At 44.9% G+C, this 71,901-nt stretch overlaps 1 protein-coding gene and 1 long non-coding RNA gene across 4 annotated transcripts; both read right to left on the bottom strand.

Annotated features, from left to right (window-relative positions):
• Window positions 1-30,717: 30,717 nt before the first annotated feature.
• Window positions 30,718-65,938, bottom strand: LOC129199715 (uncharacterized). 2 transcript variants are annotated; one of them, XR_008574724.1, is made up of 3 exons: window positions 65,779-65,938; window positions 64,523-64,647; window positions 30,718-30,830 (listed from the first exon to the last, which is right to left on the bottom strand). It is a non-coding gene; the product is annotated as an uncharacterized LOC129199715 (long non-coding RNA). The 2 variants fall into 2 exon arrangements; XR_008574723.1 differs by lacking the exon at window positions 30,718-30,830 and adding an exon at window positions 61,717-63,662.
• A 3,611-nt stretch (window positions 65,939-69,549) lies between these two features.
• GADD45G (growth arrest and DNA damage inducible gamma) lies at window positions 69,550-71,224 on the bottom strand. Of its 2 annotated transcripts, XM_054810608.1 has the most exons (4): window positions 71,139-71,224; window positions 70,920-71,021; window positions 70,601-70,814; window positions 69,550-70,223 (listed from the first exon to the last, which is right to left on the bottom strand). In XM_054810608.1, exons 1-4 carry the CDS (start codon window positions 71,189-71,191, stop codon window positions 70,113-70,115), a joined length of 480 nt encoding a protein of 159 aa, XP_054666583.1. In that variant the 5' UTR covers window positions 71,192-71,224; the 3' UTR covers window positions 69,550-70,112. The 2 variants fall into 2 exon arrangements, with proteins under 2 accessions (XP_054666583.1, XP_054666582.1); XM_054810607.1 differs by having other exon boundaries at window positions 69,550-70,814.
• Window positions 71,225-71,901: the final 677 nt, after the last annotated feature.

Below are 71,901 nucleotides of genomic sequence, written 5' to 3'. Positions count from 1 at the left end.
ACAGATGAAGGGATAGCTGCACCACTCATCCTAAGAAAGCATTTACACAGAGATTCAAGGAGCCTTTTTTAAGAGGCACGAGCATCTGCTGTTAACATTTAAGGCACCCAACATTCAAAAGTTTATATTGAGAAGCTTAGTGGAAGTTCATAACATCTGTCCTTTAGACATCTAATTTAGATACCTATATCAGCAGTTAGAACTCCCTAGACATGCAATGGAGAAAGAGCTGCTTCCTAACCTAACATAGTAGAAGTAGCAGTACTAAGGTCAGAATTTTATGTAGCAGAATATTCTCTTCCCACTTGTGGTCATTATTTTATAAAGGATGGTCATGAGTACCAGTGAACAGACATCCCAGATTCTAACACAGACCCTCGTGGAGCTCCATTGCTGTTCCTGCTCCAACATGAAAGCTGACCATTCCCCACCACCACCCTCAGTGTCTACCTTTCAGCTTATTATTTATCTGTGCCTTCCCTTGTACACCTAAACTGTTTATCTAGCGTACTTAAAAGCCTTTGGTGAAGGAACCTTGCCAAAAGTCTTTCAGAAATCCAGGTAGTCCATATCAAATGGTCTCTCATAGCTAACATGTTTTGGCAAACCACTTCAAAGAACAAGTAAGTGAGGTAGGACTTCCCTTTACACAAACTACTATTAACTCTTTCCAAATACATCATATTTATCTGTGTGTTCACTATTTCCATTTTTCCTTACCATTCTACCAGTTTTCCTAGTATGGGCATTATTCTCACATGCCCATAGCTCCCCAGGACCTCAGCTGGAATGCATTTTAAAGTCTGGTGTCACATTTACCAGCTATCAAAGCAGTGTAAAGCAATGAGTTACACACCAATGTTAATCATTCAGACATTTCACCCCTGAATTCCTCTAAAACTCTTAAATTAATACCATCTGCTTCTAGCGCTGTGTTACTGTTCATTTACTGCTCTATAATTTTTTAAGCCAGTTCAATTTTGGGCCGATCTTCTGATGAGCCCCTCACAAAGAAAAGCTCCAAGATGGGAATCTCCCTGGCTCGTTCTGCTCTGCAAAGACTTTATTTATTTGCTGTGCAACAGCTTTATCTTACCTGAGTGATCCTTTGATACCTGTGTCATCTATTGGCCCTACAAACTCTCTGGCAGGCTTCCTGTTCTTGATGTATTTGAAGAAAGATTTATTACTTCTGTTAGCTGTTCCTCAAACTCCTTTTTGGACAGTTAAGTTATATTTATACATTTAATCTGCCAGGGTTTATGATCCTTTTCATTTTCTTCATTTGGATAGCACTTCAGCCTTTTGAAGGATTACCATTAACAGGGCGTAAGTTTTCTCTCCCTGCTCTACAAAACTTGGCTTCCTTTTTCCCTCAGACCTTTCTTAGTAGGTGGTGACCTTGGCTCTGTGCATTCAGTATGGGTCTGCAGAAAGCCTCCATGCAGTCTGAAAAAGATTTAAATTTAAAAAGCTCAGTTGCTTTGGAAGCCCCACTGACATACGGTTTTAACTTAACATCTAACTTCCAACTTGCAGTGCCTAAAGTTTGACAGCATCAACTTTCCCTTAAAGGATAATGAAGAAGAACCAACCAAATCCTTTAAGAGAAAGGCTGTAACAAACTGTGACAGGATTTACGACTGAAAGACTTGGATGTTCTTAACCACATATTTACTAATACGGTATTAATGAATGAATGAATGAATAAGTATTACAGAGGTAGAATGCACCCACAAGAATAAACACTTGAGGATCAGCTCTCAGAAATGCTAGGCACACTTCGTGAATTAGATTCCTTTGACTTTTACTGTCCTCTTCTGAAGGCACAAGGCAGACAGAGTCCCTTTTCCTCTGCAGCAGATGTTTTTTGATGTGGACAAGCCAAGGATCCAGCAACTTATATGCACTTCTTGAAAGAGTAAGGTTTGACTCCCTGCGATTAAAAGTAGTGAGTTAGCCTGTGGAATGAAGTATTACAATATCATAGCTAGGATTGCATTATGCTTCAAACTTTCAACAGCAGATTCATTCAAGAACAGAGCCAGTCATAATCTTTGAATTTCTTGTCTTTGAAGATGTTGATCAATGGAACTTTTTTTCTAACAAACATCTTTGAGATTTTATTAATACAGGTCATTGAAAAGTTTACTATCCTACTAAGTACAGAGGAGGGAAATTCCTCCTAGCTGTACATCTGCAAATATACAGCACCCTCAAGGCAGCTCCCAAAAGACCAGGCCTCCTTTTATTTTTCATAGCAAAGTACCTTTTAATTCCAGTGATCTATGAAACGAAGAAATCCTACTTTCTTGTCCTTGAACACTGAATTAAGAAGAACAAGTCAAATTTCATGACCATGGCAAAATGCCAGCTAACATCTCAGGGCCCTACAGACTACGAAGCAAAGGGCTGCAATAAGAATCTTCCCACAAAATATATTTTTAGCTAATTTGTAAAAAGGACAAGTGCTTCATCTCTTTGACATTCTCCTAATACTTGAAAGAGCAGCGTACACTTCTTAATGCAGCTGCTTTCTTTTATAGGCATCTCTTACATTTGCCTGGAGGCATGTTAATCTGACACAGCAGCAAGCTGCTGATGGGCATCTGCCATCACTAAGCACAGCTAATATAATCCTGGAGCAAGGTGCCAATACTCCACTTCTGAATGGCACGGGGCGGGGGGGCCACAAGGAGAAGTGCCATATTTTAGCATAGTTCAGCAGAAAAAATCTACATGACCGAGCCCAGTGTTTGCAAAAACAGGGGATTCACTGCTTGGAGTCATGCAGGCTCTGCAGATGTCACCCATGCTTTAATGCAGCATGCACTATTGATTTTGCTTGACCCCTGCAACATCTTCCACTGTTTCAGTTAAAGTTACTGGCTCACAGTCCTGCAAACAACTGTGGCGTGAGGACATCTGCAACAGGACCAGAGCAACCCTCATCTTTTGACGGACAAAAGTCGTATAGGAGAACGCAGGACTTGCCACAGTGCTGGGCACAGGCCTGACCTGCTCCAGCTGCACTCTGGACCACAGTTTCTAGCTAAGGAAGGAGTAAACTTTAAATAAAACCGCAGCGGCGGGTAGGATAGGAAGACCAGCCAAGCAGGACAAGATACTTGCACAGATCAGCAAGCGCAGAAATCCCCTAACCTCACTTCCCCTACTCCTTCATAGGGGACGCATCGAAGCGGTGTCACCCTGAAACCTGGTTCCCTTCTGAGTGCTGGGGGGGCACAGAGGTCCTGGGGAAGCCAAGCACTGTCTAAACGACTTTGTTACATTATCATGCCCTGAAGACCACAGCCCGCTCTCCGAGCAGGTCACTTTAATTTGCCTCGGGGTTGAGGCTCCAGCGAAGAAGCCATCTGAGGACTCACAGGAGCTGAGGCGTAACTGGCCCCTTGCTGCTCTCGTACTCCTCAGCTTTGTAACTGGGAGGGTGAAGTACCAGGGATGCAGGTTACAGGGATGACTCTTCTGCCTGGGACCATCATTTCACAAATGAAACCGATTCACTCCGTGTAAAAAAAAGAAAAATATCTCCGATTTACACGAAGCCAACCACTTCACAGAAACGGGGAATGTACAAATCCATGGAACCTATAGAGCGTAAAAGAAAGAACATACAGAAATCCTGACCAGTCTGCAAACGCTATTTTTAAGAAATCATGTTTGCAAGGAATAACTTGGCTCCAACAGCACACAGCAATACACAGTTTGGGAGTGGGAATGCCGTCCTAGCTTGATCAAAGTTTGTGTGCTTCTGCCAGGACTTTTCCTTTGAAAAGAAACTATATAAATAATTTGATGTGCTAAGAAGCATATCTTACGTGTTAATGAAAGTCAAATAAATCTCTAGGGTGCACAAAAATGCAAGTGCACGTAAGCAGACACCGAGCAGCCCAGTAAACAAATCAACATGGCACCACAGCAGTTTCTGTGGAGCTTTAGAAGGTCTCGTGTACTTGCTCCAGCTTTCTTCCCAAAATACAGATTTTTTTTGTAGGACAATTAAGCAAATAAATCCCAGAATTTGCAGGGTCACTTGACCCCTATGCCCAAATGAACTTCCTCAGACTGCAATTTTAAGGTCAGTTTAACATCATGACAACACTTTCCAGAGCTTAAGTAGTTTCATTTTATTTATTTTAAGGAAATTAGGGGAAAATTAAACAGTATTTTCAACTGGTAGCATACCCTGGAATTTCCACATTTAAGACAATCTGCCAGTGATGCACCTGAGTTAACTTCCTCTTGCCTTTGATGTTCTTTATTTCTCACACAAGCCTCTTCTTAGTTATAAGAAAGCTAGTTAGAAAAGATTCTAGAGTCTCTTTTATCATAGACCAGAAAAAGAAAGTTAAAAGCAGAACACTGTGTTTTCTAAACCACCTGCAAGCTCATGAAAAAGCCTCAGACTTAAAAGAAAAAACTTACAGAGGTGCTTAACCAAAACAGGCTGAGTATCTATTGAAAAACCACAAGAAAAATTCCCCTCTTATGTGGGAAGATTACTCAGAAGGGCTAAATATTAGTGGAGTTTTGTGGGTTTTATTACAAATATCAAAGAGGAGCTTGCTACATTAGAAAAAATAAATGAAGGTGACAGTGAGAAGCAAAATTTTGCAGGATGTTATTCATTTGTGAAACTTGATCACATTTTGAATTTTTAACTAGTATTTTACTATGCATGCAAACATTTCACAAGAAAAACAGTATCACAATAGTTTCATGTAAGGAGTGTTGTTGACATTGAAATTCTTCCAAAGTAGGCATTAATTTGCACAAAAAAATAGCCCCCCAACACACTTGATTCAAAATCTTAAATTGCAATGGATAAATTCTAATCACAGGTGTATCTGCAAATTATTTGCCCCATCAAAAATCTTTTTGCTTGACCCACTTGGAAAGGCTGCATTTTAAAATGGAAGCAGTATTCCCAGAAATATGCAACTGACCTTGCAGTCAAAACTGTTGCATGTTTTCTTAGGTCCTGCATAAGCACAGCAAATCGCAAAGTGCAGCCAGCTTGCTGGGCACTGTTTTTCACCTGTTCGGGCACATAACAGAATCAATAGGTAGAGAGAGGAGAATGCAGGGGTTTGGTTTTGTTTCATCCCACAACATTGTTTAACAAAAGCACATCCAGAGATAAAGGTTACCCTGTATAGAGGGCGTAACAGTGATTTATTCTATCAGCAATGCTTGGATAACCTGTGCAGACACCGCTAAGCTTTCACGCTGTCTGCTGCACCCCGCTCCCCTAAAAATAATGCTGTTTTCTCCGGATTGAAAGTCCAGCCTTCTGCAGGTTTTAAATCAGTCCCGCAACAAAAGAAATAAGCTACATATTTCCCGCTGGTGCTAACACTGATGCAGTTCTTCTGACAGGGACCAAGACATGAGCTATTGTTTGGGTCGGCACTCAGCTTTTTGCAATGCCACATCAATTAGATCTGCTGCTTGCGTCCTCTGAGCTCCAGCTTCCCAGCTGGTTCTCTTTTGTCTCCTATAAGCAGCAAGCTCCTTCTTTGATATTTGCAGTAACCCCCTCCTTCTCATCTTTGTAAACTTGCCAGCTCTTTGAGTGATTTTTCCCGGATGAGAGGGAAATAGATATATTGTGGTGGTTTTTTCAACACACGTTGCCCAATAGATGGGCATTGAGCAACGGCACTCCTCCCCTCCCCCACAAATGCTGGCAATCTATGTACACAGCAGCTCCTGAAATTAACACTTAGATGAAATTAAACTGACAGCCAAGCGGGCAACCTTGGGAAATATTTAGCTTACTTCATATGCTTCCTGGATAGTTTGATTCTGATCTTGTCTGGTTTTTGACGTGTCAGGAATAACTTGTACTTATCTGTATATTTAAAACTGTTATGTAAGAAGATAACCAGACCAAAGATATTAATAAAGAAGGGGAGGGGGAAATTACAAGCAGCTAAAGAGAAAAATTATTAGGGAATTAAAAAAAGCTACGTGGAAACTTTTTTCCCTAAAAGATGCTCTAAGGTGTGAAGTTCCCATACAGTTTTGTGAACAAAAGTGTCATCTAATTTTGTCACCCTGGAGATAATTTGGCTGATTGCATTCCTACGCATTTGTGCAACACCAGCAAAAAGTTAGCTGCAGTGGGGTGGCTAATTCAGCTCTCGGAAGAGCAAAGGACAGGAGAATTTTAGGCAATTCACCTGCAAAGCAACATCACCTGTTGAAGACTTACAGGCTGAAAGCTGGCAAGACGACACTGGCTTCTGCTGTTGCCTGCCACCAGGCTAGGAGCAAGCCCCAGCTGCAGTGGAAGGAGGCTGCTGCTACTGCAAGTGCGCTGGGTCCTGTCCTTCTTGTGGAATATTTCGTACAAGATTTATGGCTGCTGTCTCACGTACCTGGGATAAAAACCCTGACAGTCCCGAACATACAAACCCCAGCATTTGCATTGCTGCTCCCAGGGAGGATGCTAGGGTGCCAGGGTGAGCAGGGGCAGCCCAGGGGATGCTGCCTCCGGCAGGTCCTCCCTTCCCTGGGGCAGACCTGCATCCTCGGAGGATTTGCCGTGACACAAGGCCACTGGCAGCCAGGGCCTGGTTGTGGTCCCAGCTCCTTTCCGCCACCCAACCACTTCTAAGGGAGCAGAAGGAATGTTGTAGCATACTGCCTTTAAACAATTTTGGCAATGAGAAAGCTTTTCACATGCCCTTACTCTACCAGTCAAGACCAGCACACAACCCAGCTCTAAGGGCTATTTTTCTTCATCTTAACCCCAAAACTGCGTAACGGTGTGTAGATGGAAGGGGAAGGCAATGTTCAGTATCCCGGCTGCTTGCGGTGATATATATCAGGCCTGTCCTTGATCTGCCAAATTTAAGACATAACAGGGTTGGAAGGTGGCACGTGGACCCTAATCTAGCAGCTGAACAAACTTTGCAGCCATAAATTATGAAAACACACAAAGAGAAAGGTCAGGAGGAAATGCTTCCTCATCGTGGCCAAGTGACAGATTCTCACTCCCAATGCGAGCGCTGCCCATATGAGCTGCACCAGCCGGGCAGCTAAGGAAAAGCAGCTGGGGAGAGACAGAGAGGATGTGGTTACTGCTTGGGGGACTTTGAATTCAAACAAGGCTTTTTTTCCCTTCCCCCCCCCCTTTTTTTTTTTTAATGCTTCCTTCAAAGACTTTTCCAGTCCATAAAATCTGCCCTCTAAGTGGGTCCTGTGCACTGCCATATCTTCTTGCAGGAACTGCTACATCTTAAACTTACCTTTTCATTTTCAGCTTTTCTCCCAGCTGATGCTGTTTTTCTTTTTCCTGTATTTGCCACGTATCCTGTTTGGGTTTTTAGTATCGCTGCACCTGGAGCAGAGGCTTTCAGGGCCTTATCATGCTCTCTCCCTTATCCACTCCTGGAGTGGCTACAAATAGCTTGAAATCTGTGCGCTGAGAGAAAATGCTCCCTTTCACCATCTTTCTGCTTCCTCTGCTCAAGGGTAAGCGCACTGGTCCTTAGAGCACTATTCTCTGTCCCCAAGTTTAGGGGGACACACCGATAAGACAAAATCTCAGCCTCACGGTTTCCCTGCACTCTTCATGGAGCACCCCAGCACTGGGACACCAGCCTGCACATCGCGATGCTTGAAACGGAGGGAAAGGCACTGTGCCTTTGAGTGGCCGCCTCCAGAGGTGCTCCTCCAGAGATGCTGGACAAGGAGGACCGATGTCCCTTCGTGAGCTGGTCCCTCAAGGATGGTAAGGAGGTAGTGTGAAGGGAATTTCCTTGAATAACCTGCTGCACTGCAGAGAGAAAAAAAGAGAGATGGGAAAATATTACCAAGAAAAATGCTACAGGAGAATTCTGAAAAGTCATTAGTAGGTTATTACGGTTTCATCCAAAAAGCTTTTAGCGAGCTATGAATAAATACCCTCTGGAATAGCAGACTAATACATTTATCATATTTTTCAAAAGCCTTCAAACAGTTTTACTTAGAACGTAGCTGTCAACAAACAAATGAAAGCATGTTTGTTTTAGGGGGGAAAAAAAAAAAAAAAACAAACCCAAAACATTGCTCCGGTTATTTGTAACATGACACCCTGAGTGAGCTTTCTGCTTGCGGCTGTCCTTGACCGTACTATTTCGATGGCCGGTGAAGGTGTATGGTACTGAGTCTGGATTCCCAGAACGGACAGGTTAACTCTCTATCTGCACTAGATGACCTCAAAAGCTAAACGTTAAGTGGGTACACCCTGAGTCACTGTTTGGATGACATGTTTGTCAGCGCTTCACCAGAACATGCGCTACCGATGGAGTGATGCCCACATTAGGAAGGCCACTGCTTGACAGGGCACACTGAGGTCTATGGAAATAAAGCAAGGGGAGGAAAAACGTCCCCACGGCCGTCTGCAGTCCCTATACCAGTGACGTCTGCAAGACAACCGCTGAAGGCTACAGTTTCGTGTTGGGGATGGCAATAAGAAAGAAAAAATTCTTTTAAAATTGTCTGAAGAATTAAAAAGAGAAAATAAAATAAAATAAATTAAGAAAAAGGAGAGAAGAGCAATAGGTTAGGTCCAATAAATCCTTTTATGAAAAACCAGACTGCAATAAACCAGTGAGTTGGAAGGTACCCTCTTTCAGTCCATGTGAGAGAAGGTTCACATTCCCTTCCTTCCTAAGAAGGAATCTTCACACGCTATTGTTCCTAGCAGAGTTTATTTGTAATGTTCTCTAACTTGCAGGAGATTGAGTATTTCTATAGGTAGGAAAATTCAGATAACTGTGACAAAACAGAAAAACCAATCATCCACTGTGAAAAGTATATCAGCATATTAAATTGTTCTAACAGAGGTGGTGGGTTTTTTTAAATCAGGTTCTGTCAAAACTTACTGATGCTTTTCCCCATTTCTAAGCACACTGAAACAGTTTAACAAACGGTAAGTAACCAATTAATTATGATGAAGGTGTTCTTACATGAAGAATATGTTCCTGGAACAAAGTATTACAGAAAAACAAGGGTTTACACTTATATTAAAGTTTACATAAGAAAAAAAATCATGATGTGTTAAACATACATCTCTAATTATGATAAGATTTATGTACTGGGGAACAAACAGCTGACAACTGCAAGAGCTTTGCAACTCAAACTACTACTTATGTTTACAAACTTTATGAAAGTAAATTTAACTCAGGATTTTTTTTTTCCCTGTCATTTATATACATAGCTATGATACTGCCAAGCAATTTGACTTAAATAGCTCAACCTCCAAAAAGTTAGATTGGCACAAATATGCATCTCACAGAAAACCCCTTCATTTTTTGCAGATATTTTGTTTGTTTGTTTTGGATAGCAAGTGAGAAGGCTGTTTATTTTACAAGTTGTAGTGGAATACCCAAAGCAGTCTTCTGCTTCGTTTTTCATAGCCTCTCAAACAAAATGCGAATATTGTAAATTGAACTCTAACCACGAGGCATACCACTCATTGCTGCATTACTCCTGATGTCACTCCTTTCATTATTACACCAGTTATACACTGTGTAATGGACAGGACACAAATAAAAACCATCCAAAACGAAGGACTGTGCCGTTTAGTTCTTCAGCACTTTCATGTATTTATGCCTGTACAATGAATTTCTACAAGGCGGAGGGTTTTCACCAGTGCTCGTGTTTCATTCGGAAACTGATGAGAGTATAATTCATGCACAGATCCTCAATCCTCTGCTGAGCAAGAGAAAACCTAGAAGAAAGGCATTTCACCCATGGGAAACAGTTTGATTAACATGTTCAGAAGAGGACACAAGAATGATGGTCTGCAATAACATTAATTAAGGCAGACTGACTACGACCGCATGGAGTAATGCACCCATCAGAGACTACTGCCAACAAATCGGCAGCGGAGGAGCACAAGGCGGTAAGACAGTCGATCCACCCGCACGCAGGGAGCCAGGCAGCACGCTCATGGGAGGCACTGGTGATGGTAGCGATGCAGTTAGAACTCCCTGGCATTATTCCCATTCCCCCTGCCGGGTGTCCATCACAGCAATAGTCCGCTCTAATGCAGTTATCCCGCCTGCTTTATTCCCTTGGCTGTGTGCTGCCACCGTGCTCTGGCATGCCAGCACGGTGAGCCCCACGGCAAGGTGGGGCTGCACATAGGGCCCGTGGGGCTGCTCCTCCGCGGGGCATCTCCTGCATCTGCCGAGGGTCTGCTGCGCCCCACCGGGTCCCGCGGCAATGGCCACGGTGACTCAAAAGGTAACAAACATTTCCCTATTCCTGCCCGCTGTTTATGTGTAAAGTTTATTTTGGATTTTATGAGGAAGTTAAGCTGCTTTTCCTTAATCTCACTGACTAATTAGACAGCTGTGGTACATGCACTCCTGCTAAGGAATCTGCTACAGGAGGAGGCGTCAGACCTCCTGACTCACTCTGCCAGCTTGTGTAGCTTCCCCGTCCATCAGGAAAGGGCAAAAGACAGTAGTCGCAGCTACTCGAGTAAATCGAGCGTGTGAATGACCGTTCTTTGGCACAGAGGGCAGCTGGCACGGAGTAGCCTGGAGCCATACTATTAAACCCCGCTGCTCTCCAGAGGAGGATGGCTGGATGCAAACTGCCTGATGCATGCGAACTTCCAAATAAGTGCCTGGCAATTGTCTAGCTGGCAGTGGGACTGTTTTAACAATTTAAGAGGATAGATAGCCAGGGTCCAGTGCCTGGGAACATTCCTTACACCGTATAGCTCACAAATATAGACACGGCCAGCGCGCATAGCTATGCACTGCCCTCACCCCCATGTGAGCAGGGTTTGGCAGCAAGGGAAAGGACGAGCTAGAGCTCCGGGCTACGCTCTGCAAGGCACAGGGCATCACAGCTGAATCACGCTTCAAGGCTGATTCATTGCTGATCTTAATTACACACATTTTATTTTAAAATGCCTCCCTCCGAAGCTAAAAACTAATTCTTTTTTCCTCCAATATAGGACAAGGAGGACAGTATGACCACAGGTCTCCTGTTCAGCTTGGGTGGGAAATAGCAACAAATTAGTTTTTACTTCAGTGCCACAGGGACACAACCTAGACGAGGTATTGAAGAGTGTGCAGGTATTTCTGGAAGAGACTTGAAATATAACATACAAATAGTACAGGCAGCTTGATGAATCAGTGTAAAAAGAAGAAGAAAGCTAAAATTGAAAATGTGATCATTATAAATTATTTATTACATACCATAAAGATCACTAGAAACCATACAGTAACAGCACCAAGAGCCATAAGCATCAAAAGCACCAGTCATTTCCCAAAAAGCAGAAAATAAACTAAAACCATGAGACTTTTAATAATATTAAAAGAGAAAGATTAGGGGGGTTGAGGGATATTATTATTGTTGTTGTTTTGTTGTTATTGTTATTATTTCTGAAGCTTCCTTTCTCCTCCCCCATATCAAGATCTCACAGCAACAAAACAGTACGAGGAAGCCAACAGCCACCTACCTTCTTCAGAGGGCTGCATGCAAGGAGAGGAGTCTCATCCCGTGTCCTGTCTGAGATGCCCCAACAAGGAACACCATCTCCCTCAGCTCCTTCTGCAGGCAAGGGTGGCGAAGGTCCCTCAGAGGCCAAGCTGGCTCGCAGCTGTCCTCCTCCAAAGCAGCAGAGCCCCCAGGTATGAAACCTATCAAATACTGACATATCAGAACAGAAGTGGTCCTCAGGAGGAGATCCTATTTCACTCTGTTCCTGTAGAGAGTGAGACTTTTAACCAACCTCTGATAAGATAAAATACCATATATTGAACTCCATGTCAGGGTTCAGAAAACAAAGGAGGTAGCAGGAAGCTACTTGGAATTGGTATTTCAAAAAAAGGGCAAGAGCACGTACTGTCTGGCACCACCACAGCCACCCATTTCCTACAGTAAGGTTCATTACCGTGGTAGGTAGGTTTGTTACCTCTACCCAGTGGGCAGCAGGATTCAACTGATGGCTAAAAGCAAATGGATTACATTTCAGGTGTTAGGAAAAAACTTTGAGCTCTAACCCTGCCCAGAGCAAAAGCTCCTTCTTAAATACAGATGTCTGTATTACAGAGAAAGAACACACAGATGTGCACAGGTACCTTCAAGCAGAAGAAGCAGATAGAGAATCTCAAATGCAATGTCATCTCCAAGGGAAGATTTTAAACAAGCCTCAAGTATTCGGCTAGCTGCAATAACACGATAGAAAATCTGTCCATCATTTTTCAGCCTTCTGGAAAGTCCTCATAAAACGTGCTTGAATCATATTAGACTTGCTGCCCCCTCCCTGGCAGTGCTCAAGGCCAGGCTGGATGGGGCTTTGGGCAACCTGCTGTAGTGGAGGGTGTCCCTGCCCGCAGCAGGGGGGTTGGAACTAGATGATCTTTGAGGTCCCTTCCAACCCAAACCATCCTATGATTCTATGCTGTCCCTGATCCAGTAATGGGCTGGGGGATCTGGTCTCCCAGATATTTTCTGAAAAGACCACACTTTTCATATTCAAGGCAGATCTCAGACATAGTTTTCTATGCCCATAATAGAAAATAACAAATAAGCTAAGGCATCTCCATCTAAGTTTTTCCTTCTTCCATGACATAATCTCACACTAAGCACTGCATCACCAATTCTGTGGTGAATACACAGCACAGCACTACTTCCCAGCCCAGATTTACGTATGCTGTACAGAAAAAAATGAATTAAATTATTTTTCTGAAACATAAAACTTCATACAGCAGGTGGGACAAATGACTACAGTTGTCATTTAACCACTTAAGAATAATTAATTGCCTTTATCTGACAGCTGGATCCAGTAAAATTAGTAGAAATCTGACAGCTGCCAGAGCTAGGGTCTGACTTGCTTCACTGTGATACGAGCTGATCTACTGCTTCATGCAGACAGCAGGCGAGGGAAACAAAGGCCAGGTTTACACTATGCATCAAAACTTTTTCCAGTGCCATCGTGTCAGCAAGGGGAATGATTTGTGATGGTGACCCCGTAATAGGAAAAGACCTGGTTTGCAACAGTTAGATGCTGCCAGAAAAGTGCTTGGCCACTGTAGGTTTTTTTCCCCATTTAAGCTATACGAGTAATGTACTTTTGAACATGTACTCAATTAAGGGAACCTTCAAATATAGCTACCCAGGCAAATCTCTTCAACATAGACCACAACAAAATAAAATAAGCCATATTTTCAGCAACTTTAGAAATTTCAATCCAGATATCTTCAATAAATGTAAGTCAACATCACTCCAGTGACTTTCATGCCACTGCAGTTTATACCACTGAGAAACTACATTTTCCAGATCTGAAGACAAAAGGTAAAATAGTCGAAGAGGACTTGCTAGCTTCCAAGGGAAACACCACACTTAAGTAGGCATTTATTCCCAGAAAACATTTAAAAGATTTAAAACTTACTTCTTCGTGTCATGAGAAGAATCTCATTCTTCTTCCCTCTTTTGATTTAAAAGACATGTCAGTCAGAACAAAGGCTGTCATGTTAGCCAGGAAACTCGGCCCTCAGTAAAATGGGCCTGAAGCACAGTATATCACTGGGACGTACTCAGCCCAGGTCCCAGCCCTGCTGCTGGAAAAGAAATGTTGTCTCTAACGCACAGATGCCACCTCTGCTTGGCCGTCCTCACCAGCAGCGGTGGTTTGCAGAGGCCAAATTCACACCGAGCCAGATCTGACACTGGCTTTGTAACCTTGGGCGAGTCACTTGACCTCACGATCATTTTCTTCTGCTGCAGTATTACTGACTGCCAGGATGAGAGGATTTAGTAATCGTCGTTTATAAAATTTCAAGACGGTTGAGGGAAATCAATTAAAACTGAGACAAGCCCCTGGAAAAGCCCCTAGGAAAGAGACAATCATAGAAAACAGCATTCTTCAAATTGTGTTGTGGCAGCAGGTTTTGCTTCTTAGTCGCGAGGACTTTGTGACACAGGTCTGCTCTGGCTTTTGCCAGCACGTTGGAAGCATGAAAGGGTGGGATGGGCGCCTGAAGCTTTGGGAATGCCATGAACTGTGCACTGCTTCCCAAAGGCAGGGCACGCAGGATGGGATGGGATGGAATGGGATGGGATGGGATGGGATGGGATGGGATGGGATGGGATGGGATGGGATGGGGTGGGATGGGATGGGATGGGACAGGGTGGGATGGGACAGGGTGGGATGGGATGGGATGGGGATGGGATGGGTTGGATGGGGTGGGATGAGATGGGTTGGATGGGGTGGGATGCCAGGCTGCTCACTGAGCAGGACAGTGGGCTGGCACAGCACCCAGAGCAGGAGCACCCACAGGAGGGAGCGTTGTGTGCTCCCAGTTGTACTGCTGGCTGCACCACCGCCCCCTGGTCCTCTCACTGTCAAGGAAATGAGCCCACAGTACCCTCCCACACAGAAAGATGCCATCTCAGCATGTTCCCCTGCAGACCCCTAAAACCTCTCACCAAGTACTCTACACTGCCTGCATGGTCTGTGTCTATCAAATGTCACCGCAATGAGGGAGAGAGAAAGTGAATTAAGGTACAACACAAAAAGGCATTTGAAAATGGTCTCAGCCCAATATAAAATCAGTATTTTAACTGATGAGAAAAGCACCACCCAGATATATTTTTTTTTGTTTTAAATGCAAATATCCACAAGTCATTTACATGCAAAATGTGCATGCACAAACCCTACTCTAAATATAGACAGGACTACCATCAAGCGTTTAAACATTTCATCTGCAAGTGCAAATGCATAGTAATGAATGCCAAAGGCACTGCACACCCCAAAAGAAGATCGTCTCCATAGTAGGTAGAGCTTGTACCAGTTATGTTTTGAAAACGTCATTAAAGTAAGCACTACACCCTAGAGGGAGACCCAATCAAAGTATTACTTGAACTACATTCTACCATGGTTCATAATAAATGACTTCACAAACACTACTTCTCCCCAGAATCAAATAGTTGTGTAAATTTTTCCCAGATTTGAATTTCTCAAACCAGAGCAAAAGGTGCAGGGGGGAACCTGAAGAAGAACAAATGTTGCCTTGTTGATTTACACAGTGCAGCTGGTTATACTGAAAAGAAACCTATTTGAGAAAAACAAATGTAGATACCTGTTAGGTATGTAAAGTCAAGCATGGTAACTACGTGTGTGATGAAGAAAATTGAAAAAATAACAGTGTACTGACAGTATTTGTGTGTTTATTTCTATAATCTCTGAATCTTACTGGGGAGTTTAGTCTTGTTTTGCTCATTCGTACAAAAAATCTCTTTTTCTGTCCTTCAGACAAGATTTCTGGGTCTATAACATTTTTATTTGGATGTGCAAGAGAAAGTGCTGTTTGATTTGTTTAACTGACGAACACCTCTGCCCAGCTATTCCACTGTGACTAGATTATGATTGTTTGGTATGTTCTGAGTGATTCTCTAACCTTCACTCCACTGTTTGTGTCTGGAATCGGAAAAAATACAAGACAAAAATGGAATAGACAAGTTGTTTACTTAACATTCTGTTTGTCTTAAATTTTTGAGGTTGTTTGAAAACAATCTAGTTGAGCTGAAACTCGCATGCCACACAAACAGAAACTATCAATCTATATTAAATTCGTTAGAGTCTGCAGAAATTTTCTATAGAAAATTATGTCTGGTGTGGATATTCAGTCTCTGTGTCCCAAACAACATTCTTGAAGGTTTTGCTTCTGTATCTGAACTCAGATGCTCCTCCAGCTTTGGATGGGACCGTGGCGTGTTCCTGAGTTCTATGGAGCAAGTCTGGGTGTTAGTGCTAGTAAGGATAAAACCCCACAAAATCTGTTTCTGATGAGTTATATTCAGAGACTCTGCAATGTCCCATGCTACTGTTTTTAAAACTTTCTGTTAGCAAAGCAAAACCCATACTGCAAGACTGCCAGCCTGAAACTACAGACCCATTTGGTCCTGCTCTCTGGGGACGATGCAGAAAGGCCACTTCGGGAAACCTTGCATCCTTACTCCTCTCTTCTCTCCTCCTCCACAGCATTCATATGTTCAGTAAAGCACTACTTTGAATGCCTGTGTCCTGCCCGAACAAACCACTAAATCCATGGCAAAGAGTGCCTTCCTAACAGCTGTGGACACACGAGCCAAAGGAATTGATTTTTACAGAACAGAGAAATCTGAGAAAGTTTACACAGCCCTAATATAGCCACAGCTATTTTCAGCTTAAAAAAAAAAAAAAAAAAAAAAAAAAAAGGAAAATCCCCCAGCCAAACGCACTTCACAAGTCAGTGATTAACACAAAACACAACTTTCTACCTGATCTGCATAAATTGTGCCCAGCGTGGAAACAGCTGCAGACCACAGCATGTTTCATTGCAGTAGTACTACTGAGTTTACACCAGTACCCAGCCCAAGCAAGCAACCCCGGAAAGATTTAATGTGCTGCTTTCCTTTCACATTCAGTTAACACTAATAAACATAGCACAACTCTCGTTTTCAGAGAGGGACTGTCCCGAGACCGCAGAAAGGGCAAAGAGAAGCATGCAGATACTACAGAGATGAGCGCAGCATGAGAAGTGCCCCAGCGAGATGCCGTTCTGCTTGGCGAAATGGTGAAGCCAGCCTATCACCGAACACGCTGATCGCAAGCTCTCTACTCTTCTGCTGTTATCTCTCATCAGGTTTCTAGCAACACCACTTCCTGCTCTTCCCCAGCCATCAGACCAGAGGCTTCTTCATTTCATGCATTTCCTTTTGTGTGGGAAACCAGCGCTTACGCAAGGGCAAAGTTTACAGATGGGGAAACCTAAGTCCTTTTTCCCTAGAAGAGGTATCCTACGGAGAGCTGCTGCTTCAGACACAGGCAGTGTGCTGCGCTCCCTCACGGTACAACTCATCCCCCAGCGCCGCTTTTACCCTCAGTCTCTTTGTGGGTGGCTCTCTCCTGTTACTTGGCTTGAGTGACAAGCATAGAGAGAGCCAGCCAAGGGAACTATGCCGATTCACTCCAGCTGAGGGTCGGCTTCTCCCTCTGTCTGGGCTACAAGAAATCCGGAGATGCCTATAGGTATTTTTTCAGGCAAAGCTCAAAGGCTGGTTACAGAAGAAGCTGAAATTCTGAGTGGCTGGTGAAAGAGCTGAGAGAAGTCTCAGCAGCAGAGCTAATCAAGGAAGGCATGGGGGGGAAAAAAAAAAAAAATCCATTTGCAGGGTCAGACAAGCAGGGACCTTGGCAAAGGCAGAAACAGAAATTTCTTGTGCCTGAGTCTGTGCTAGGGGGTACGCACACCAGCTGTTGAAGTGAAACTCACCCAGGCCTCCTACAGCAAGAGGCTGCCAAAATCTGCAAAATGCTATTGCTGTAGCAGCCACTGGTGGAAGTCCTTCCCAGCAGGCAAGTCCGGGGGTAGAGCACCCTTGTGCTGATCACACCGATCCCTCCAGCAAGGGATGGGCTGTCACCTGCAGCCCTTCTCTGCAGTCGCCTGTCCTGGCGGTGGGCTCAGATCCCTCCGTCCCCTGCCCCAGAACTATCTCCCAGCCTAACCTTTACAGCCTCTTTAACAGCAAAGCAAAGGACAGGAACAGGTTATCAGTCCCCTTCATCACGGGTTTTAAGGCCGAGGTGGGGTACAGTGCTCTTTCATCAATGCTACTTCTTCAGCTCTCTTTCTTGCACCAAAACTCAAACACAGCACAAAACTCAAGCATGCTCTGGAGGAGGAGATGAGCACGTTTTCTTTCGCAAGACAGTTCACTTCTCCTGCTTCAGTTTGCTCATCAGCAAGTAAACCATTCCCAGACAGACCACTCGAGGAGAGGGAATAGACATGACCAAGCTGTCTGTTGGCAGGAGTTATGTGGTGAACTGTATGATGCACCTCTTATTTTCTCATTAGCGTTACTTATCATTTCTAAAGAGTACATCGAGTTAAGAGCTGATAATTTTTTTCCCTACCCTTACAAGAGACATTAAATTGTTCCCTTCCTTCTTTCCTTTAATGGTTGGAAACCTTTGCCCTTCAGATAAGAGTTTGTAATACTTCTCTCTAGTGAAATCTGTGTTAAAGCTGCCATACTTTTGGCCTTCGAAAATATACTTTAATAACTGAAGATGTCACCAGGTTGTCTCACAGTGTGGCTGGTGGGCATAAATTAACAGGAACCCTCAGCAGCCACAAGCAGTCACAGGTACTTCTTCAGGACGTGAAAGAAACAATATATTAGGCAAGGCACCATGTTCCAGGCCCTGCAGGTCTTAGCCAAGGTCAAACACTTCAACCCCTATACACCACAAGCTGGTTTTGCAAGCAGACAAGGAATATTTTGCAACAAGCAAGCAACAAAAAATTATCTGTCTGTGGAGAGATACTTCATTGAAAGTTTTTAACTTCTCTTTTGCAGGGACCCTGGCTGTCAGCAGCACGCTGCTGCTTTTCACATCAGCTTCTCCACTACCTACCCAGGAAACTAGGGGTCATAGCAAAGCATCCCAGCACCTGAGCATCCCGCGGACGATGGCCCTACAACCTAAACACCTCCTGGGGAGTCCCTGTAACCTCCAGTTGCAGTCAGGGAGGCTGCACCAGGAAAACACAAATACTTTGCACACAAGCATGCTTCTGGTCTTTTGTGGAGCCAGGCCCTAAAAGAACAGCCCACAGATTTTGGGCTTAATATGCATAAAAATTAAGCTATACAGCAATATATTGCATGCAATTTAAATTCTCTCAGATGAAGAAAAATCACAAAGGATCTTTTTTTTTTCCTGGTAATTTCTGGTGATTATTGAGCACTGTTTCCCTATTTCGTGAAATGCAAGTAGAAATGGGCTTCTAGTAAATAAGACAGACCACCCTGTGCACTTTCAGCTCCAAGAGAAGAACTTAATGCAAAGGAAGCGGAAACTCCCAGGAAACCAGCAGGTGCTGGAACACAGCAATGCATCTGCTGGTCATCCTCACTCTGGAGCAACACAGATGAACCAACAGAAAAGAGCATACACTTGCTCAAAGATAAAATTATGTTTAAAGAAAACTGAGATTTTGCAGGGATGCTCGGTGGCTAACACATTTTGTCCCCATGCTTCTCTACAGCTGTGTCAAATGTCAAGCACAGAAAAATGGTATTTATGTAACTACATGTGAGAGAATCACACGCACGAACGATATGTCAGAATTTAGACTAAGCATTGAGAAGAGCAGGAAAGTGGGATTAAAATACTAGTCCCGCACCACTCCAGCAGCAGACCCTGATAACTTGCAGAGAGGTTCACCGGGAGCGCTGCTCGCACAATGCACTGCCTCCGACCCAACTCCACAAAGCTGGGGGGGAGAAACTGTCCTCCAGTCTGTACCCGGCAGTGGGATCAAGAGCACTGCTATTGATACAACAGCAGTTTAACTTGTGATCGCAAAATTAATGAGGTCTTCATTTGCACCATTATGCAGGAAGTCACATTTCAGCAGGTCTCTGGACATTTAACCTGTCAGTATCACAGTCAAAATATGAATTCAAAGGTAGAGTGTAAACATAATGCCAGGCAGATTTTCTTTATAAACTAGCACTTCATTGATAATCAAATATTATAATCTAACAATTGTATTAGAACAGTAATTGTACATTTACTTGAAATCAGTTATGTAATCATTTGGGGTATCTGTATTTGGGGTATCTGTGATCTGGAAAAGAGTCATGGAATAGCTTCCCAGGCAACCCCTAACAATAGCTTCATATCATATTATCCAGGCATTTGAAAAGAGTAGATAAAGGCCAAGTATGGCCTGGCCCACCTCGGATGGAAGGTAGTGCAGATACCACTGTACAAAGCCTGTAAAACAAAGTGAAAGGGAGTTGCGTGGAAAAATATGTGAGTGGAGAAGAGAATAAAAAGCTTTAATGTAGCAAGCTGCTTCAAGCCTGACCTATGTCAGAATTTTTTGCGACAGTAATAATATCACACTTGCAACACAGATCCACACACTGCAAGAGTTAAAAAAAAACCCAACCAAAAAACAGAGTTAATACCTCTTCTGCTTACACCACTGTTACGGATTTTGGAATGTTTTTGCAGAACAGAGCTGGTCATGATGACTTTGTTGATCAAAACAAAGGCACACGTGAATTTTGCTTCTATGTATCTGCACATTCCTAAGGCCTGCAGTAAGCTAATTCACTGGAAAAACACTGGTGATGTTTTTCTAATAGACAACATATTCTACTCTGGAAGCTAGGCTTTCACTTAAATAAGCTACTTCCCCAATCCCTGGACTTTATAGACAGCTTTAAGGGAAGAAGAGGGTGCAAATCAATACTGCAGTTACGGTCAGGTCTGTAAACAACCTGTAAAAACAGCTTGAGAGATGTGTGCTCCTATGATTCACGTAAGTGAACTCTTACCTCAAACCATTAGCAGGTGTTCAAAGAAAGGAAATGGGAGCCCTATTACTGAAATTTTTCCATTTTTCTGAAATGCAGAATTTAAAACCTCATGCAAGGATACACCTGGTAGCTTTTGAGATCCCTTCAAATATATGTATGTATTATTTGTTGCAAATCTCTGAGCTACTACACAGCACCTTTCTTTTTTTATGGATGATGACTGGAGAATTCCACAGAATAATGAAGTCCATGATTCTACACTGATGGCCTGCTGCTCTACCACTGCAGGGGAAAAAAGGTGTCCTTCTAAAGACATATTAATTAACCTCTTCAAATCATCACTCAGCTGGCCTCCTAGGAATTTTTATTGGTTTTGCTCTGAGTTATAGTTTAGACTCCCACGTAGGTACATTTTAAGGTAAGCCTGAATCTTGAACAAAGCAGCTCAAAATGACCTTTAGCACATCTGGAATATTTTGCATCACTGAACTGAGCGCCCTTTAATACTGAAGACAATACTCCAGTGTTGTCTAGTGTGGATAAAAGCTTAGTCTTCAGCTGGAACCCATAGTTTCCTCTTATTAAAGTAATTACATAAGAAACTATGTCTTAAAATCAGTTCTTTGACCGACATTTCTTAGCACTGAACATTCAGTTCACTCTTAAATGTTTCATCAAGCCATCGCTTGCATAACAGTAGAAGTTTATTTATTTGTGTTATTCTAAGTCTATAGTGACTTTGTAAAATATTGGCTACAATCAAGCGTACCTATGCATGCAGCATTTGTTTATTTTTACAGCTTTAGTATATGGAAACAAGGAAGATTAAGACATACTAACTTTGAAAAAGGTAGGAAGTTGTTGATGGAAAATAATATTTCACCCAAGTATTCTGGAGAAAATTACGGTACTTTTTAGAATTTGACCACAGGGACCTTTATTTATTATTAAATAGCTACTGTTTCCAGCTATAATTAATAATACTTTGAGGTAAACCTAGATGATGAATATTCGGCTGTTGGAGGTCTGACTCGAACTATATTTTCCTTAAAATATATTCTCGTTGTACTAACATTTTGGGGCACAAAGCAGAGGAGTCTACCTGCTTTATTAATGTCCTCCTCAGCTTGCACCAGTGGTGGTGAATTGGTAAGATGAGGATGTGACCAAACTGGGACCACTGCTTGCCAACCATGCTCTCTTTCCTGAGGCTAATTTATGACTAATGTGCAAGCTAACAGAGGGCTGTGCCGGATGCTCAAGTCACCCTGCTGCCTCAGAGCACGTGACAGCTGGCAAAGCAATCTATACACTGGAGATTAAACAAGTTTGTCCTCATCTGCTTTAAAAAAAATGTACTATTGCGTTAACACATGAACAGCCATAAACTGCACAGAAAACTATAAAATTTCTGCTGCCAGTGAAGCTGCTTTCAGCAACTCTGAACATAGACTGTTATCTTATCCCACACACAACTTTCCCCTCATTGTTTTATTTTCACAGGAATTTGCAGAGCCCAAGACTTGCGTGGAGGATGCCTTGAGGTTATCAAACTGCCCTGCTGGTGTAAAGCAGATCTCTCTCTGAAAGATAAACTGGAGACTACACCACCCTACCATTCAAATGAATTGCTTGACAGAATTACAACAAAAAAAAAAAAAAAAAAAAAAAGAAAACTCATGTACTCTGACATACAGAGGCCAGGGCAGAGTCTGGGAGGCATGTGGGCTCTCTGGCTGGCCATGGCCATGGCCCCAGACCCTCCATCCCCACTGCATTGCATCTACACTGCACATTCAACTTCCTCGTGCCATGGAAGCAAGTGTGGGGTGCTCCAGGGTGGACAGACAGATGGTCAGGGATTTCTCCCCCTCCATTCATCCCAGGTGCACAGCCACCCTCCGGGAGGGGAAGCCCCATGGGAACCAGCTCCCCAGAGCAGTGGGGCAGCCCCGACCGGGAGGGGAGATGCCAAGGTCATGGCAAATGCTGTCTGTGTGGGATTAGGAAAGCTTTGCTGTCATCTATCATTGCTGTGGTGATGACTCATTAACCTGCCTCACCCTTCCTTTCCAAACCTCTCTCCAATGTCTTCCCTGAGGGCTCTGGCCACTGCTCTAACCTTAACAGGTAAATGCAAGGACCTCCCCATCACTCTGCTGATAAGCGTGTCATCCAGACCCTCCTTCTTCCCCATCTCCATCGCGGACCTCTATGGCCACTCTGACGTCCACATCCCCTGTGCTTCCCCCTATGGAAGAAGACAGGTGCTGCGGTCATTTTCCTTAACCACTGCCAAACAGCGTGACACCCTTCTATCTTATGCAACTCCTTTTATCCACCCATGACCTGCACCTTTCTACTATTAAAGCTCAAAGTTTATGTTTTTCCATGCGGGCTGTGGATAGCTCTGTCCCTTCTCCATCTCGTGCTGTGATCCCTCTCGTTGGGACAGTACTGATCACCACCCTCACAATGGTTTTGAGTTCACTGCAGAAATGGGAAGGCTCAGGAGTAGTAAATAAATCAGCAAAAAGAGGGAAATCTCTGCATTGTCCAAATTAGACATGGAAAAGTCTCCTTCTTTGTGCATGCCCACAGCTGCTCCACTGGTACTCCACTGCTTTTTGACTAATGTCCCTGCCCTTGCCCTTGCCCTATGAGGATATAACCCACCATCCCTCACTATTCCTTCCTCTCGCAGTCCATCTCCTCAAGCCTCTCTTCAGTTTTCTAGTCAGTTCACCATGGGTAAACACAAAGTGTTTGGGAACCATATTGTTACACATGATACAAGCTGCTTTAAAATCCAGACCAAGTTTGGAGTTCTCTGACTCACAGCTCTGAGATCTTCACAGAAGCAAATGCAACCCAGACCAAACCATTGCTTTTTGGGTCCTGCTGCCCTCCCTCATGGCACTTGCAAAAAGGAGGCACAAGCTGCCCGTGCACACCCTGGGGGACAGATGTGCTCCTCACCATGCTCTGCAGCCTCCATCCCAGGGCTCAGCACTTGGCCAGCAGAAGCTCCTTGGCATCCCCAGTTTTCCTTGCAACTGGTCCTCCTCTTCAGGGGACCAGCAGGGTGGCTAAAAACTCCTCTCTTGTCTACCTGGGGCAGGATTCAGGTCCATCTGTCAGTAAATCCGATCACATCCAAGATCCTACCTGATAGCCTGACAGCGGGCGTTGCACCGCCGCAGGGATGACTCACCTGTATCGACACCTCGAGAGCAGAGCTCCAGCCACAGGGTTTTGGTCCAAGCATGAACCTTCACCTAGTTTCAGTCCTAGTGTCTCCCGAAAGTGACTAAGAAAAACTCTGCACTAACAGGTCTTCCCCCACCCACCCTGGAAAACAGCACCCCCTGATAAAGGCTCTAAAGCTAACCTGGAAATCCCAGCAGAGCCGGGTGAGAATTGGCATTACTCATATTTAAAGGGGGATACAACTGAGCTAAAAAATAGCAGATCATCCAATTGTAGAAAATGATTGGGAACAGAAACATCAATGTGCTGACCCCCAGCAATGGGGCAGGCTTGCACCCACTGCCTAGTGAGAGCCCAAGCTGCAATTTCTGATGTGCACAAATTATTGTGATATCGTTTGTGTCCTGAGGAACACAGAAAGTGCTGCAGCGTCAGAAGGCGCTGTTCAAGGACTCCAGCTTTGACCATCCCCACTGGACTAGACAAGGTGCGGTGTGCTACAGAAGCAGCTAATGCAACCCATCACAGAAAGCACCACCCAACAACCTGCAAACCCCTGCAAGGCCTGAGGCTCTGGAGAGCCACCTTGCTCAACCAGACAGAGCTATTGCCAAGCAAGACTTTCAAGTTCATGGAAAAGTACATGGAGCAACCGAAGGAAGGACACGCTGAGTTGCTGAAGGAAATGTCGGTACAGCTCTGGAGAAAAGAGGGAATTCCCAGATACTTACAGTCAGTCATTCTTAAAACAAAGATTGCTAACATTGAAGTGAAATTGGCTAAGTGGTCTGTGATGGTAATGAATGATAAATCATTACTCATGTTGGTTTAAGGCATAATGTAGTTATGTGGTTGTATTCAGATCATGTTGCAGCTTCTGTACCTGACATTCCCCAAGCACTTTACCAACTCTATGCACGCGATCTCCCTTCCCCACCACCACTGTTTCTCCGGAGTTTCTGTTCTTCCGCTCCTCCAGGATGTATACAGGCATCACGACAGCGCCTCAGGGTATGCACCCCCATCCTCACAACGGCCTGTGTTACCCTTCCTTCCTCCGGTCTCCAGCCGGGACTGCCACCACAGCCCTGGGGCAGCAAGGTGGCTCCCACAACAGGCGCTCCGGCCTCATTAACTGTAATTCCCATTGGGCTAAACCCAGCAGCAGGCTAAAGCATTTCTGCAGAGCGCAGGTGTAAGCCAGCACACACTGTAGGCAAAGGGCATTTGATGAATCAGAGCCAGGGAGGCGGCGCGGCGCGTGAGGTCAGACAGCAGCAAAGCAGGGCTCTCGGCGAGCGCCGGTGGAGTGCCGTAACCACAGCACCTTCTTCCTTCTTCCTTCCTTCCTCTGCTCAGCCGCAGGCACCTCCTCACTAAACACATACGCACTCCGCCTGCATGCGTACATGTGTCCATAACATTAGGAACAAAAAAGGAAGCATTTAGAGTCCAACTGCACCAGGGAGACATGCAAGAATAAGAAAGGGACAAAACTGTTGCCGATGCATAAAACGTGAAATGCAGCTGACGTGCTTGGTCACTGGGGCCCTCTGCAAATGACAGGATGATCAGTGGCAGGTCCAAACTGGCCAGGACAGTGTTTGTGTCTTTTCCTCTGTACTTTGCCCACCTTCACTTTTCCTCTCCATCACTTACCCCTCAATTCATGCAGTAATGTACAGTTTCTCCCAGTTGCACTTAACCTTCTGCAAGGGGAAAAAAAAAAAAAGACGAGGCAAAACCCAACTTTGCAACACGGTTGGGACAATGCAGACAAAAGTTCTTGCCTCTGACAAAACCAGCAAGAAGAGAAATTTCATTCCAAGCATTGCAGAGGTTGGGAGAGCTCTGTACTGGGCTTTTTTTTTTTTTTTTCCTTTTTTACCCTGGTTTCTGGAGAAATGAGAGCAAGCTTGCAGGAAGAAAACCTTTCATTTTGATGCTTACAAAGATATTGTCAATATTTGCCTCTAAAAAGCATTGAAATTGACCTGGGGCAGGGGCAGTGGGAAATCAGGATATGCACGTGTGTATGTATTTATTAGGACATGCATTCAGAGAAAAAGAAGCTAGAAAATCCTAGGCAAGGGTTTGTCCCTTCCCATGGGAAGCCCCTTGAGCCCATGCCAAGCACCCAGGCTCACCCAAGGAGTCAGGTTTAACTTGGGACAGAAATCAGGTTTTTCGAGCAGCTGTATGTGGAGCTAACTCAGTCACCAGCCACAGCACGCACAGTATGCCCGAGGCCTCACGTTGTTCAGACTCACAAGAGAAAGGATCCCGATGCACTTTAGAAGATGCAGGGAATGTGTGGCAAACCAACTCCCTTTCTCCAGCACGAGAGAGTGATGAAAACTATTTCTTTGGTGTTTCCCAGTATGTTTCATCCACATTTGAGAGCTTGGGATTACACAGTTATTTTTTTTATCACAACTGTAAATTACTTTTTTCCTACCTCCCCTTATTCAAAACCCTAACAGTGCAGCCCAGTGGTGTGTCTCATATACAACCTTTCATATATGTAAATGTCACAGTAAATTTTAGACACACAAATTTCCTAGAGATTCTGGTAAACACACCTGAGGGAAAACTTGTTATCTGAGTCAGAATTAGAATTCTGTCACCAAAGACTGTTAGTTTTTCAAATCAGTTTCATTGAGCCACCACAGTAGCTTGCCATACTAGAGTAAGCCTGGGGTACAATACTGCTATCACTAAATACATAGGGACAGGAGGTTAGGCATTACTAGAAAAATCTATCTATTCTTACAAGAAACTAAAACGTGGCTCAGTTTAGGCTGAAATAAAACCAAACAGCTCTAAATGGATGCATATGGACTGTCACATGTATTAGTGCTACTCTTTAAGCAGAGATAATGTATTTTTTCAATATTAAGATTCAAATATTAATTGAAACCATCTTCTGTTATACGGTAAGCATCTTATTGACGGGGATTGCCACAGATAAGACTTTTTGCAAGGTGACATTCTCCCACACATCCTTCTATCTGCTTTTGAGTTTCTAGAGCTCTCTTTAAATTCTTTTGCTTTCGTTATCTCCAGGATCAGCCTTGTGGGCTGATCATTTCCCGTTACGGCCTGGGTGTTCCTCCTCAGACTGACAAAATTAAGGTGTCTTTCAGTTCACCAAGCTGTCAGGGGCATTCCCAACGCGTCTTTAAGTTCATGCTGTGAACCATGCTACCAGGGCCACCCCCAGTCGGTGGCTCAGCCTAAGTATGTGATGGCAGCTCTGAGGCTAGGATAACTAACAAGAAACCTATACTCTCACTCCAGTGGTGTTTCTCCCATCCAGACAGCATGATTTTCCTCCTGTCCGGAGTGTCTCCAGAGCTCAGAAATAATTCATGCCTGCAACTACTCAAAGCAGTTACCTCTCCTTGTTGAAAACGTGAGGGATTTCAAGACTTTTGCACGCTTTCAGTTCTTTGACAAAAGCATGTCACAAATGTCATCTGGGGAATTCCTGCCAACACAAATGTTTGCTATAGTTGGGAACAAAGAAATAAGGCAATCCAGTGCCTGCTTTTTTCCTGCACTGAAAGGCAGAGTGCCCAGAGATTATTCTCACATTGCCAGAAGACATATAAACCTATGCTATATGATCCAGAAGTAGAAAACTTAGTTCTTTAGACCTGGGTATTGAATACAGGGGTTTTTATTTCCACGATCATATAATAACTGGGTTTTATTGTGGGAAAACTCGCACAAAGCTTACTGCATGCCTCACCCAGAATGATTTATCACTTCCATGCACAGTAGCTGTGCATATGTTATAACTGGCATTCAGTTTTTACAGGCTGAGTGCTGTTCACTGTGTTTTGTCTCTGAGGGTTGATTTTGGTTTTTTTTTCCTTATCCGTGATTGAGTAGAGGTAGGTAGTTCTACCTGTGGCAAGTTCAAGCAGATATACAACACATATAATGATGCTTATCACAGTTACAACAGTTAGTTAGCTAGTTTCCACTGAAACTGAGTCACCGGAGCTCCTCTGGAGTCACTGACAAAGTGTTACTGTCAGTGGGCGTTCAAAGCACAGGATCTGTGCTGCACAATCAGGAGCGCTTGACTAACTCTGCAGTTTACAAGCACACACTGCAATAGCGTGGCAGCGGTCTGGCGTGCGGCCGCGGGACTGGGGCTGTCCTGTGCCAGCCCTCACCCTGTGCCCTCCGCTGCCCTGGGGGTACCAAGATCTGGTAGGCAGCATCGTGCCCTCAGGGCTGGTTTGCTCTGGCCCTAAACCAAACTCTGGCTTCCAGACATTTAAAGACAGAAGCTACCAGTGTTAAAATGCACAGTAACATTTGATGTCAAGTAACACGCATCTCAGCATCCAGTAGACGCAGCATGGGGGGGGGAATGTGCTCACCTGCTCCCAGGGTCTCCACTCACCATCTGTTCCCTCCCCACAGAAGAATGGACAGTCTGATGCCATTCATCGTACATGGCCATGCACATGTAATTAACATTGCAGATAGGAAGTCTTACCACCTACCCTTCTGCGCTCTTTCCTGTTTCCTACGCTGGACAATATAACACCGGGCTAGATTTATTGTAAGGTTGAGACTTTCTGTTCTGCACAGACTGATTCGAACATTCGCTGCTCTCTTGTCATGAGGACAAGCCCTGCTGTACAAAACATGCCATCCCAAACATGCACAAATCCAGCTGGAGAACAAAATAATTTTCACTGCCAATAACACACATGTTGCAATTTGCATTCCTACCATAGTCCTCCTTTCTGACTTTCCTGTTATCCTCAAGCTGGAAAGAACAAGGGTAGCATGCAAGGATCTTCATAGATGTGGCCATCATAACTACCCACACAGTACCAAGGGAAGTCCACATAATGATGCATACTGTCACATTATGTGACATCTATTAAGACACAAAAGTCAGGGAAGACCACTCATTAAGTAATTCTCACTGCCTTGGCAGCCCCCATTGAAGGATATAGTGTTTATGGCCCTAGCCCTAACAAACACTCAGCCCAAGGCTGCAAGTATTTGCAAGCATGAATAATGTGAATCAGTGGGACTCCCCTGAAAGGTCTGTACATGTGCGTGCAATTGTTTTCCCACAGCTCTCCAGAGCTTGGAGCTAAAATGTAGGTGAGGAGCAATACACTTTGGGTTAAGCTTGCCCAAATCAGCAAGGCAAACAAGTGCATTGCTGCCCAGCCCTGTGAGCTGTGCCTCCCAGAAGACCAGCCCTGGAGGTCGAGCAGATTGAACCAGCTGATATTCACCTGCTAGCCAAGTGAGACAGAAAGAGGCAGAGAGAAAACAAATGGGACCCCATCACTGCTGAACTGATGTTATCTGCAGGCAGCTGTGCCTTTTGTGCAAGGAGCACACAGTGCCACAATTTACAAATGTCACTGATGAATTGCTGCTGTCTCTGCAGCGCATTGTAAAGGTCTGCTCTTAATTACCAGGACTTCGGCTTTTTGCAGCAGAAATGCAGTAATGTCATCCAGTAGTGAGTAAACCTAGTCCACAAGAAAATTAACTTCACATTGAACAAAGCCTTCCCTATGTTTTTCACATACTAGCATATGGAGGAAAAATTGTATGGTCATTGCAGTTTTCACCTCAGACTCCTGAAGTCTGAAGCTGATATGCATGAAGTGTATGAGTATCATTAGAGAAGGAAAAATAAAAGTTAAGGATTCCACAGTACCTTTGAAGAGATCAGAACAGAGGTTCTCCCGCAGATCATCATAGGATGACGGTCAGCCCTGGGAACAAAGCAAAGTGATCTAGGGACTCAAGAGTTCTATTTCAAAGTGAGTTAAGTAGCTGAACACACTTCTGGAGATGAGCCACAAAACCTAGCTGCACAACATGTCTATCAGTTCCAGTTGCCAACTTGAAAACCCTCATCTTGGACACTGTTCTTCTTCTACAGAGAACGCTTAAGAGTCAGTCATTCTAATTGGACTCCATTTTTCCCTTACCATCTTCTTTCCCTGCTGAATACGGGATGCTGGTACTGAGGATGTAACTTGATCAGTTGTTTACAGATAGCCAGTAAGAACAGCATCCCCCTCATTCCTGTTTCAGAAACAAATTGTTCCGAAGGTTTTGGCTTTGGCCTTGCATTGCATGCCCCTCCACATTGTACAAAGGGAACAGTTCCAAGTTGTGCAGTTGAATGACACTGCCTCATAAAATCCAGTAAGTGAGCAGTGAAAAGATGCTGCCTTATGAACTGGTATCACCACTTGCTCTTCTTGTTTAGAAACAGTTGTATTACCACTTTTTCCCCTCTAAAAGGCAAGAGAGAGACTTCATAAATGCCAGGAATGTTTGTTATTCTACGTGTTATTCTCAGCAAATTCTTAACTTAGTTTTTTGGGATTTTTTTTGCTGTGATCAGATAGAGCTGATGTGGCTGGGACAGAAGGTGCCAGACTGGAGTCCTTCTTCAGATCACAACAAGCCGCCAGGGGAACTGTATTTTTCACGTTCACCGCTAAATCAGATCATTATCACAAGGCACCATACCTTCAGTCCTTTCTGCAGCTTGCAGTGTTTTTGCAGGTCTTTTTGCTCTTCCTAATGCTTTGCAGAAGACTAGCCGCTGCTTCAAGCTTTTGAGAAGTTGCCCATCTGTACTTTGAACAGGCTAGCACATGAATGCTGTGTAAACACCAGAGAGAGCACAGTACAGCCTCAGCCCTGGATGGATAGGCAGGACACTGACACAACTAGTGAGCTCAGTATTTTCCTAGGTTAACATAATGAGGATTAACCTCGTAATTTCTTGAACTATTGAAATGTCTTTAACTACTTTTGTTTGTTTGTTTGTTTGTTTGAAACTATAGATTATGCGCCCTTCTTCCCTATGACATACTTGTGATTTTGGCAAACTATCAAGGATTAATTTGACACCTGTCTCATATGCCCAAGAGTGATTTAAGTTTTACTGCACAGTGACTGTGGCCCAGACTATCATTTTAGACCTGTTTTACATTGGATTGTTTCCACCACCATCACTGGTGTCTCACCAGCTGTAATTTTTTGGCCAAAGAGAAGCCTGTGCTGTATAATTATCAAAGCACGTTCTTGCATCTCTAGTTCGAACAAGATCAAAATGTATATCCTTACATTAACAGTGTTTCCCGGTGCAGCATTTTTTCATCCTTTGCACATTTTGTCTGTGCTCTCTATTATATTTCTTCAGACATGGTCCCATATTGGTTTTCTTCTGTCCTTGTTTTCTGGGGAGAAGAGCATAATTCTTAGCTAGAATATGGTTCCTCTGATATTTTAGCATCAATCCAACTTTTTACCTTTGGACAAGTTCAAAATCATTCAGAAAAAAAAGGCATAATCCTAGTGAAAATAAATGTATGTGGTTTTATTGAGTTGATTATTTTCATATGTTGAATCTTTTCACAGGAAACTGGAAAAAGTCTAAAATGCAACTACAGCAGCTTGAATGTATACTGTAAATGAAATGAATGCTTCTATTTAGTAAGTAAAAAGGTGCCAGTAATCCCATGAAACAAAAAGACATTTTTATCCTCATATATAGGATTTTTTGACATGATATACAGGATTCTTACCCCTCTGCCAGTACTTTCTATACATGCCAGGCAGGGCTGGAATCCTGTTCTAAATGGTAACTGCAAAAATGTCTGCCTTGAAGGTGTCACACTGATGATCATCCAACATCCACTATTAAAAGGGGATCAGTTCAAACCAGTCTGCATCTCACCCAGTGTCCTCTTCCCCCGTGAGGGCAGAAAATGACTGTTGGGGCAGGGTGGGATGTCCAGGGAGCCAAAACTTCCTCTGTGTGTGGCACAACCCAGAGCCAAGGAGCTGCCCCTGCCAGCAACCAGCCCATGAACACGGGCCACGGACTGGAATCCCACCCCAGTTCAGCTGCTCTTTCGTACTCAAAGCACCACAGACCTCTTCAAGCAAATCACCTCAGCTGCCTGGAGTTGTGCCAATGACTAAAGGGGCATCACCAGCCACTTCCACGCTGTCTTTTTTCCTACTGCTGTTGCCAATTTGCGAAGTCATCTTAAGAGTATAAAGCACTCATAAATTCCCCACCATTTTTGTCCTTTTGCCGTTTGGCCCACATTCTTCAAATTCCCCTCCCTCATAGGCAGCATAATCTGCTTCAGTTACTTCCTTCTTTGACTATAACATGATCCATCACAAAGTCAACCACATAACAGTTTTGCCACTGAATTGTGCAAAACCTGCTGACTCTGTTGCAAAAAGCTTTAGTGGCACTGCAGAGATTTACCTTAAAAGAAGATCTACACCACAGTCCCCAAAAAATTCAGTAAACATATACTTGCAGATTTCAAAGTGGCATTCAAGCACCATCCTGCCCAAAAGCAGCACGGGGGAGGAGAGTGAAGGTAAACCTCACCGAATGGGTATCCGACAATTTTTACTGACTATCTGGGGCCTTCTGGAAAAGGACTACATTCATATTTATTTGTCAATTAAATATTTATTAATGTTAATATCTAACACAGAATGTCTATACCCTGACCTTGGGAAGGAACAGGGGTGATGCTTTAAGAGGTCTTTTCTCTGTGAACTCATCTCCACTCCCTATGTGACTTTTTTTTTTCTTTTTTTTTTTGCAAGACAGACATATTAATAAAATCTTTGAGTAGCCCTCCCTGGTGGGGATTTTCACAATCTGGGGCAGTGATTTCATGGGGAGGCACATCACCAGCATGCTCAGCATGGCTCTGCTGACTTCTGATGTGAGCAGTCTTGTCATTTCTCAAGCAGGTGCACCTCATAGTAATTTCAAACAAACTGCTCCAACTGTACCAACAAACTAGATTTCACCTCGAGGCCAGCAGCCTGGCAAAACGCCACAGTAGATAGATACATACGCGCACACATACGTGGATGCTCTTTCTGTATCCCTTTTTGTGGAGAATAGCTGTTGCATAAACTTTTAATAGCAGTGCACGGGTTTACTTCCCCCTCTGGTCTGCGGCACACTTTTCTCCTGTTCTGTGATGTACTTTGACTAATCATTTCTTAGTCCTCTAGGTGCAGACCTTTAAAAACACTAGGAGCCCTCAGTCCCCCTTTTCAATTGCAAACGATTCATTTTTGGTGAAGTGTGGCCTCCCTATTCTTCTGCAAGCCGTTGTGTTTGTGAAAGGACCGTCTCAAATTTCTTGTGCGGGAGCAGCTGTTGCTGCACCGACGCAGCCTTTTCAGAGCCCCGTCGCAGCCTCTTTTCACTCCTCCTCCTCCTCCTCTCCTTCCTCCCTCCTTTTGTCTCCCCCAAAGCAAGAGCCCCTCTGACCCTTCGCCTCCCTCCAGCCTACCTCCTTTGTCGGCCGCTGCAGACAAGTTCCACCCTAAATCAAGCATTGTCTCCATCTCCAGAAGCCAGCACGTGCCCACATCCCCCTAATCTTTTAATTTCCCCCCAGGAAAAGGCAGCTGTTAGCGATACACGCAATGCACAGCTGTCAGCTGGGGCCTGCTGCCTGCCCACACAAAACAATGAGGAAGGCAGCGCCGGGGCCGAGGAGAAGTAATATCTACATATATGTGCCTTTGGCAACAGTTGGCAGCACGTGCTCTGAAATGCAGCATTGTCAGAAAACCCACCCCTGCCTGCCCCCACCGCAGCTCTGCACACGTATGAGCTTGAACTTTGGCTGATTTCAGAACAAAACACCCGGCTTCAAAGGGCAGGACTCCCCGGATAGCTGCATTATACCTTCCCTGTTGAGACAATCCTCTGCAAAATTACAGGGTATGAAAGGGACAGGCCTCCAGTAGTCCGGCGCGTGGTTCGCGCGTTCCCCTCTTTTACGCACCAGTCGTCTGAAAGTTTTGTCCCTGAGGGAGAGCAGCGTAAACAATCTGGAGCGAGAGAAAAGACCTATACATTATCATTTTACCTTCTTCCCGGGGGGGGGGGGGGGGCAGCATTTTAAAGTAAAGCAGAGATGTCCAGGAGTTCGTGCAGCTAGGCTGGTGATCTCTCTACATTAATGTACAATGGGCAATGGCTTCACAGAAAGGTGAAGAAAAAGCTGGTTATTTAGGACCAGAAAAATGCAAGGCGTAATTGCATCTGCGCAAACATACGCACATTTGCATGCCAAATTTGTACCTGCAACAATGGCAGGTGTGCACACAAATGAGAAATTGCAAAACACCACAGTTACTCGCCAGCACAGTTGCCGAAAGTGAGCTTGCAAACACAGTAGCTATAGAGCCCAATTAGTCATGTAAATGTGTTTGCCTCTTCTCATGTACCATGGTGCATGGAACTTCACACAGATCATACCTCTTTGCTCCATATTAGCGCCTGCCGGAACACAGAGGAGTTTTTAAGGAAATTCACTTTGCAAACTCATGTCTTGTGGTGAGGATATGTAAAAACCTCATACATTTAAAACTGTTTCATTTCCTTTTCCCATGTAGATTATTTTAAAGTATGCATGTATTCCTCTCATCAGCCTTCTGGCTAATCATTAAATGGGAATTTGATGGATCTCTATATGCAGTGGTTCCCAAAGACTAAGCATTTAAAAAGTGACTGTCTCATCTGTTGCTTTTGCAGAGGTCTGTTGCATAGTTTCCTCTCTAAGCAGCGTAACAAACAAGCCTCCCTCCCAAACCTGCCACTGCCATAACCTTTCTGCAGCCAAGCGGACAATTCTGGGTTTACTTCACCATTCTCAGTCATTTTACGTAAAGAACAACGTCTGTGTTATTGGTGTATATTCCCCAGTTTGCTCCATACATGTGCTTTTACTTGTTTTATATCACCTCGCCTGTAATTTAAAGGATTTAAAAGATATACTACGCTAAGTGTACCATATGGCATATGGTACACCTGCCCCGTGCTTAGCACCTGCTGAGCGCACTATGGGTGTCAGGCTGCTTGATACAGCACTCCTGGCCAGAGGGCAAAAACATTTCCACGCATTTGCATGCTGGACGGAGGCCACGTGCCTGGGCTGTGAGTGGATCTGACACAGCAGCATGTCAGTGCTGTCAAGATTAGCAAATCTGTAGAAAGCAATGCATTTAACCAACAAAGGAAATGCCACATCGCAGAGACCTACACAAATACAGACACCTCAGGGATCCTAATAACCTTGTAGTGATGAACCAGGATCTTCAGTAAATGGTAGCCTGCTGCGGGTGCGGAATGTCAGCGTTAATCATTTGGATGCAGTCAGAGTTTTCCTAAAGTACTCACAGAAATCACAAAAAGATGTGTTTTTCTATCAGTTAGGCAAATAGAAATGCCATCCTGACTTACCGCCATGCAGAGCCACCAAGGGCTCCGGCAGGAAGCAACATGCAATCAAAACCAGGCGTCTCAAAATAAAAGTAGTAGGCATCAAGTAGAAAGAAAATGGATAAAATTTTAACACTCATAAAGGTTTAGCAAGCATGTTCCTCGAGAGTAGCCTGCAAGATCTGCCCTTTCCTTGCTGGTTCTGCTGGCCCATGCCTCACTTTCCCCGTATCCAAATTGGTCCAGGAAGCCTACATTTTTGGTGCAAAGTTCTGTGAGATTTATGGAGGGGGAACTGGACAAAGAAGTATTAAGAGATGCTACGATTAGGTGATTTGCTACTCCTCCTGGGAGCACTGTCAAAGCACTGCAGGTATCCTGCAAGGCAGGAGACATCTTAGTGGCCCGTGTTGGAGCTGTGGCATCTAACACTGGGCAGCTGGACAAACACAAAAAATGGAGCAGCCAAAGGGATCTGACTCTCTTACACTGCTCAGGGAGGAAAATTTATCAGACACGTGATTGTCAAAGGGACGCTCGGGACAGACAGGGTGGCAGGGCCCTGGTGGTGTCCCAAGCAGTGTCTGGCAGGCTGCAGAAGAGCTCGGTTTTGCACCAAGGCCAGAACTGGCCTGGGTGCAGGGTTAGCACCAGCTGCAATGCCACTGCCACCGCCACCGGAGGGGATACTGCAGGGTTTCTCTTTTTCAGGCATTCTCCAAGACTTTGGAATTGTGCAGTTTAGAAGATTTTCATTTTCTGATGTGGTGCCTCCCAACAGTATGCTTTGATTAACCTAGCTGGAATAAATCTGGCAGTGATCTTTCTGTCCTCATGTTGGAACGTTACCAAGCAAAACACAGAGCTATTCTCTTCTTGCATTTGAAGCTGTCTCTCCTGTTACTGTAAAGAAAAATTCTCTGGCTGGAAGGATGTTGTCAGGCTGGTACTGCCTTTATCTTCATTGCTAGAAGGATCCTATGATTGCTTAGGCCTGGGGACACCTGTGACCCTGTAACGAGGACACGTTTTTCCTGGGGTATCTGCAAACCTACCGAGAGCACCAGAGCCAAGCTGCAGCCCCACCGGACAGGCTGTTCTTCAGAGCACCGCTGAGGCTCGCCTTCAGGGGGTTCTCCGTGCCATGAAAGAGATTCCCTTCCCACGGCTTTTAGCCAGCCCTTCAGGTTGGGGGATAGGGGAGAAAGCAAAGCACCGCCAACTGCGAAGCCGTGAGCATCCCGCCAAGGGCAGGGCTGGGATACAGGTGGGCTCCCCTGCCCGGTGCGGAGGCAGCTCCGCGCAGAGCCCAGCCGGGAGGTGCTTCTCCTGCCTTGCTCCGCCGTATGGTAATCTGTGGCGAATTGAGCTATCAGCGAGTGCCCCGGGTCTCAGTCTAGCCTCAGACTACCCCTGTCCCATCTGTCACCCTATCTGGGGCATCTTTGCCGCATGATTGGCACAGGGCTTGAAAAGGCTGCACAAGACGGGCCATGTGGCAACCCTGCTGATGGGGAGGGGGCGGCGGGGGAGCGGGATGAAATATTGTGACAGGACACTTCAAGCCCCAGCTAATCACAGCTGCTGAGGGCTGAAGAGTGCTATACATCCCCTCATATCAGCCAGTGCATTCCTGGCAACATTATTAATTCAGTGGGGTCCCTTTAATTTGAAGCAGAGATTAAGACTTTCCCCGGTTGGCCTCTCGGCGGCTGTAAAGGCAACAGGCAGGGCTATTGTAAGGCCATTAGGGAAGAACAATAGGACGCTGAAAGGGGGGTGCGGGTGAATAGGGGAACGAGAGCTGGCTTGTGCCAGAGGCCGGCTCGGCTCATTACGGGAGCAGCAGATGGAGCGTGGCCGGGTTGCTGGGCAGAGTCGGGGCTGGCAGCTGGCGGCGGCTCCCCCGCACCGCACCGCATCTCCCCGGCATCCTCTGCCCGCACCGCACCGCATCCCCGCCGCACCCGCACCGCAGCCTGCGACCCGCCCGAGAAACAACAGGTGGATGGAGACTGCCGCCCTTGCCAGCAAAAGCGAACACCCCCCCCCAAAAAAAAAAAAAAAACACCCCTTCCCTTTTTCCCCTCCTGCCTTGTCCTCCCTGCGACACTTTCTCAAGCATCCCTGAACTCTGCCGAGCAGAAATGCCAAGGGCATCGGGATGGTGTGGGAAGCACACTCTGCTTTCCTATGCATGGTCATGCCTGTCTATGCAGGCATCACATCCTTCTCAACAGGCATGAATGACTGCAGAAACCTGATGGCTGTGTAGGAGATGGTGTTTTGGAGTCAGATTATTAGACACAGTTAGGCACCTAACTGATTCATCCAACTTCTCACTGGATTTTGAAACGTGCCCAGCTTTACCGGCTGCAGGGGAAATTCCCTCTCTTCTACTAACCAAGGGTTTTCTTTTCCTTTATATGCTTGAACTCATACACATGTTGTGCCTGAGAGGAGTGGCTAGGGCACAGGCAAAAGTCCAACCTTGCAATCTACCAGGTGCTGTGGCATGCACTATCCCCCAGCAAACCGACCTCTGCGGCTCCTGACAGCCCCAGCCACCCACCGCCTCAGCTCCCTCTGCTTCTGGGGAGCAGGAGGGCTGCGTGGACAAGAGTTCTGCCTAAAAAGCACTGGAAACCATCACAGAGCAGTTGTGTTTTGTTTTTGTTTTAACTGAGTTGGGGAAAAAGTAATTTTCTTCTTCCAGTTTTGCCATTTCTTTGATTCCCAGAGCTTGTGAAGTAATGGTTCTGGTAATCAGGGCTGGTGGCTGGGGCACTGAGAGCTGCCAGGAGACGTAGGCACTGTTCCTTCTCCCCAGATGTGGCACAGGGGCAGCTGGATGGAGAAACCTGTCTGAATTTGTCATTCCCCTGGCACTCTGGGGGAAGTCAGCCAGAAGATGTTGAACATCTCAACAGAAGTCATAATTTTTTTAAGCAGATGTCATTTTATGGTTGGTTCTCAAAGTCATGTACACTGCTTTTGTGCAGTTCTAAGTTGTTCCCTCTTTGGAAGAGAAACTCCCATGACCTGAAGTGAGCTTGTGGCTGAGCAACTTGGCATGGTCCCAAGTGAGTGCAGGACACCCAGACCAGGCGCTCTGCCTTTAACAACCTGATATCTGACATCCTCTTGTCTTTATGATCTATGTTGCCTTCCAGTTCATGGTCATGCATGTAATTGCTGATCAAACAGCAACTGCAGTTTCTTCCATGGAAAAATAATTTTAGGAAACTATGGAGAGTATTTTTAGTTACAGAGGTGGAAACAAGGAGAAGGAGCCAGCAGCCTGTGATCAGGTCACTTTGTGCAGACCATCATCAGGCACTCTTTGGACTACTCTCCACAAAATGCTCTTTGGGAGCATTGGGGTTATTAAAGGTGACAGCTGCAACACAGTGTGCAGAAAATGGTCTCAATATTCAAAGCAACACTGTTAATGCCTTCTTCTTCTTCAAACAGCTTTTCCTTCTCTGCACCGTAGCACTTGCACCTTATTTCTTTCATCTTACCTGATTTTTTATTCATACCCTATTTATCACAATATATGATACTAAATTTATTGAGGGTGCAATTCTGTTTTCCACACAAAGAATGCATTGGAAGTGATTATGTAAATTAATTTGATTCCTTTTATTTTTGCCACTGCTGAGCTATTGGTTTTATTTTAATTTCTTGTGGGTCCAATGAAGATCAGTCCACTCCTCCAGCACAGAGTGCTCACTCCCAAGTAGCTGCAGCTGCACAACTGGTAGTGAGCTGTTGGAGTGTGGCACAAAGTGGCTAGTGGCAAAAACAGTGAAGGTAGGGACTGGTGTCTGCTTACAGTGATTTTGCCATTGAAGAGGCCACAGCTGAATGAGGCATACTGACCGGGTAAGCCACAAACACCATCTGGAGTCTGAACTCACATACCAGCCATGACGTGCATCTCTGAGTCAGATACATTTGTACAGGTACAGGGACGGTGAGCTCTAACCTTCCATTTGCAAACACAATTATTCTTCACCTACAGAAGCAGACAATGGGGAGGCTTTATGCTTGAACATAAACTTCTGACCGCTGAGAGACCTGACTATGTATGAAGTTGCTGACAGCCATGTACCTCTTCCAAGGAAAGACAAAAAATCCTTTCTAGTTTTCTGGGCAGAGGCAGCTGATCATTCAGTTCATTGTCAGGTAGCATGGTAATTTAAAAAGTGTAAATACCTGTGCAAACAGGCAGATTTAATTTCAGAATCAGATGCAGTGTGGCTAGGTATAGCAAAGCTTTCATACCAGGAGCTGCAGAGGGTTTGCACTGTGCCAAGATCAGTGGCATTCACCTGTCCTAGCGGTTTTGAAATCTGCTGCAAAGCCTGTCTAAAAATCAAGAGAAAAAACCCTAAGATCAGTAAGAAGTCTTGCTCTGCAACCAGGTGACACTCCAGGCATGGGGACTGCAGTTTTCTGTAGGAAACACAAAGTTTGTGCAAGCAAGGGTCAAGCTGTCAAAGGGAGTTAAACCTGCTCCAGAAAGCTGGGTAATTTAACAAGTAGAGAGTCAGAAATTGTTGCACTCTTTTCACAGGAGAATTTTTGACTGCATGTTTGCAGCAATCCACTTGGTTGGTTTCAAGTGCACTTGAGACAGGTCTCTGAAGGTCCTTCCATCTCTCTGTTGTGAAATCAGGGCGTTTATTGCTGCCCATAGTAACTTGGAGAGCCAAACCATCACTGCAGGCTCCTTAGACTGGCCATTTAGTAACAGCCTTGTACCCACATTCCCCCATCTTATCATTTCATGTCAACATTAATTCCCTGAATAGTGCGATTGGAAGGCCCGAAGGGCAAATGCTTTGATTGCCAGTGGAAACTCGTGGTGTATGGGGAATAGTGAAAAAATAACCGTCTGGCTCTGACACGGTGTTCCCGGCGCGGGGCTCGCTGACTGTCCTTCACTGCGGGCGAGTTCATGACTCCGATGACAGCAGCTTTGCACTCTGACCCCGCAGCAGATTCCCACATGCCAGCAAACACAAGAGGCAGGACGAAGTCAAAGCACACACAGGTGGTATCAGTACAGAGCCCTTCTCCAAGGAGGACACATGAGCCATAGGGTTATGCTGCTCTTTCGCTGAGCAAATTTTAGCCTGTGAGCTCTGACAGAGGCACTGGCTGCCACGGGTGCAATACTATGGCTATACGGATATACTGTACACCACCTCTATGGAGAGCAAGGGGCAAAAACTACTGATGATGTAAGAAAGGAGTTACATCTCACAGCTCTGCAATTTCTCTTTAAAAACATGGAATAAGGTCAAGGACCCCATGCACATGTGTTTGTGCGCAGAGGCATGTAGCATACCTTAAAAACCCTGAGAAGTGTTTGAGATCATACTGTTTTCACACCCTTAAAAGCTTCTATCAAGATTTCATGTTTTGGTTCACAGAAATTAAGTTCTACAGAGAACTGCCCACCAAAGTAGCCATGGTTTTATCTGCTAATTAAGTGTTCCTAGAGACAAATCCCTGTTTGCAGCCTTCATTTGTACATATAAATGATTTGCACTTGTATCTCTGGGAGCACTGGCTGCAAATGAAGGCACACCTTCCACATGTGCTCTTGTTTATGGGACTTTGTGTTCATTTTTGAAAATACAGTCCTAGGTCACTGCACTGAAGGAGATCAGCCATTGCACATGGCTTTAAAATGTGTTTTGTCAAAAAGGTTACTTTGACCCACTGTGGTCATTAATAAGGCAACAGGATCAACATAAGCGTCAGTCCTGTAGTGTTTTTTCATGAGGCTCTTCACAGGGTAAATAAGGTCCACTTCATTTCTACCTACGGTAATTAGTCCATAGAGCCAGAAATACCACCTTACTATGCAAAATCTCATTTGAGACGGTTGTTGCCATGTTCTTGTTTTTCAGCCCCTTTAAGTGAGATAAAAGAAAAGGGTATATGTCTATATTGCGACCGTAGTTTCCCCATGACAACTAGTATCCTACCATCTTCTTGGAGCAAAAGTCACATGTACTCTCAATCCCTTTCCAGGATGAGTAGACTACCCATTTCCAAGAAAAGAAGTTCCTATGAATCTACACAGTTTGCAGGAATCAAACCATTTTCTAAAGGGTATGTACTTAGACTTTTTCTGCAGGACAATCTGTGGATCTCAACAGGAAGTACTATGCATTTATTCCTCTGTGGTTGAGAACAGAGTCTGGCCCATAATCCTAGTGTGATTTGTAGCACTACATTTTCAAGAAAGTTTCTGCACGTACCTTTGAAAAGAATAATTGCATGCACACTTGCTCCTTTTCACAATACGTGCAAATACCTGCAGGCAATCTTTAAATAATCTCACATCTGTAAATATGCTGCAGCCATAAAATCAGCTTGTGCACCTGCACTCTAGTGTACGTCATGATACAGGTAATGAAGACTCCTTGCAAAACACATTTTATGCAGGCAAAAGATTTATGCTGGTAAAGCCCTAGAAGTTGATCGATCACCTATTTGGATTTGTTAGCACTGGCTAAACTGTCAGGTTACAATTCATTATTTTTTTCTGTTGAGTATGTTTGGTAAATTCAAGGACTACATGAGTATACTCAAGCCTAAGAGATCTTTGCCCGCACAAAGATCCTTGAAAATGTTCTGATTTCCTCCTACTTGTTTTCCCCAAGCAGGGTGGAGACGGGAGGACCATGGGTGTCTCCCATTTCCACTGACCTGGTCCGATAAGCCTCGGGTGGGCACAAGGACCAGGGACAAACAATTCCAGTTCAACCTGCAGTTAACAGTCAATACTGCGGAACTGCAACAGGGTGTTACTATAGCTATTGAGGGATTAACTGCCAAATTCCCATCCACAAACAGCTCCCCAGTGCCGGGTAATCATACAATTTACCCAGCGCGTTCAGCACCTACTGCACAATGCCAGGGTGCTAAACCGAGAAGGCTTTAAAGCAGAAAACAAATACTCAGAGACAGTCCTTTGTATGCTGGATTCCGGCTCTTGCAAGGCATTTAGGGCCTGATAAGTGATCACTAGAAACAATTATTGGGAAGTGAATAATGATGGCCCTACTGCCACAGCACCCCAAGCTGCACAGTTTCTGTGGCCAACATCTTCTGTAATTGCAGAGGGTTGTTTTGCAGAGAGCATGTTACAAAACAAATGCCAGCTTCCTTGGGTGCCTACAGAAAGGGAAACCAAGATTTATTTGCTTCCTCTCATGCTCATCAGCAGACACTGCTTTCACAGGGATCTCGAGTAAAGGGACAAACAGCAGTGCAAATTGTGCAATTTTCACAGTATTCCTTCTGTCATTCCCCTCAGCTGCCCGAAACCCCTTTTGCTCTAAAGAGAAAGCAACAACACAGGACAGTTTGTACATAAACAGGGCTGTGCAACGTTAGATGAGCAAAAGCCGAGCTGAATTTCATAACTAGATGCCATCCTAGTCATCAGTTCGTGTGGAGGTGGGAAGCTGTTTTCTCTCTGCAAGCATTGCTGCTGTTATGAATTTATTTATAAGCACTCTTTATCAGGGCATAAGAAGCTGCTCTTGGAAAGAACTGTTACTGTCCTCTAGCTATCAGGATACTGCCCTAATTTAGCTTCCCCCACCTCGCCCCAGCCCCCGCCACCAGCACACCATGCTCCTCCCTTGGCCACAGCATTTTCCTGGAGGGATTTTTGGCACTGACCCAGCGAGAGCCTTTTTAAGACTTCACGGGAGTAAAAGGGAGTGGTGCAACTCTCTACACGCCAACAGGTATATTCAGCTCCAAACCTTTTCCAAATTAGTGGAGACTAATAAATGTAAATATGATTTCTCTGGGCCCTTCACAAATGCTGAATACACTCAATATCATTAAGTGATAAACAACAATGTTGGAGAGTTTGCATTTGGTCTGCTGTAGCAATAACATGATGTCCTGCCAGCAGCAGCACAGAATGCAATGCTGGGAGAGCAGGAAGCTAGTGGGAAAGAAAAAAAAAAAAATGCAAGCCTTGTCCTTTACGCTTTGCTGATGGGGAAAAATAAATAAAAAGCATAACCTTTCACAAAGGGCTGACTCTGGGATCACTCTGAAGAAGCGGGCCATGCATGAGGCAGTAAAGCAAGAGGAGAAAGCACAAGAGGTGTCTTTCTCAAGTTGCTGCACTGAAAGTAGTCCCTCAGCAAAATGGGCACAGTACTTTATCTTTTCCTTACTAATCCTGCCACATAGATCTGATATCATAGTAATCCCTTCCCTTCTTTTCTGTCTTAATCGCTTCCTTACTCTCCAATCTATAATAAAAGTATATTGGCCAAAAGGAAGGGAAACTACATTTGGCCTCAAGAGCCCACTAGCATTATGAGCAGGCTCTGATTTCCTAGAAGGTGTAGCATCCTTCCCCTCTGTAAAGTTGTTTCTGCTTTATGTCAGTAAAAGCAAGAGTGGAAGCAAGCATGAGCGCTCAGTGCTGAGTCTGGGCTTTTCTATTTTTAAACAATTTCTCCTGAGTGACCAACTGGTTTGCGGCTAATTTTCTGCACCCAGAGGTCAAGGACAAGTGAAAAAAAGCTGCTACATGGCTTGCCTGAGGCTGTGTGACTGTAGGAAAAGGAGGGTGGAGAGTGAGGGGAGGTGGGCGGTGCACGGCAGGAGAGGAGCAGCACTGCTGGGCTGCAGGTGTGCAAAGCACTTCTCAGTGGTATCACCTCGGGGATCTTGGAGAGGACACATGCCAGCATCAGCCTCACACTTCCCTGCAGGCCAACAGTGCAATGCCTGAATCAGTTATTTTTTACGCTGTGGCAGGAGAAAAGGCTCTCCCTGGGATCAGACCAAAGCAGTGGTACTGTTTCTCAGCACTGCTCTCAAGACGTTGGGAAATTTGTCCTGTGAATGTGCATAGTCATGCACTCACTGCATTTGAGTAAACACTGTTCTTTTCTTACTTAGATTAGCTCTGCTCACCACATCCCCTTTTTATGCTGGCTGCTTATACTGTAAACTAACCCAGAGATTTTTTAAAAAAAACTTTGAGGTCCTTTATTCAGTAGTCTGCTAGTTATTTTCTTCTTCTCGATTACTATATGAATTGATGATAATGTCATGTAAGAAACTAATACAGAACTTTCATTTTCTTTTTTGTCTTTCTTCTCTGACACTCTTTAGCTGGTGGCATCTCTGTTTATGCTTCCTAACACGTATGTTACTGTAGCATCCAGCTACCTCCCCCTCTCAAAATGGCTATAATAGCTCTCCCTGCCTTTTCTACCAGCAACTGCATTCGTGCTTCACTCCAGCACTACTGGCATAGCACGCACCTCTCTTTCTGTGCGGTGAACCCATTTGAACACGCACGTGCTATCACCACCTCTCTGGCTGCCATCGAGGCGTGCGGTGGTGACAGGGGCATACAGGAGCACTGATGTTTCCGTGCAACCTGACAGCCAGATCCTCTGTCGCTATGCTCTATGGGCTGCCATTCGCACTCGTTCAAAGTGAGTTAGACATCAGGGACACCCTCGCCTCCTGATACAGTCCCAGACTTGCACACCGTAAGTGACCATACAAGCTGAGAGAAGTCCAGCACTCAGAGGTGGCAGCCAAGTGGGAACAGTCAGTGAGACTGTGGCACTAGAAGTGTCAGAAAATTTGTGCTCTTCTGTGTAAAGAAATACCAATCTAATTTGCTACCCAACAGGGTTTTCATGACCCATAACAAGACATATGTTTAAGTGGCAAATTTTCTTTGTCTCTTCAGGTAAGTATGGCTAAGTCAGTCTTTCTTGGCTCAGAGAGCCAGTAAACTGGCTTGCTTTTCTGTCACTTAAAAACACACTTCAAGCACACAAAACATAAGTTATAACAATGATCTGTTCCTCAGCAACAACCAAAAATGCCTTAAGGGGAAACTCCTGCCAGCAAAAGTCAGCACATAGCTATTTACCAGACTTATCAAAGGACAAGTTGTACACATAACAAATGCTACACTGCCTCCATAAATAGTCAGGTAACAGCTGTGGAGACCACAGGAATGGTTGCATGATGGAAAGATCAGCCTTTGTCCCAACCCTTGAGGAGAAGAGCTTGCTAATGTTTTTTCACATGTACCCAGGGAGTTCATGTATGGATGAGAGGGGTGCAGCTTCTGTGTAGCTGGGAATGTGGCAAAGGCTGTGTTAGCAATCTTCGTGCTAGGTCATTTGTAAAGGCAAATCTCTGTGGTAACAGTTAGAAGCTGCAAGTAGGTGACAGGATGCAAAATACATCGGTATTTTGCTCTGAGTCTAATTATTGGGGTTGTGCAAAGAGGTTAAAGGAAGAATTGCACCTGCACACAGCTGAAAATGAGGTGGGGTCTAACATGAATGAGCCAGCAGTCTGCCTTGTTACCTACCCTGCAAGTATCGTCACTCACTCCACACCAGGAAAAGATGCATCAGGCTCCAGTGCAGTACCTGAAGGGACCTGCAGGAGAGCTGGAGAAGGACTGTTTACGAGGGCATGTAGTGATAGGACAAGGGGTAATGGCTTTAAACTAAAAAAAGGTCGATTTAGGTTAGATAATTAGGAAAAAAATCTTTACTGTGAGGGCAGTGAGGCACTGGAACAGGTTGCCCAGAGAAGCTGTGGATGCCCCATCCCTGGAAGTGTTCAAGGCCAGGTTGGATGAGGCTTTGGGCAACCTGGTCTAGTGGAGGGTGTCCCTGCCCATGGCAGGGGGGTTGGAACTAGGTGATCTTTGAGGTCCCTTCCAACCCAAACCATTCTGTGATTCTATGGTTCTGTGACAGTCTCTCTGCCTCCCTTTGCTTTCTCCTCCAAGTGCTGTTACGTGCTTTCACATTGCTTGAAGATTGCATGACATTGCCAGGCTCTGTTCATTAAAGGCACCAAATCAGAGGAGTTCAGCGGTCCTCCTGCAACTACGTAAGATAACCAGAAATCCTGAAAATGAAATCTAATTTAAAATAACTGACAAAATTCTTGTGATCAGTGATGCTGTATATCTCAGGTGATACTAGATATTGAAATAGTTGTGAAGATGATTTCTTTAGAACTCACAACTGGTTTAGTTAGTCTTTACCACCCTCCATTTCAGAATATAAGATCACAAATGCAACAACTATAGTGTCAGGAGGAAGGAAGGGAAATAAAGCTAATAAATTTTACACAGTCTGAATAATCAGATAATTGTCAGACAGACGCAGCTGAAACCTCTTCACTTCAGACTTGTACAAGCATCATCACTACAGAACAAAATTGCAGCTACTGCTGGACTATATTTACGCTGGTTCATAAAAGTGTGCTTATAGCAGAGCACTAGTTCCATGTATTTGGATTTCCTTTGTGATGAAGTCTATTTTGGGAAATCCCTTTGTCCAGTAGTGAACTTTATCAAATGGGGTATGCACTCTTCTGTGAGTGTCTCAGGTTGAATCAGCCTAACTTCCATATACATTAGACAAAGGCTGTATACTAGTTGAAGGCATTGCCTGATGCTGGTAATTGAGATGTGAGAGGAAAGAAGGATCCGTTAGTTTCAACCAAAGACAGATATGAGGAAATGAATTAATGTTACTTTGCATTATGTGGCTCACCTGCAAAGAGCTTGTTTTGCCTGGAGCTAGGAAAAGTAAAAAATCTAGAATATCTTAGTCAATGGCTAAAAAGAAGTGATGGTCCAGTCTTACCCCATAGATGACTGCCCCAACATAGAACAGAAAAAGTTGGGCAACTTGTGACAGGTACTCAACTAAGAGCTGAATTGCACTGCAGAAGCATATTTCTCTTTTGCCAGCAGCTAAAGAGTAGCTGAGGTAAGGCACCCTCGCTGGGTATATCAGGAGAGGTGGAGGGTGTCAAGCTCTGATGGCTCACAATGAGCCAAACAGACCTTGCAACAAGTCCAGAGTGCATAACGTTTAACAATCCAACCATTGTTTTGGCACCAAAGAGACCAGAATGGGGATGCTGATATCAGAAAAGTGAAGTTGGTAACACCAGTTCATGGCAGAAGCTGGGCAATGACTCCCAGCAGCACCCACACCACCCACTCGAGCAAGGGAGTGAATTCCCTCTTCTTTGCACCTTGTTTCTCAAGATCATGCCAGTGGACTACTTGGCTGAAAGGGACATTTTCAGAATCTGTGAATTTTTGAGGTGCGTATTAGCAAAACATGCATTCAGAGTTAGTAAAGATAACCAGTTACAGTGGAAATCAAATTGTAATTTACGCCAGCTCTATTGATAGAAAGTAGTGGCAGTGTTATCCCAATCAAAACTGGACAACACTGCTTGTACTCCAAAAGAGGTGAGCAGAGTAAGTACCACTCTTTATGAAATAGAGAGTATGACACACCTTTCACCTTGAGCAGTTCACAAAGAAAGGCTTTGACCTTCAAATAAGTGAGCACACATTTAACCTCTGTCACTTTGAGCAAGGGGAGCCAGTGGGGTTTGTGAATGTGCCGGATGTAGGCATGGACTGTACTAAGACTGGGGTTTAAAGTCCTAATCCTGCAAATACTTCCCTATGCGTGAAGACATGGTGAAACCGGTGACACCTCTCATCCTGCCAGAGCTGAAGAGCTGAACAAAAAATATGCCTTTGCTGCGTGCCGGGGGGGATAAAGTGCTATGTAGGTTAACTGCAGGTAGCCACTGATGGACTTCTTGATGTACTGATTGAGCTCACTTAGTGAAAGTTTGGGTATCTTCGCTTAACATGTTTCTCTAGCTGTGCAGACTGACCTGTTGATCTGCATTTTCTGCCAGCAAGTGACTGTAATAATGTCAGTCTTTCACTACAATGCCTTTCTAAATCCTTTTAATAATCATTGGATCAAATGGATAACCAAAAGTACACAGTGTGTGGAGGCCGTTGATTTCTAACCAGCATTATGTTGTGATCCTGAAACACTGTGTACCTTAGAGACCAAGGCTTTGAATGTGTAGCAAACAGAGCATGCATATAAGAGCTGCATGCAAGAGAAACTGGAGCTTGATGGTAGAGACTGAGACAGCCTCCTGAAGAACAGCCCATAGTACACTGAATAGAGTGATCGCTGGGGACATGGGAGATGCAAGTCCATGCTGCTTTTGTGAATAATTTCTAGACGTTCATTTATGTGCTCACATTAGAAGTTCGCCAAGTGGGGATGGTACATGGTATATGTTTTGGGTCAGGATATGTTTCTGGCTTGACCTAGAAGATAGATTTTTTGGGGTTTCATTTCTGCAAGAAAAGTAAAATGCAGTTGCACTTTGGGTCAGTCTTGAGTTTCTCTGGCAGCTTAATAACTGAACCAAAAAAATCAAATGTTCAGACACACCTTCTATGAGAAAACTAGTGGTCTCCAGTAAACAGATAAGTGATAAAAGTAACTGTTTTAGGAAAATGTACTGAATATCTACTTAGATGTCATTATGTTTCCATGAAGTATGTGATTCTTTTCTTGTTTATGTTCCCGCAGAATAAGTGGTATTCGGGTGCTTGCTGTTCCCACCAGCACCAAGCCTCAAGTCCAGGAAGCAAACAGTTAAGCTTTTGCAAAATAAAAGTCTGAGCAGCCATGTATGTACCATATTGACGGATCAATTGTCTCAATTACTCATTGTGCTCATTCTCCATGCTATAATGAAAATAACACCCATTGTCTCCCCTTTTGTATTTTTTTTCCCCCTTGTTGTCTTTACTTTTATCAAAACCTGACTTCTAAAGATCACCTTCACCTCCTCTGGGCCGAGATGACCTTCTGCAAAGGCATCAACCTTTGGGGACCGATCAGTACGCCGCTGGAGTTGTTTCCACACCCTGTTACACCTGGAGACAAAATGCAGGAGAGGAAGCCTGGGAAATTAACCTGCTCCTAGCTCCAGTGGTAGGCCAGGGTCCTGTCCCTCAAATTCATTTTTGTGGGTCAATCAAATGGATGCTGAAGGCTCCCAGTCTGCATTCCCTTCAGCAGGTTATGGCATAGGCAGGATGCCTGGAAGAGGAGGTGACTGTAGGTATGACTCAATGTCTGCTAGAGTCACTGGGAGCTTTTCCAAGTTGACTTTAATGGGGATTATACTTGAAGACACTTGCCCAGACAGCGTATCCCCAGTAAGCCACCACAAGTGAATCTAGATGGGTGTGCAGGCTCCCAAACTAGCTGGTGGGCAAGTTTCCATTGACACTGAGGTCTAAAACCCGCGGACAGCCATCCCTCATTGCCAGGCTCCCCCCAGCACCCCACCAGACCTCCTCGAGGTGAGGGTCTTCCTGGGGGCTTTTGTCTGTGTCATCTGCAGCCGCTGCTGAGCCAGCAGCTCAGGGACGATGGGGCTGTGTCCTCTGCGCGGGCGGCCATGCGAGCAGCTGCTTTGCTGCCCCTCGCGTCTGCGTGCAGCTGGGCTGGCGCGTAGCAAGGGTGGCCTTCACCCCCTCCTCCAGCAGTGTGCTCCAGCCCTTCTGTTGGGGTTGTAAAGAGCTGTAAAGAGGTCAGATGCGTCATGCTCTGTGGGTTACAGGTAAAGGTACTAATTAATGCTTGGGATATGTATAAGATCTTGAATTTAGCAGAAGGCACACTTACAATAAAGCTACTCCCACTGCAAACAGACTCTAAAGAGAAGAAATAGGGTGTCTGTTGGTGAAGTCCTTGGTGGACATCCAGTTGGCCTTGTCCTCAAGCTACTTTAGTAGCACCATGCTATCCTTTGCACAAAGCAGAAGCCCTGCTCTTGCGCGTGCTGGGAAGGGGGCAGCGCTGAGCATTCCTGCAGGATGCAGGGCGGCTTTCTAAGCAACCGGCAGGACTGGGGCAGCGCAAGGGGCTGAGGGAAGAAAAGACAAATAGACAAACGACTCTGAAACTTGCCTGGCACCCCCCCACACACACACACATGCAGCTGCGTGTGGCTCAGGGATGGAGCAGGGGGCATGCGGGGTCTGTCCCAACCCCAGCCGCCTCACCGGGATCTGGGACTTCCTGCAAATAGGGCTCTATTCCCCTTGCACTGGGCCCTCGCTTGCCTTGTTTTGTGTCCTCACTTGGCACAAACCCTTCACAGCCACTTTCCAAACCCTTCTGTAAAGATATTATTAGAAGCAAGTAGACTTGGAGCTCTTTAAAGGAGTGTGCAAGGCCAGGCTGGCCAAGCCTGAGTGTCCTGTGGTGGCTGGCACCGGCCAGGGACCCTGGGCAAGTCTCAGTGCGAGGGGCAATGGTGTGGGCACGCAGCCCTCTCGATGGAGCCAACATTGGCCCCATGCGTCTGAGCCCGGCTCAGCTCCATGCCACCCACAGCCCCTGGGCCAGCAGGCACACCTGTGTGCTCGGGTCCCCGGGCCAGCCCGTCCCCAGCACTGCCAGCTGCTGCAGGCTGCATCCAAAAACTGTTTGCACCAGTGTCCTGTTGAGTAAGGTTTCACAGCCACGAGTCTGGCTGCAGTGCACACGTGGTGACACATCCCCTTGAATACATTTCAAAGGGGAAGAAGGATTTGGGACTTTTTAAAAAAAAAAAAATATTGGCTTTCTGTCTGCAAAGTAAGATGATCTCAGTGAAATCTAGGCACCAAATGTATCTCTCTTGGAAATACCAGGTTACATTCTGGGTTCTGTTAGAGGCTTTTTGAAATGTAAGGGTTTTGAAATACAAGTTATGGGAGGTGTTTTTTTTACAACCAAGGCCAAGGAAATCACAAAGCAAGACAAAACTGATAGGAGACACAGTTACCTTCATGAAAGCAAATTTGACAAGGAAAGGAGGAAAGTTTGTGTCCTGGCACTTCTGATACAAGCAGAAAATGGTTCGCAAATATTTACTGTGCATCTGTAGGTCAAACACCCTGTTGACACCAATGAGTGTGAACCTGTGTATGTGCTTTACTGTTGAAACATTCAGCCACCACATCTCAGACACCCATTTGAAGGGAAAGTTCCTCAGGAAAAGCAGCCAGGGCTGAAATAACAACATCAAGGAGGAGAAACTGGCAGCTCTCCATAAAGCTTGCTTCAGCTTACCACTTGTTCCAAGACGCCAGCCTGATGACTGATTGCGGGAATGCTGAGGACGCGTGGTCCAAATGGAGCTGCCACCAACTCCCTGGCCGAGAGACGGAAAAAATAACCGAGCTACCAGTCCGGCTTTGCTCTAATACGTATTTATGCTCAGCTTTGGGGATGGGAGTCAGCTAAATAATTGCAGACCTTGTTTATGCATTGTTCTGTCCATGTGACTGCCTGGATCCAGCCTTTTTATTGCTGAAAATAAAAGGAACCGCTCCGCTCTCGCTGCAGTGTCTGCCACCGAGGTGCATGCCTGCCCGTGCAAGAGGCTGTGCTGCTGCTGCTGCAGCTTCTGCTGCTGCTGCATGGAGGGGAGGCCTTGGCAGGACTGGCTTTGGGGCAGCTTCCCTGGGGCAATGGAGCAGGTCTGCACTCCCCAGCAGCCCGCGCGCTCGGAACAGTCAGCGTGCATGTGGAAACATGTTCCTACTTGTCCCACAGACAATCCCAGCAGGAAGCAGGAAAAAGGAGGGAGCCTCCTCCAGAGTATCGCTTTCCACATCCCACACTTTTTCACCTCTGACCCAAAGATGGGTCAGCGCTGACACAACAGCAAGACAGAAAAGCCAGTTCAGTGTTACGCCAGAAATCCTCCCTTTGGCCTCCGCTTCTGCATGCTTACAACTTGTAGAGGATCAGCTTTATGTCTGTGCATCACTTTAATGACAATTAAATAATTTCTTTACAGAGTTTAAGCAGAATGCAAATCTTGAATAAACTTCTGCTGGCCACCTGAACAGAGTAAATCTCACTTTTAAGACACAATCCTTTATTTTCTTGCAAGCCTCACAGCCTCAGCATTACAATATTACTCATACTCCTGCATAGGCTCAAGCTGCATAAAGTAGGATGCAGAGAGCACAGGCCAGAACTGCAAAGAAATCTGTTTTCTGATGCTCCTGCCAGCAGGGATTTTCTCCCGCGCCTGCCAACATGCAAGCGCTGTCACGTCATACTTCTGTATGTGCCATTCTCGCTCTTAGGATTACGAGCAGGGAGAGAAAAAAAATGCTGAACAGTGCTGGAGAACTGGAAATCAAAGCTGCAGAGTTTCCAGCATGACATGCTACTCTAGAAACCTGAAATACTTTTTGATAACTAGGAAATGGGGGCATATTTGGAAATATGAGAGTGAGCGATCATACGAGGATATAGTCTGAACTCCCATAGCTTACTATAAACCAAACAGCAGATGAATCCATAGATAGGCAGCAGCAGTGAGCAAAACGCAATAGCCTGTCACAGAGGAATAACATTAAATCGGTGATTTTGCTGTGGTTTTGTTTGCCTCTCCAGATATGTTCTTCACCGAGCTGGGCAGATTGCATTTTACTGTCAGTAAAGTGTAAGTTTAGCAGTTTGCCCTGTTCATGAATTGGATTTCTCTTCTTGCAACATCTTAGTAATTCAGAAGTATTTGGTAAAGGGTTCACGTGACCAAGCCTTACCCTTTCATTGGCTCACAGATTATTTACATCAACTATTTACTATAGCAAATAGTCGCCTCAAACATGTGGACTGTCTTTGTTCGATGATTACATGATTGCTAATTTTTAAAGAGGAACACAGGCATAGAGAATAACACGGCACCTGTCCAAAGAATCATGGACGCAGGGAGAATACTGCAAGACATGTATCTGTCTGGCTGACGTTTGAGAACTGCAGATACTTTTGTGAACTATGTCAAAATACTTATGGAAAAATAGTATGTCTGTGAGTTTATTCACAAAAATATTTACAATTCACTTTCTCGCTGCTGAAAAAGTGAATAATCTGAGCTCGTTTATCACAAATTACCTATGGATAAGTGCAGAGAAGTACAATTGAGTCTAGCGTTGTAATGAGCCAAAGAAAAACTGTTGTAATGGACCAGTGTGGTTCAAGAAGGCAATGCATGTTTTCCCACAGAGCAACTTTTTGAGTGCATCTTGGGAACACCCAGTCTATAGCACATAACATGAATATCACCGTATTGTCTGGGACTGAGAGCACCCATGAAAATTTAGAAAAAAAAATAGAAAAAATTAGAAAACTTAGAAGCATTTAGGAGCAAGGCATTCTGCATTGTGCAAGAGGGGAAAGAAAAAGAAAGGTGGAGTCGAGGCGTTGCCAAATCTGTGTGTCTGCATTTGCAGGGGCTCTGCCAAGTGTGTCCCGGAGCCAGCCGAGCATTGCTGGGAGCTGGCATCAGGGGACAATGGTGAGGCAGAGGGGAGGAAGCCCTGACCAACACAGTGTCGAGTGAATATGGGTTTCATGTGAGGCCAAGATGTCTTTAATCAGGAAGGATCGCTGAGGGCACAAACGGCTTTTAACGGCTTTCACACACGCAGTCCCACGCGCTGGCTGCAGCGGGAGGCGGGAGGAGCGCTCTGTGGACATCTGCAGACCAGGCACTGCAGGCTCCTCACCAGAAGCACTCTCCAGTCACCCAGCGGGTGAGCATGGGCCAGGAGCAGCATATCCTTCACGGGTACATGCCTGAAATAATTTTTCAAACACTTGGCCAGCTACTTCTATCAGCAGGCTCACCTTAACATACCTGGGGACACTGAGGGCTGATTTGTGTTTCTCTGGACTTAAATCTGTCCATACAAGCCAGCTGGCAACTAAGATGTGAGAGGGTGAATTAACTCGTGGCAGCCCCAGGTGATCCATGAAGGAGGATGTGATCTAATGATGTTTTCCTCCTCCCTCCGCTCTAAGGGGCAACTGGGCAGCTTAGTCTTCCTTCAAGATCAAGGCCTAGAAATAAGCATGGCCTGAGAGTACCTGCAGAATAGGAAGGAATCATGGGATAATTTAGGTTGGAAAAGATGTCTGGAAGCCATCTAGTCCACCCTCACACTCAAAACATGGCTAACTAACTCCAGAGTGAGACCAGGACTGTTTTCTGTCAAGCTTTGAGTATCTCCAGGGATGGGGATGCCCAGCCTGCCACAGTGTTTGACCCCCTCAGGGAAAAAATGTTTTCCTTTATATCTTGTTCCAATTTCCCTTGCTGAAATTTCCAATAGTTTGCCTATCATCCTTTTGCCGTGCAAGGCCCGGCAGAGCTTGGCTCCCATCTTTCCTACGGCCACCTATTAGGGAGTTGACGACAGCAATAGATCAAGCGCTCCAGCCCCCTCAACACCTGGACTCGCTCCAAGTCATTGGTATCTTTTTTGTGCCAGACACAGGACTCCAGCTGCAGCCTCACCAGTGCTGAGCAGAGAGAAAAAAGTCACGTCCAGGGCACATTTTGCTTGCTGGCTGGCACGCTCAACATGGTGGCCACCAGGACCCTCACTGCCTCTTCTTCACAGGCGCTGCTTTGACCGAGCAGCCCCCAGCATGAACTCTTGCATGGGCTTATTCCATTCTAAATGACACATGTTACGTTTATTGCCATCAGGGGTTTCCCGTTAGCTCCAGCTTGCTGAGGGGACCCTGAGCGGCAGAGCTTCCCTCCTGGGTAAAGAACCACTCCTCAGCAGTCCATCCTCAGACTCAGTCAGGATGCTCTTGTGCCGGCATCCCGCATGTTGCCAAGACTGGGACAAATGGCAAAATCCTTGGATGGTGGAAATCAGAACAGCTACACTTATCCCATTGGCTTCATATGTCACTTCAATATGCAATAATTGTGGACCACCCCTCCTTCGAAGGCAAAGGAGAGGGGAATTTTTGCATAATAAAGTTACTTTTCTCACTTACAAGAAATGCTTTATGGACTCTTTTCCTAAACATGGCAGGGGGTTTCCCAAGTGAGCATTTTTGGACCCATTTCTGGTAAGTTCACAATGCTTTCAACTTTCATTGTTAGTGGTTTTATTATTTATGCATTTTTCACTAGTAAACAATTCCTAGAAAATATTTGTTGTCAGTTTTATAAATTGATTTCATACTCTCTGAGGATTTTCGCTACACACAGAATTAAAATCTTCCTTTAAAATTCTCCCTAGTAAAATGCAAATTAATTGTTCACCGTTCTTCTTTCCTTCGAGGCACAGCAACTCAAGAGCAGAAGTGGTTTTCTGTTGGCTGATTACCTTCAGTGTTGCACAATTAGTTTTAGCATCTCTCATTTTGTAGCAATTAGTTTCTCTTTAGCTATGCTCACGATTACAATTTATTTTTGCAAAGAAATTTTAAAGTTATATTGTAGATACTGTAGACCTGCAATTTTAGGGACAGGCATTCTGGATCTAACTTTGGCTTTCTTTCTAAGGTGAAGTGAACCCATAAACAAAATTAATTTCTAATTACAATCCCAATAGTGCTTTTTTCCCCACAAACTAGTTTAAAACCTTAAGATGTCATGCACCTCAGCATGTGAAAGACAGAACATGAAGAAGGTCTTTTCTTCATTTCTCCTTCCTTAAGATAAAATATTGAATCAGGTCCATCCTTAAAATAGCTGCATACCCACCACTCTCTTCTTTAAGGCAAAATTTTTATTTTTTTTTTCTCAAAGTGTAGTTACTGAAGGGTATCAGGTTCTGCAAGCATGCTTGTGCTCTGAAATGCCGTCTCCAGTTTAGCTGATGCAAAGCTTCAAACCCAGAGATAAAAAAATTACAATGAGCTCCAGATCTTGACCTGCAGGCAACATCGACTAAGCAGCCAGTTTTGTAAGGAAGGTTACTTGGCCTTAAGCTTCAGCTTAGCCAAAAGAGAAAATGGCCAGTGGTTTTGGCCCACAGAATTCTGTTTCTGCACAAAAGGTTGTGGTGACCCAGGGATTTGTCGGGAATGCTCAGAAAGCCAAAGTCAACCTGGGCACAGAAGCTGTCTTCACAGCATCCACGCTCTTTCGGCAAGCCAGGTACGAGCGCCATTCACTACAATTCTCTTCCTAGGCACTAGAGAAAGATATCATATCCAGTCTTTCATAGGAAAAAAAATAATACAGAAGTATCCTTAGGAAAACACAATGATGGAATTAAAATTATCTACAATATACTAAGACTTGCCAGGACGTTGCCCCCTTGCCAGATCCTGTAAAACCTTTGGAGGACAAAGTCCTTTCTGTTGGAGTAAAATATCCCTCTGTACACAGCTAATAAGTAACACCAGGGCCAGATTCTGCTCAGGGGACAAATAATAATAACGAACTTTGCAAGCATTTCCAGCATGCCCCAATTTAAAGAGATCTAAACAAAGAAGCATCACCTCGCAGCCCAGGGGCTCAGCCCAGCTGTCAGGCTCCACTGGCTGCCCTTGGCGTCCCTTGCAGCCCGTGCTCATCCTTGGCCCTCGGACCTCACGCTGCGTGCAGCACACAGGACAAGTCTACACGAGACTTTTCTTTTGTGAAGAGTAAATAGTCCCTAAGTTTATAGATAAATAGCTTCCCAAACTCAGTGGTTGTTTTAGTCGTAGTGATTCTTGCAGGGATCACATCTGTTAAGGAGCTTGCAAGCTCTTTGAAGGAAGTTGTGAACTGCAGTCACATACGCAATGGCTATGTTTCAGTTTTATGTCTCTTCCCTGATTCATTTTTAATTTTGGCTGCATTACTGCCATGCCAGCAAACATGCCTTTGTCTTTTTCAGCCTGCATGACTGTGTGTGTGGGTGAGTGTGCATAGTTGGAGCGACAACCCACATGCCTACAAGATAGATATGCTTGTTGGCTAATCACCCTTGCTGAGGAGAGGGAGAGAGAGAGGACAGCGGCTGAGGTAACTGTGCAGGAATGCAGAGTACCCAGCACTGGTGCCATGCTGAGTTTCAGTCCCCCACGCATGCTCGAAAAACTGTAAGAGAGCACAGTGCAATCCTCATTAAGGTAGAAGTGGCAGACCGTACGTCTTGGAAGAGCAGTATTCCTTTTCCTACAGAAAGGTGTGTGTGGGTCCAGCTGTAGAATCAGAAACCCACTTCCCCACTTCCTCTTTCACACATTGTGCAGAAAAATCAGCAGTTGCCGATGAAGGTGGGGGTTTTTGTTTTTTGAAGCGGTCTGCACACAATGCTTCCATAAAGGAATCCAACATTTCAACATTAAGACCTAGGTGTTGTCTCTGATTAAAAGTACATAGCAAAAGTAAACACAGAAACAGTTTCTAGGAAGAGTAGAAGCTAAGTAAAGCTGAAGACAACTAAACCGTAAGGTAACATACTGTGACATTTTTTTATCCTACCCAATAAACAGGGACATTTCTTGGCTACACCATGCCCACACCTTGCAAAAGGGTATCCAGCTAACCATAGGTACCGGGTGTTTCAGATCCTTCAGTGACGTGGACTGAACTGGCACGATGCTTATAAAGCAGTCTGGAGGTTGCAGTTCTCATTATCATACAAATAGCAGGGGAAGTCAAGGATGGGATAAATCTCTCAGGACTGTGAAGCATTTGTGTAGCTTCCCAAGGGGAACAGTCATAAGATGCCAAATTTAGTTTTCATCTCATCCCGTTGAATTGGACAGAGCTACCACCAAGGTAGTTTTGCCCAATGTTTACAGCTTCCTATTAAAGTTAAGCACAGCATTGCTCCTTTTTCGGCAGCAGCACACTCTCTGTGAATTACGTAAGGGTAGCAGTTTGCAAAACTGCTTTCAGTGGCTGCTATTTCTTTCTGAGTTTTCACTCTGTAACAATATCCTGCTATATAAATACATCCATAAACAGAAGCCCCATGATTCCTTCAGCTTCTGCAAAATTTAATATTTCTCCAGTGTCATTACATGTTCCTGATAATGAGCAGTACCATATGCAGAGGGAAGGTTCTTCTAATCTGTGCTGGATTTCTGTTCCTCTCAGGGGGATGCAAAAGTCAGTGGTTTCAATGTCCAGACCTGTCCTGCTTACGCCTGAAAAATAATGGTCATGAAGTCTCCCTGGAGAAAGGGCAAGACTGTTTCTGTTTGGGAGAATTTGCGACAAGAAGATACTTGCAGAAAGGGCCAACTTAGAGTTAACTCTTGTGCAGTTTCATCCACATCTCACTTCAAGCCACATAGCCATGACTAATAAGACTAGTGTTCATGTACACGTAAAGTGATAGCGCCAAAAATAATCTTGCCTCTGTTGTATGATTTGGGTGGGAGGAAAAAATCCCTTCAGGTTTACTCAGCTTTATTTGATGTAATGTTGTTGGCTGTTGGCTCCTCAGCTTGGGACTCCTGAATACTCAGGGCTCCCTGCTTACTTACCAGCACCTGGGCTGTATAAAATAACACTGTCTTAGCCAAACACCTAAAGATGAAAGCATTTCTTCGGAACTAATAGAGATGGCACTTTGTTGCAGGTAACCCTTAATTTTGGTTTCAGACAATGGCTGCCTTCCCGCGTCTTTGCTTGGGTCTACAGGTTCAGTTCAGTATTCAGGAAACAAGTCGCAGCCTTTGCCTTTAAAGTCTCCCCTGACCTCTGTCATATCATTTATCAGAGGTCCTAATGCTTGTCTGGATACAACCATATTGAGACCGTTCACTAGGCACAGCAGGCTGAGAGCTGTGACTTGCCAAAGTGACTTTCAGGTATTGTAAAACTTGCATCTCTGGGGCTCTTCAGCCCATATAAGCTAGAACAAGCCTCCAGCCGATGAAATAAAGCACCTGGGACTGGCATGTCACCCTGTTGGACGTAAGGGAGAGCATGGGGAGAAGACTCTCACGGGAAGGGAAGGAAATGCTGCCCCCTCAAGAGCCAACATCTCTTATTTTTGTTCAATTTTCAAATTGCAAGGAATTTATACCTCTTCTCTGAACGCGCCCACATCCTGGTCGTGGTATACAGTTTTTCACAGAGACCTCTTCCTGTCCAATCATACCATAAGGTTTAGTGGTGGACTTGGTGGTGTTAGGGTAGCAGTTGGACTCCATGATCTAAGGGTCTTTTCCAACCTAAATGATTCCATGATTTCCATGATTCTGTACATAACCTCTTTCTGACCTGCACGCAGAACTTCACTTTCAGTGTCTGTGAAGAGTTGCTGGTTATAATTTCTACTTTCCTGGAATATGTTCCTCAAAATAAAGTTAAAATTTGTCTCTTTTCCTGTATTTTAAGACACAGCAAAGTGTTCTTGCATTAATCAGATACCACTGAACCTTATTACTCATCTTTGGCAGTAATGAGGCTTTTATGTTTGCCTTTTTTGACTTCAGTGGCAATAGTAGGCATTAAATAATTATCAAAGTACAACTATCAAATGCATACGCTGAACTGCAATCATTTTTCCTTAGTAAGCAGTATAGTCCTCTCCGAGTTCTAAAATATGGCTATAATAAAAGGCCTTCCTTCCAGACGAAATTAACAGTGACGGCTTGCGCTCCCCTCATGGAGCAGGCATACTCATAGGCATGATCACTGGACCCTTGCGGTGATACCTCTGCCTTCAAAAGCAAACAGACTATGTGGCTTCCCCTTCCACTTTTCTAATGAGGAGAGGATCTATGGAAGCAGACTGCAGGGAGCTGAACAACCGCCTTCTCAGACATTTTTACATACTTCACCTCTAAATTTCTATTTCTGTACTGCTGGGGGTACAGTCCTTCTTCAGGGATCTTTTTGTTACGCTTTTGACCTGCCTGTGCATTTGCCATATACCTACTGCCAGTACCTGAATTTTAAGCATTTGCCCTCTAAGCACTGTATATTGAAAATATATATTGGTGCCACAGTGCTAGGCACAGAAAGTCCCAGGACTGCAAGTTTCTTAAGAGCATCAGATAGAGGAAGGATCGCTATGTACTTGCCCTTTTCTGGTACTCTTCTCTAGACACCTGCTCTTGGCTACTGAGAGAAAAAAGATATTAAGACTGGGTCGACCTTTGTCCTGAACCTGTATGATTATGCATTTTGCTGAACTTTGTCCAAAAATCAAGCTACGTTGCTCACTGTTTGCATATGTGAATACTGAAAGACATATTTCTGAATGATCTGAATGACATACTTTTGAATGATAATGTATTGCTACAACATTATCTGCTAGGAAGAAAGCAGTGATAACCTCTAAATGAAACCACAAAGTCAGTAGTGACAAAGATGTGTTACACTGTCTAATCCATCCTGCCAATGCATGGTATATCCTATGACTTTTTTGTGATTTTTTTCAAATTTACTTTTAAAAATTGTTGTAAAGCGACACAGCAGACTCCAGCATTAGTACATCTAACTGGTATCTTAGAAAAAGAAGAAACATAAAGACCTTTTAAAAAATAAAAATATACTCCAAACAACTGTAAGAAACTGGAAGGACAATGAATCTTTTAGGAATAGGTCACATTTCAGAAATAACATTATCTTTTTTCTCTTTTTTTTAGTGTTTGGGGTTTTTGGGGGGTTTTCATTTGTTTTTGTTTTTGCTTTTTTTTTTAATAACAGCTTAGGCCCTAATAACAGCATCAATGAAGGGCTTCAGATAATGAAATCCTATGTTCTTAAACATTACTTGTGTTTTCTAAATGTGTGGAGCCCATCTCTGGTGCTTGGAAGCAGAAAGTTGGTAAGGAGACACTCTGCAAAAACGTGAAGGGCTGGCATTAGCACACTTTTAACAGGGATGCTTATTACAGGCAATTAGGCTACATAATTGCCCTAGGAGAGGAAATTATCTGCTGCTAAGAAACAAAGAAACCTCAGTTTCTAGTAGCAGCCCCTACCAGCTGATGTGCTATTGCACTGAAAGGCTTTATATAAGTGTATTTGGTAATCTGAACTGTGGGCTATATTCAGTTTTCATTTCAGTAAACAATATGCCCGTGGCAGATTAGAATATTACTGTGAAAGCTGAATCAGGTGGCTGCTTTCTTCTGTACTTACCAGAAAAAGAAATTTTTACCTCCAGCTTGTGGAAAGAACTGCAGCTTCTCAAGTTTTCCTCTAGTCTTCTGTTTTTCCCTGTGCCTTCAGACAGTGGTGGGGAACCTGTCCGTGTTATGCTTTCAGCACGTAAGCAGTTGGCTCAGTGTAGATAAATCAGCTGGGTGACGGGGAGCTCTGTGAGGCCGGGGCAGGAGAGCGGGTGGGCTGGGTGGCTTGGCCACCTCGGGATCCCCGAGGCTGGAACACCCCTGCAGCCACTGCACCCTGGACATCTCCGAGAGCGACAGCCGGTGACATATTTGCTACCTTGTCCTGCTTTTACTTCAACCCCTGTCAAAGAGGCACTGCCCTTTTCCCTGCAGAAACCTAAAGATGGTAACCAAACCATCTTTAGACAGATGGTCTAAAGACATAGACAGGCCCCCAGAAAGCCTGGAGCACCCCACTCCTGCAGGAGGAAGCTGCACAGATACATCTGCAGCTGCGGGCTCTGCAGAGGCAGCAATACAGGATGTGGGCCTAAGGGGGAGAAATGCAGGTTTGGGAGGTGGGGAACCAGTTCTTGCAAAATGGCCTTAACCAGCCAAGGCTTGAGCGGTAATGTCAGCACTTCTGGGAGCAGAGCGTGCTCCAGCATCTTCTGCACAGGGTCCTCCTGGATCTGGCCTGCATGGGTTTATTATCATAATTAACACTGCAATTTGCTTTAAACAACACACCACAGTAAGTTATTAGTAATTCAGGTGAAGGTAAGGCGAGGCGAGTCAAATGTTTACTTCGTAAACAAAGCATCGTATTAGCCGTCAGTTCCATGCGGACGATCACCTGTAACTTACGTGATGCAGCAGGGCTGTTACAACGTCCACAAGCTCTGGAGCCTGGTTTCCTCTGGATGTGTATCTTAACAGCTGATTGTGCATGCTGCCTGACACTGTTTCTACAGCTGAAGCATTTAGAAATCCTTTCTCCAAACAGGATTTTCTGGAGTCTGTAATAAGTTATGAGCATACATGGCAGGCTTGGCATCAGTCAGGGCACCGAGTTACTCTGATCTATCTGGTCACCAATTTTTTACAGATCTTGTAGCGCTTAGTTATTTTCAAGAGCTCCAGTCCTGTGGCCAGCTGGTTCAAAAATTCAATGTGGAGCTCTGTATAAGGGGTTCAGTGCTGCAACTGCAGGTATAGGACACCTCGTCCTGCCACCAGTCTTCAGTGACCATTTCCACACCTGATGCCTTCCACTCAGCCCTATGTCTCAGTTTCTGCTTCCTCAAAAGACAGTTTCTGCTGCTTCCACATTCAGACTAGGTAAAGCACTACTGAGCTTCTCTGGCAAACCAGGTGCAGAGCAGCATGTATTTCTTATTGGTTATATATGGAATAATTAGCATGTCAAAACTATATTATACTATTGCTTTGAAAAGCACCACGCTGCATGGCCTTTAGCTGCTTTGCAAGACGAGCTCTTGCACAACTCACTCCCTTCTTGCTTGAATAAAGTCAGTGCTACCTCATCAGCTTCTGCACCTCAGATGCCAAGTCATGAGCCCTTGATACCAGTGAATTGACAATTATTGAGAAGGGTAGCACGAGACAAGTATTTCTTTGAAAACACAGCCCAGAACCCATGGGAGAAGTAGGGGTACAGGAGGTACGAGAGTTCAGAAACCCTTCACATAGTTTTCCGAGTGTTTTCCACTAAGTGACCTGCCCACTGGGAAGTGTGTAACACAGCCAGACCTTCATAGCACAATATCAAGTTTGTTTGTTGGTTTGTTTTTTCTATTAAAAAAAGGCCAGCTTGCAGAAAGTGGCAAGCCAGGAATTCCATTCTGCAGCAGTGTTCCAGTGGTAATTTATCTTCTGACAAAAGATGGAGCACAGCACAGAGAGACAAAATACAACCCCATTTATATAGTGTCGTTCTGCATCTCCTTCCTGTGTATATATGCAGTGATGCTTAAGGGTGAGACGCTCTTTTGTATACACACCATGAAGATATGTGCACTCTGTTTAGGTAAATGCATGGTGTCTTTTCTGGAAATATGTCTGAATTATTTTATGACTACAACTATCATGATTCATTGCTAGCATCTGTTTATTGAATTTAGCCACTCAGCTCCTATAGTGCTTCTCAGGACTTATCTCTAAATTAGGAAATTTTTTACATATTGCACATATCTTGAAGTGAAGAAAACCTTGTAAAATCCAAAACGTACCTTAGCATAGGGATAAAAACATGACATCCTTCCCAATTAAACAAAATTTTCACATCTTACAGGCCATGCAGAATGGCTATGCATCCAAAAGCTGTTCTAGATATTATAAAAGCAAACAAACAGCACTTTTAAAAATTTACTTCAATCAAGAAACCAGATTCTGGATTGGAAAATGCCTCTTTCCAGAAAGCCACGCAGTCTGCCTTTGCTTTAAGTTAGACTTGCTATCCAGGTGGTTAAGGAGACCTGGAACAACTTTTGTCATCACGTTTAAAAGGCAGAGAGCATGCTTCTATTACCCATGGCCCCAAAGGACAACCATGCACCTGTGTTTTTAAACTCGTGCGATTCAGTCTGACTCAGTGAGGCAGTGACCGATGCAAGGCTGAGCTTGGCATCAGTGGGGATGAGCAGTTCCCACCCCAGACAGGACAGGCTGTGCACAGCCCATCTCTGCATCTCTCCAGGAGGGGCAGCGTCCCAGTAACACAGTCATTTACTACAAACCATGCAGTGCTTGTTATTGCTTACTTCTTCTGCATTTTACTTGAAGGACTTCATAGCGCTATAAAACCAGAGCAGTATGTAAGACAGACATCATCTGTATTAGTGAAGGATACAACTGATACTTTGGAAAAAGTGAAGGGCTTTACCATCCTTCTATTTTTAACTGCATCCAACTAGCTTGCACTTCATTGCTCACTTTCCATAAACGTGCCTTCAACAGCATGAAACCACCTATAATGACAGTATGCATGTTTTTGATACATTAACTCTTACATGCAGAAAACCAGCCTACAATAAGGAGTTTGTTTTTAAGATAGGCAAACTCAAAGCACAGAAAAGTTGTACAACAGCAATAGACATTGGCACTGGTGCAAGATTTCACAGTCTCCCATTCAGTAGCTATCATCTCCTACGATGCAAAAAGATGCATCACCTTGCGCTTATCTGCATTAAAAAAATGTTTTGTGACACTGGAACAATTTAGTCCAGTGATTCAGATCTCAATGTAATATTTTCTCTTGGGGTACAGTCCTATTCATCCTTACATCATCTGGAAATCATCTGCAAGTATTGTGTACCATTGTATGAAGAAGGTCCGGCTGCATAATGAGTGGCAACTGAAGATGACAAGTTCCACACTGGGGATGGCCCCTGCTTTGGCCAGCACAGGACTACACGGTGCCCTGGCTGCCCTACAGGCTGGCGTGGCAGTGGGACAGGATCACCACGCATGGCCCACGGAGCCACCTGCTCCTCAGGCACAAAGGCACTGGGCCAGGCAAAGCTGTCCCGACGCTGCCAGTTGAGCAGTGCTGGTCTATTACAAAAAAAAAAAAATCTTTGGCAACCACTTCCAGAAATAGTCCCATTCATCGTTCTTGCCTCAGAAACAATTAAGTTCAGCAAGCTGCTGCCAAAGCAGATTTTTAACCCTGTTAATTCAAGAGCATGCAATTGTTTAAAACAAATTGATATGTGCATTACACTAAAATCTCTTCTTTTTTTGAAAAGTAGGGCAATGTATTTATCTTCCTTTATTGCCAAGACTTGCCTATTTATTCTTAATCAGCAAATAATTGTGCTGTATGTACCTCAAGTGTGGTCCCGTGAACTGAATGCCCAACAGCAGCTGGAAAACATTAGCAGGTCCCTTGGAGTATGTCTTCTGGCTTGGTTTCTTCCAAGAGAGATCCTGTTTGCATGTTCCAACTCTGTTCTGCCATGTGAACCAAAGCAGGTTAGCAGGTGAAGACGCACAGATTCATTTCAGCCACTTAACCGTGCCCTACGCTACGCGCTCTTAAGCAGAAGAGTAAAAGCCTGAAGGCTGGTATGTAAATTTATGGCTATACAGCTAAATAAGCTGACTGGTTCGAGAGTTTTGACTCTGAGCTCCCAGCTGAGCATATAGGTATCTCAATGTATCTGGTAGGTATCTAATTCAGGTGCCTTGTTTCTGGAAGCCACATTTGAAACTTTGGGCCTTAGTTACTTGTTTGGGGATTTAAACAGAAATTACTAAGCGCCATTGCTTCCTACTGGTTTCAGTAGGATGTGAAAGCCAGGCTGCAATAGCTTAGGAGCCCCAAAACAGGGAGTAGGAAGCAAACCTTAGATTCACCGCTCTGAAAATTCTTAACTTCATGGTGTGGTGGGACAGTAAAAATTGCTTCCGATATTGAAATTAATCTTGGGTATTCTTTGTTAAATTTTATCACTATTTCTGCAATGGATTCTAGTACACGGGACTTTCTACACAGAGTTAAAACAGCTCTTCTTGAAAAAAGGGTGGGTTTTTTCTCATCAGTTGTAGCACGCAGGAAATATTAAATCAGTCAGTAAACCTCTTGTTATATCTCTATAGCTATGTCTCCAACACAGACCAAAAAAAAAATAGTTGCACAAACTAGTTTTGAATCAGCAGTGTGCACTCATACTAACTTTTCAAAGTCATGATTTCAAAGTAAAGTCAACTCTACAGAGAGGATTAGACACACAGAAGAAAATAATTTTGTGTTCTTTCCATGCATAAAAATCAGAAAATAACTATGGCAAAATAATCATATGCCATTGCAGTGGGGGATTGGAGGCAATTTTATAGCCACTACAACTGTTATGTCTGGGATCTGATTATACTTTTAAAGATGCCAATACATTAATATTAATACTTCACATACACTCCAATATTCTGAATGCTGTGTTATAAGGATATCTTACTGCAGGACAATGAGGAATAATAGGAGTATTCACTCATTCAGTATGAAATAATTACACACAAAATATTAAGTCAGCTTTTCCAATATCCTATCATTGCATGTTCAGACTTTACAAAGTGAGCAAATCATACCTGCCATGATGAAATGGATAAGGAATGAGTAGGAATGAGACACAGGTTTCATAAAAATGTGTAGAAAGAATAGTTCTGGTGAGGCGTACGTACTGCCTGTACAGCTCCATCCCTCTGCCCGTCTCGGTTTCTGCCACTGCTGCTCTACAATGAATGAGGTCCTGTGGATGCATAGTCATGAGCACAGCTGTCCACAATGTGTGTCCCCACAAGGAATACAATATTCACACATCCTTCTCCACGCATCTCTCTTGCTCACGCATGTGATGACGTTTGCTTGCACTAGTAATGTACTTGCCAAGGTTTAACCTGGACGCACGCTGCTCTCTCCTCCTGATGGCAGGGGATCTGAGAGCTGGAGTTCATGGATTTGTTGACAGAGGCCAGGTTTTCCCTTATGTGCCAGACAGTGGTGCTACAGCATGTTTCTGCCACTAGCATTTTTGCAAAGATCGTCTCCTTGCAGAACATATGTTAATTCCAACAGCCTCCACTTACAACTAAAACTCCACCAGTTTACAGAACTCTAAGGCTTCAGAGAGGGCATGTCAGTGCTCCTTCCCTGAGCATCCAGCGCTGTAAATGCTGCTTGAGCAGATCGTCCAGCGTGTGCACAGATTTTATACAAACATTGTTCTGTGCAGCAGTTTGCCTGCCTCTTTCTAATATACTTTCTATTATCTTCCTTTTTGTATTTCCTACTCAACAGCAAAGAGAAAGCATATTTATGACAACTGTGTCCTGTGTGCCAGTATGCATGTACACATCCTGACAAGACGATAAGGCAGTTGACTCAATGTAGCATATACTAAAAGAATCAGGCACCTAAAGAGAAGATCACCATCTATAACCACAAGAGAGCGAAAAGTAAAGTGATGCACAGAAGTGTAACAGGAAAAAAACCAGCATTAAGAGAAGGAAACAGCATACAAGGGGAAATTCCTGTCAGTCAGCACCATTAGATGGTGAAATAGATACCCAGGCACAGAAACGTAAACCCAAAAAATTTTAAATGAAACTTTATATGTCGCTTCATTTAAAAAATGTACTTAGGCGTATAGACAGCACAACACAAATGTCTATGATTATAATATTTAAATATGCAGTTTTGATCACCTAGTGGCACACAAGTGAAGGGCGTGATGGGAAACAGACCTTCAGAACCAGAGCCAGGAGGACCACCACTCTGTGACTCCCCCTCTGTGTCGTACACCTCCTGCTGTGTCACTAGGCTGGCTCATGTTCTGGAGAACCACCTTTATGATTAACCTCAGTCTCCTTCCTGGAGCCCCTGACCTAACTCGCCGTGGCATAAAGCAAGCCGGCCCGTGAAGACTGCGCAGCACAGCGGGGATGTAGGCGCTGCGGCAGAGGTCCCAGCACTCCTTGCCTCCTGCAAACCCGTAGTGCCCCTGTCCTGGGCACTCCTGTTTCCTGGGATGGTGAGCTACACAGGGCACGCTGCTCACAGACACAAGAGGTTGGTGTCCCCTCCGTCCAGCTCCCCCAGATACCTGACAAAACACCCTGGGCATCTGGTGAGCCAACCAACACCTCCGGACCAGCTGTCCCCATCACAGCCAGTAACACCCAAGTCTACTATCTATCTTTAACAACTGTATAGTTGCTCCTTGCACAGTTATATATCTGAGCATGTAAAGATGAAGCCTACTTGTATCAGTAGATACCAGCCGCTGAATTTTTGCTACATTAAGTAGTGTTGATCACTACAGATATTTGCAGCAGCACATAACTTGCAAGTTACAGCTGCCTTTAGTTGCAACACTGTATTAATAACATTTGCAGGCTAACTCAGATTAATACTATTCGTGTTACAGTGTATTTGCATCGAGCCAGAAGGGATTTCAGGAGAATTGTATGGGTCACTAAAATAAGAAACGGTGTACCTCTCATGAGGCACAGCTTACAGCTTCACAAGACTACTGGGGAGGTGAAGGTCAGCCTCCAGTCTTCTAAGGGACTAGAGGCCACATCCTCACAAGGGTATTTGTGTATTGCCTCATTAATTTCACTATTTGCTGCACAGCCATTCCTCACATAAGAGGTGGAAAGTTAAACTTCCTACCAGGTACAACTACCTATACCTACTGTCTCAGCCAACAAGTGATTGGTTGTACTTCTCTGCTATGATTTAATTGCATCTGTAATTGTATACGTGCTTGACAACTTCCTTCGATCTTCTCAGGCTTTTGTTTAAACCAGTCAAGGCTGTAAAGTACTGCTTACACTTTACATAAAAGTTGATTTCAGGACAGTTCACTTTAATCTGTTCTTGGCTCTGAGTACTGATTAGGCCCCAAGCAAAGAACAGAAATATGTTTCTCAGCTGTAAAACCATTGAAGAAACTTGCATTTGCTAAGGGAAAAATATAAAAATGTGTAATAAAGCTTCCAGACTTGGTATTTTCTATGTATCAAGGCAATTGCCTTAAAGGCAGTTTCTGTTATCACAGCTGCCAAAGCTGTTTATTCTCTTAGGTCCTCAGTGTGACTTTTCTCATAGTCCTAGAGCTGACACCAGTTGAGTGCAAGTTAAGTAGAAAAACAGGCTGCACAGCAACTCCTGTATCTGCAAGAAGGAATACTCGCAGAGGTTTCAGGCCCCTGTAGTTTTTGCTTCAGCCTAAACTCTGGTGATGTTGCCATCCTACAAACCCTCACAACATAGTGCTACATACCTTCTGTAGAAGGGAGCGTATTCCAGGAATGCTGGAGCTGCATTTGAACTTCCCCTATCAGGAACAATGAAACCAAGAGCAAGCAGCTTCCCAGAAACTGCAACTGCTCAAGATACCCAATGTAGAAATGACCACTTTTCAGCAAGTGCTACTGTCAATCAGTGCAAGCCAGGCTAGAGGAAATGTAATTCTGATAACTGAGTATTTTTAGTGTCTATAGAGGAAGCAAGTAGTTTAGCTTTCTTGCTCTGTGCAGGAGGAATCATTTCTATGCCATTTTAATGTCAAGTGCTACAGCATACATACAGATCATGCACAGAAATGGGGAGGGGGGGATATTCTCCCTTTTAACATAGAATCAAATCAGCCCACCCATATTAACTTTCCATGACAGGACCTTTAAAAAAAGGCCACACCATCCTTAAATTGTTTTGGACTTAATTTGGAGATGTCATGCAATTACATTTTACAAAATTGGCTTGTGGAGTGACAGCTTCTATTGTTACAGCATATGGCAATCAGAGCAGCTTGTGGCAGATGTGATGTTTATTCACTATTAGCTAGTTTTAGATTTAACAATGTCTTTCTAATCAAAGCAAATGTGAGATGTATTTGACATCTACAGCATTTTGTCGCCCTCCCCCTCCCAATCACATTTAAGCTGCTTCTGTCAAGTGGGAACACTGTAGCTCTGAATGAGTCTTACCAAGTTATATTTAAGAACTAATGATGCAATTTACTAGAGGTTTCTATTCCAAAAATCTATGTTTCTAACAAGTATTGTGTTCCTTCAGTAGACTACAAAGACCACCTATTACAATAAGTGAGCTCATTAAGCATGCAGCTCCTCAGTCTTGCAAGCTGTTGCGATAAGCAGCTGTTGCAAGAGGGTGAAAGGTTGAATTATCAACTTGGACAGCACAGCTCTTCACTCAGCTGGCCCAGAGAGAAAGTATTTGAGCAATAGCTCCATTACTGTGGGCTATACCTTTGACTACAGCACACAAGCAAAACATCAGTGGCATTTTGAGTGACATGCTTCCCCACCCAGTAAGCAAGACACTCCCAGGTATTAATTGTCAAAAGATTTATTATGAAAGCTTCAATAGCAGCAAATAGTTCAATAAAAATTATTGCATTATTAAACCAGTTCTGCAGAGTGACCCAAGAGGACTGTTGAGGTCTGTCTGCTTTGGAGTCTCTATATTTGTCTTAGTAACCAGTCCCTAGTAGTCCATCAAATATTGAAACTTTCTTCTCTGTTTTAGACAGCATCAACAGTTCCTAATTTCCTTGAGTTACTCTGTCCAGTCCTCCTGGAAAGTTTTGGCCCACTTCCCCCAACTTTCTCTCTGCCTTCTGAAACAGCTCCACTTGACCAGGAAACTTGCAATACTTCTTTCAGTTCCATGGTATGTCAGCCTCTCCACGGTTGCAGCCTACTGAGGCTCACTGGTGAGGCGAGCTGTTCTTTCTCCTCAGTAAGAACGCACTGCATGCCAGTCTGAGTGACTTTAATCCAGTCTCTTGACCAGGCTAATCCATGGAATCAGCAGCTTGTTGCACACTTCGGTGAACCCATGCCACGTTGAGAATGTAACAAAAGTTTCAGCCTCCCCAAAGTACTGGTCACCATCACTCAGGCAGGGTGATGGTTGGTACCCAGTCATTGACATTTCGGCTTTCTTCACAAAACGAGTTCAGTGTTTCAAGAGCTGGGTCCTTCCAGCCATCTTCACTTGGGTTCTGCCAGAAAGAAAAAAGTTGCACACCATGAGTGCTGCCTGCCAGCTGAAGTAATCACAATATTTACAGAAGCACTGGCTTAGGAAACAAGGCATTTTCAGGTGGTTTCTGTCCTGACACAAACCAGGAAGCAGAACTGTTACCCTTGTGGGCAGCAGCAATCCACAGTTACAAGAACTGTAGCCTACTACTACTACTCAGCTGACTCGTTGTACAGTGTGTGCCAAGCCTCCTTTCTCTGCCCAGAAGAGGATTTGACTACCAACGGGAGATGGGGCCGCCCTAAAAGGCTCTAATTGTTCCATGCAGAGACTGGTAGCATAAACACAGTAGCAGAGGACAGCACATGGAGCACCACTCACCCACAGGACACTCACCGTGATGACGATGCAGTGGAGGTCCCGCGGCTCCCCAGACTCCTCATTGGGCCCCACGATGGCAGCCAGCTTGGCGACATCAGTCACCCGCACAATGTCAATGTCATTCTCGCAACAGAAGGCCTGGATCAGGGTGAAGTGGATCTGCAGAGCAATATCCCCCTCGTCCTCCTCGTCCGTGGCCAGCACGCAGAAAGCAACGTTGTCGGGATCGCTGCAAGAGGGGAGCGGTGCATTGAGCCTCGCGGTCGGCGCCGCCCGGCCCCGAAGCCCCCGCGCCCCGCCGGGCGGTCCCCCGTCCCCCGCCCGCCGTACTTACACATTCATCAGCTTGGCCGACTCGTAGACGCCGGCGGTGAGGCAGCCGCGGCGCTGCGCCGACACCAGCAGCTTGTGGAGGGCCTTGCCGGCGCCGTGCATCCTGCGGGCCGGGAGAGGACAGAGTCAGCGCGGCGCCGCAACCGTCCCCAACGGCCACCCTGCTTCCCTCGTCCCCCACCACAGCCCCCCGCCCGCCCCAGCCGCCGCTCAGACCTACCAGTTCTGACCCGCAGGCATAGGCTCCTGTCCGTGGCTCTCCTCCAGAGTCATAGCAGCGTGTCCCCACAGCGCGGCGGCGGCTCCAAGCGGCGGCTCCAAGCGGCGGCTCCCAGCGGCGGCTCCGGATGCCGGCCACCACGCACTCCCCGAGCGCTCTGAGGGAGCAGCCCGCATGCCGCCGAATTTATAGCCCACGCGGCTGCGGCGCCGGCAGCTGGCAGCGCCTCCTGGGTTCCCATTGGCCGGCGGGGGAGAAAGGGGGGGCATTATTATGCTAATCGGCGCGCGCCGGCGAGGAAAGGAGGGGGAGCAGAAGGAGCGGGCGGCTCGTGCCTGGAGGCCACGTGGGGAGGGAGAGGGGTGGGGGCGGGGCGCAGGCACACGCCGCTCCGCTCCGCTCCGCCCCACCGGAGGCAGCGGTGCCGGTGGCGGGCTGCGCTCTGCCTGCGCGCTGCCTGCGCTCTGCCTGCTCGCCGAGCGCGAGCTGGGCTGTGGTCAGCTGCTGTCGCTCCCCGTCCCGGTAGGTTTAGCCAGTGGAAAGGACCGGGGCGATTTCTGTCCGTGGCTCGGAACTGTAAATGCAAATGGTGCAGCAAAAATCATAGAAAAAAAGTTTTTATCGATACGATTTCAGTAAGCGCAGGTGCCAAGTCCTGCTCCCGGGAAGGGATGGCCCTTGCAGCCACTCGGGGTGGGGAGCAGCTGTGTGGAAAAGACTGTGGGACCATGGTGGGCAGCAAGCTGGGCATGGCCAGCAGCGG

The sequence above is a fragment of the Grus americana genome, chromosome Z, assembly GCF_028858705.1.
Source record: "Grus americana isolate bGruAme1 chromosome Z, bGruAme1.mat, whole genome shotgun sequence".
In the NCBI taxonomy this organism is placed as follows: Eukaryota; Metazoa; Chordata; class Aves; order Gruiformes; family Gruidae; genus Grus; species Grus americana.
Note: the sequence above shows the minus strand (reverse complement) of the source record. Positions and strands in the feature narration are given on the sequence as shown.

What these genes read in the sequence shown, in the direction of transcription:
- GADD45G (XM_054810607.1), bottom strand. Translation starts at nt 71,191, where the DNA reads ATGACTCTGGAGGAGAGCCACGGACAGGAGCCTATGCCTGCGGGTCAG. An exon ending in ATGCCTGCGGGTCAGAACTG is followed by an intron (nt 71,022 to 71,138) that starts GTAGGTCTGAGC and finishes CCCGGCCCGCAG; the next exon opens with GATGCACGGCGCCGGCAAGG. An exon ending in TCGGCCAAGCTGATGAATGT is followed by an intron (nt 70,815 to 70,919) that starts GTAAGTACGGCG and finishes CCCCTCTTGCAG; the next exon opens with CGATCCCGACAACGTTGCTT.